The 72,089-nt window shown below is 37.9% G+C and overlaps 1 protein-coding gene across 1 annotated transcript; it reads right to left on the reverse strand.

The window, feature by feature from the left end:
• Window positions 1–1,608: 1,608 nt before the first annotated feature.
• On the reverse strand, window positions 1,609–33,745 carry LOC308686277 (endophilin-A1-like). Its single transcript, XM_081394640.1, has 4 exons — window positions 33,587–33,745; window positions 4,214–4,282; window positions 3,599–3,671; window positions 1,609–3,514 (listed from the first exon to the last, which is right to left on the reverse strand). The coding sequence occupies exons 1-4, from the start codon at window positions 33,629–33,631 to the stop codon at window positions 3,288–3,290; spliced, it is 414 nt and encodes a 137-aa protein (XP_081250766.1). The 5' UTR covers window positions 33,632–33,745; the 3' UTR covers window positions 1,609–3,287.
• Between the last annotated feature and the right edge of the window lie 38,344 nt (window positions 33,746–72,089).

A 72,089-nucleotide genomic window follows, 5' to 3' on the forward strand; every position in this document is an offset into this window, starting at 1 on the left:
CTGTTCATCGCAATTTCAAAATAAAAGTTTAAACATTACGATTTCAAAATATAAGTTTAAACTCTTGCTCTGAGTTTGCATGTTTTGATGTGCACATGTTCTCGTTCAAGAAATTACAGTGACTGTAACATTTCTATCGTACAGAAGTGGCCAAATATTAAAGGTTAAGTTGACATTTGAATTAATTGTTTGGACAATATTAAACAAGGATTTGATAATGCCAGGCTTAGTGTAACAACAACCGGGCCGCTGGCGCCCTCTGCAGGCATTTGTTATTTATGTACATAAGTTATGTTTATATTAGTTTATTTAATTTATTTTACAAGGGTATATTTTAACAGTGTTCTTCAATAAAACCAATATAATTACTTACTTTGATACTTTACTTGAACCAATTATTGTTGCTTGTTATTATATATTTGTATTTTAAGTCATTTTAAAGGCTGTTGTTAACTTGAATCTATTTTTTACCACAATTTTTTTTATCCGATTACTTGAATAGAATACTCGATTACTAAAATAATCGATAGCTACAGCCCTATCATAATAAAAAAGATTGCTTTTTAAAGCATTTGTTTGTTTCCCAATACTGAAAGCTAATGAAAAGGTAATGTGCAAACCTGCTGCTCCCTCAAGTGGACAAAAGTGGTATTATAGCTTGCATTTTACAATTGAAGTGTTTGAATGAATGAGTGAATAAATCAATATTATCTGCCTGCGCAGACCCTACTCGAATAAATGGGAATTTGGTTTTTCAGTTATATCTCGGTAACCAGAACGCGAAAAACTCTGAATCTCAGAGCATAGATAGTGCTCGAGGAGCCCTCGACGGAGGCCCACGGAGGCCCGCGACGACACGTTTCGATCAAGAGCCTGGAGAGGACCTTACCATCAAAATTTGAACGTGCAACAACTTTCCGTTTTTGAGTTATTAGTGAATTTGTATTCGGGGGCGTGGCTTAAATGCCCGTTTTACTTTCGTTTCATTTCATTCATTTACTTTCGTCCATTTCAATATCTCAGTGTGACACAATTGTCAAGTAATACTCCAATAGATGAGTTTTGACAAAATATGATTGAAAATGTTAAAATAATGATTTTATAAAGTCTAAATATGAATTATATGACAATATTAGGGAGCAGTATGATGAAATGGCAGCAGGGGGCAGTAAAATACCACTTATTGGCTTAATGATATGTTATATCATTTTTACCTTTTTAACTGTTATAGAGGCAAATTTTGTCTGATCTGTCTGAAATTTTTCATGCTTATTAAGAGTCATGAACATTATTATATGAAAATGATATGATCATAGATAGGAATAGGAATTTTTCATAGGAAAAGACCATTCACAGCCAATACAGGCAATTTACCATAGGAAATATATGGTTTTAAAGCGTTTTAACAGTTATAGCGCTACCTTTGGTCCGATCTCCATACAAATTTCCAGGCTCCTTTAGCATGTTATGACAAATATGTGCATCAATTTTTGTGAAGTTCTGTGTTTTCGTTTAGGATTTATAGGCTTTTGAGTGCATTTTGCCACGCCCATTTTCTTTATAACCCAATATACCCATGCGAAAAATGCAAAAGTTCAACTTTTTTTTGATAATTATTTATCTAGAGAGTCCATAGAATTGTCTTAGACTCGTTTGGTTCCGATCGGGCGAAAAACCTAGGACTAGTTCGCAAAAGTAGGTTTTTAACATAATTATGAATATTTAATGAACGGTTTGATTGACAGCAATGGTTCTTGAGGCAAAGTTGTTCTCCATGAGAAGGTCTATCAAATGATATGCATATTGTGTGGATATTTGTAACACCACGTGATTACGGAGCTGTAAAACTCGTTAGCGCCAACTAGTGGCCGATTTCTTTCAAAATTCTTACAGACCTCTAGGACCATGAGTCGAACATGCCTACCGAGTTTTGTTCCGATCAGCCTCCGTTAACCTTGTCTAATAGGTGCTCAAATTTCATTGGCCGATGGCGGCCATGTTTTTTGAGATATGCCAATGTCCTCAAAGACATACATGGCACCTTGGACCAAGACACTGCATACCAATTTTCAAGTCAATCGGACTAACGGTCAGGTCGTCATAGCCCTTTTCATGTTTTTTTCATGTTATAGCGCCACCTAGTGTTCAATCGTCGCGATTTTTTTACTGTGACCCAAGATTGAACTCCTACACATGTGGACCGAGTTCGGTGAAGATACCTCATTTACATCTTGAGTTATAGCCCTTTTAGTAAAATAGGCTCCTCCCACAACAATATTTTTGCACCCCCTAGCGACCGTGAATCGAAATTTCAACTTTTTTTCGATAATTATTGATATTCAGACTCCAGCGAACATTTCTGCACTGGTTTGGTTCCGATCGGACGAAAAACCTAGGACTAGTTCGCAAAAGTAGGTTTTTGACAAAATTCAAAATGGCGGAAAAATTTGCATACCGGAAATGAAATCGGAGATATACGTTTTGTTCTTCAGGGTTCCAGCTTTCCAATGATATAAGACACTTGAGTCTACGACATATGGTCTAGGAGTTATGAGCAGTTTCGCGCTTTTGGTCGCTATAGCGCCACCTATGGGCCAATCGAGGTCATAATTTGATACCCTCTCCTCGATTTTTGTACTACCATTTGGCAAAGTTTCAAGGTTCCAGGTCTTACGGTTTGGGCTGCACAATGCGTTTTACGGCAGAAGAAAAATAATAAAAATCAGCACAATTACAATAGGGTTTCAGCACTTCGTGCTTGAACCCCTAATAAAAATCCTTACAATAACAATAGGGTTTCAGCACTTCGTGCTTGAACCCCTAAAAATCAGGACAATTACAATAGGGTTTCAGCACTTCGTGCTTGAACCCCTAAAAATCAGCACAATTACAATAGGGTTTCAGCACTTCGTGCTTGAACCCCTAATAAAAATTAAATGTAATATTTTAACAGTTTAAAACACTTTTTCAGAACAAAGCAAACGGGTCTGAAAATGCCCTTATCATGCATCGTGTTGAACTGTGTTTGCAGTTTGAAATTCATATTTTCTGTTATCAATCTGTGGTGCAATGGTTTAAACATCTAAATACTACCACGTATTTTTTCTTTATGATCGATAAATCCATTCAGTCATGGATTTTGCTTTTTACACACCAACAGAAGAATGACGCATATTTTGTAGTTTAATCTTGTTTGCTAACCAAGTAACCATGTAGTCAAAAGAGCTTGTTGATGAACGCAAATAGAACTCATTTTTTTGGAATAATGCAGTTTGCATTGTGTATGTTTATACTGCGCTATGTGTGGGATAGCTGCCCACAAAGCTAACGGCTCTTACATTGAGTATGTTTATAACAAAGCAAGCATTACCAAAGCAGGAATCCTCCCCGAGTTCCCTGCCAAACTTTTGCATGGACTCTCCCAGGATGACTTCAGTCTGTATGTAGCCGGGACCTTTATCTCCTCCACGGATTTTAGACATGGAGCTCATCATACTCATCTTGGCACGAGTTGCTACAGAAACAAACACAAAACAAATGTACATTAATTACATTTTTATTTTATAAATTAAGGATTTACAATGAAAAAAACATTCACCTGGATTGGGTTGCAGGTACTCCGTTGTCTTGGTCATAATGTCCAGCACTGCCCTTGTGGTGGTGTCAACTTTCTATAGTACAGTAAAGATGAGAACATACAAGAATAGAACAGAAAGAAACATTTTTTAAACATGAAAGAATTAAACATTCCACATATTTCAAAAGCAGTGTTTGGCATCGCATATCAGCTAGATGCCGTAAAGCCCCCAGCATGCATGCATGCATTTCATTTCATTATTTCATTTCATTATTTCATTTCATTATTTCATTTCATTTCATTATTTCATTTCATTTCATTTCATCATTTCATTTCATTTCATTTCATTTCATTTCATTTCATTTCATTATTTCATTTCATTTCATTATTTCATTTCATTTCATTCATCCATCCATCCATCCATCCATCCATCCAATTTTTAACCATCTTTGTAAGAGATACTCTAAAATACACATTTATAAACTCACTCAAAATATTCACACTTAATTAGACTATAATTTTGAGTCAACAGATGACCTAATTAAACCTTCCAAAATTAGAATTCTAATAAACAACCACATGCTCACTGCCATGCTCTCTTAAAAGAGAATCATAACTCTCGCTGAAGGAACTTACCTTTTCCATTTCCGTAAAGTCATAATCTAATTTAGTTCCTTCTGCCCCTCCGACCCTCTCACTAACTCTCTGCAAAATAAAACAAATTTTTTCAATTAATTCTGAATTCGGTCATAAAATGTACATTTAATTTCTTTTTCCTTTTCCTTTAAATTTTCCATAGACCCTCCTAGCTTGAAAACACCTGCTCTGCTGTACGACATATAGGCTACTGTACTTGTAACTCTGTTTGGACCATAGCCTTAGCATATTTAACTTGTACTCTGATGCAACATGATGCACTTAGAAATTAGAAAGAAATCAGAAACTTTCATTCATAGAGGTAATTGTAGCATATCCAGTAAAATGTATTCATAGATCAGACTCCAACAAATAAAAGGCGTTTCTTGCGTCAGTTGTCTAATGCAGTGCTTCCCAACCCTGCCTCTGGACACTGGAGAAACTTTTTTGATACACCTATTTCAGGGTCTTGTTGTCTACTAATGAGGCGATGAGTTGATCCAGGAACATGGTTGGTGTAATAATAGGGAAACCACAATTCAGTGAAACATGTATTGCTTCTTGACCACACAGTTGAAACATTAGTTTGAGGGGACAGAATGTTTATCAGAATAATAATTAAAAAAAAAACCTGCACCAAAAACACAGTTATGTAGCGATCCTGTAATTCAAACAGCAGAGCATGCAAGCAACGTCGAGGTCATGGGTTTGATTCTCAGGGAATTCTCAGGGAATGCATGTAAATGATAAAATACATTGAATGTAATGCAAATCGAAGATGTTTAAGTCAAGCCCTTTGTCATGAGTCCAAGTCTCAAATCCTTTTTAGTAAAAGGACAATTAATTTTATGTATAAATTTTGTTTAAACTATATTTCATCAAAAAGTGCTTGGCTCCGAAGCAAAAAGCTGAAGTGCAATCGCACCTTCTGCTCATTATATACCCGCGCTGCGAGGCTGAACAGCTGAAGCAAATGACTGCACGCCAATGTATATTGGCTCGTTCTAGTTTCACTCAAAGTAGATTGGCCTCTCTAGCGAGATTCCTATCAGTCTGTCACGACGTACGTCGAGAGTGACCGACCGATAAGGGAATGGAAGTTTTAATACGCTAAACATATATCACGTAAGCCAACTCACAAAACATAATGACGCAATGAAGGTTTTGAAAAAACAAACACTTATTTAATTATATTTCAGTATAAACATATCTAGACAGGTACTGAACATAAGCTAGCTAACATAATAAATTTAAATTTACGACTGAACTGATGCAGGTATGTAACAAATCAAGATATTTATCGTAATGTACTTTATAATATATCAAAATAAAATTGTTGTATAAATATCAGTTCTGCTGTTGTTCATAAATACCAGTAGTGACTTTGTACAATGAGGGTGTTGTCATGTCACCATCAGTGTCCCAATGTGTTGTGAGCCAGGGTCTGACGAGGGCCCCCCGCCCGTCCAGGCCCCCTTCAAGAAGGGCGGTAAAGCCAAGAGATGTCCAGGCATGCTGTGGTGTTCACACCAGCTGGGGTGCCACCGACAATGGCATGCAGTGTCAGGGGTGTGGACGGGCCCTCAACTGCATTGGCACATTAACTGCCTTGAGTTGCTAGCAGTACGTCTCGCTCTGAGAGGCCTTATCTTAAAGAGGCCGCTACAGGGCAGAGACGTGCTGGTCCGTACGGACAACACTGCGACCGTTGCGTACATCAACCGACAAGGTGGTCTAGGCTCCCTTCGCAACTCGCCCGCCATCTCCTGCAATGACACACAGCTGGCCCCGGGGCCTCCACAATTATGCGTTCCCCCCAGTGAGCCTACTTGCGCAGACCCTGTGCAAAGTCAGGGAGGACAAGGAGCAGGTCCTTCTGGTGGCTCCCTATTGGCCTACCCGGACCTGTTTCCCAGAACTCATGCTCCTCGTCACAGTCCCTCCCTGGCCCATTCCTCTGAGGAAGGACCTTCTGACTCAGAGACGGGGCACCCTATGGCACCCGTGTCCGGACCTCGGGAAACTCCATGTCTGGTACCAGGATGCAGAGGTTCTAGGTGACTTACCCCCAGAGGTACTTAACACCATCACTTCTGCACGAGCGTCGTCTACGAGACGTGCGTACGCCTTAAAGTGGAACCTGTTCATTGAGTGGTGTTCTTCTTGTAGAGAGGACCCCTGAAGATGTTCGATAGGGTCCGTGCTTTCCTTCTTGGAGTGAAGGCTGTCTCCCCCTCCACCCTCAAAGTACATGCTGCCGCCATTTCATCTTATCACGACCACATAGATGGCAAATTAGTTGGAAAGCACGACCTGGTTGTCAGCTTCCTTAGGGGGGGGGCGAGACGGTTAAACCCTCCTCGTCCCCCCTCCATACCCTCTTGGGACCTTTCCCTGGTGCTTTGAGCACTTCAGGATGCTCCTTTTGAGCCTTTGCAGTGAGCAGACTTAAAGCTGCTCTCTTTGAAGACTTTGCTGCTGATTGCACTGGCCTCTATCAAGAGGGTAGGGGACCTGCAAGCATTTTCGGTCGACGAATCGTGCCTATAGTTCGGGCCGGGTGACAACCATGTTGTACTGAGACCCCGGTCTGGCTATGTGCCCAATGTTCCTACCACTCCCTTCAGAGACCAGGTAGTGAACCTGCAAGCGTTGCCCCTGGAGGAAGCAGACCCAGCCCTCGGGGCGGCCAGCTTATCAGGCTTGGCTCCTCAGCAAAAAACTGAAGTGCAATCGCACCCTCTGCTCATTATATACCCACACTACAAGGCTGAACAACTGATGCAAATGATTGCACGCCAATGTGTATTGGCTCGTTTTAGTTTCACTCGAAGTAGATTGGCCTCTTTAGCGAGATTCCTATCAGTCGGTCATGACGTACGTATCCGTTCCCTCCTTCAGGGAACGAGGGTTACCATATGTAACCGAGACGTTATAGGAAGTGAGCATCGATGCTTCCTGGTTAATGATGCATTGTGGTACATTTTAGGGAGCAAACATTTCAGTGCAAAACAAGGACTTTATTTATTTTTTTATTGAGAAAGTCCCTGATCAGTGCCCTGACTACTGAAATATAGGAAGCTGATTGAGATGCACCACAAGTCTCATTGCAAAGATTGAGACTTGAGTCTAAGATATATTTCAAGGTAGAAAAGAAATTGAGTTCTAACGGCACCATAGACTAAAAAGGTGTTGGTTCGAACCAAAATGACATAAATATGGTGTGAAACATTAATAGTGTGTGGTGTATTACATGTGATTAATGTAGTAATATAACAATAGCTCCTCACCAGAAAGGCAATTCTTACTACTAACCCAATTCAATACTAAAAATAAACAAGATTTACTTATAAATAAAAATATATTATATCTAAATAATTTAATTATATCAATTTAAGTTCTGCTGTACCTTGTCATGTGGAAATTTAACCATTAACAATGTAGTACTTCAATTTAGAGCATTGTGCATTTAAGCATTTTCTTTCTGAAGACTTCTACAAATACACTAAGTAAAATTAAAGACTTGGCTTGTCTGCCAAAGGTTTGTCTTTGCCAAAGGCTTTACTCAGAGCTACATACTTAATAAAAACCCTTTCTCCCTCAAGATTGAGCTGTCACTGAGTTGAGAAGATTTGAAGGCAATGTAGCGTATGGACAGGACTCATGATTACTTGTCATTATAAATTTTAAGGAAGCTTTTAACCCTTAAACTCGTAATTGTAAATTAGAGCATAGCGCCATGAGTCTGGACTGAATTGATCTCTTTTGACACGTTTGTTACCAAGTGATGCTTATCAGAGAACATCTCAGAATTTGAGAAGATGGCTTCAAAGAGATCCCTATCTGCTAACATCTCTCTCTCTCTAAACCAGAGACCCAGGTGGCCATAAGATCTCCACACACACACACAAACAAACATCCCTTTGCATTTAATTCCGAATACAAGTGATTCAGAATTTGTAGGTGACATATTAAAGCACGCATGTTGATTAGTTTTGTGTTATTCTATAGTGTGATTCTCTAGTGTGTAGTTTTGAATTCTAAGTGGGTATTTTAAGAATGATACACTATATCTTGTACCCTACCTCCCACCAGACCATAAAATTTTATGGTCCTAACGGAATGCTAGCCAGCCAGGAATCTCACTGAGATTCTGGCAGAAGAGCAGAATTAAAGTGTTCATCCTAGATATTTTATATGTTATGTATAACCATTGAAGAAGTATGTAAACCTGAATGTAATTTCCCCTTTCCATGATTGTTCTTCTCTGTGATATGTTTTTGTATTCTTGTAAACCTTAAAAGAAAAATGTTTCAGAAAATGTTGCACACTGTTGCAATCATAGATATGCCATGTGGATCTTTTTAAAAGTCCAATTTTCATCCCCATTTGTAAATGTACATCACCTTTTGGGTTAATCTTATTCCTAGATTGTTAGTTGAACTCTTAATGCTTATTTTACAGAATAAGAAGTCATTTCTATGCGTAGCTTTTAAACATACCAAATGTGGTCTTGAATTGAACCTCCATATACCAGTAGGAAAGATATGGGTACCAAATTATGATAAAATGCATTTTACTGCAGTTATAATTGTTTAAAGTAGAAATGGCATGATCCTATACTGTCATAAAACATGCAAATCGAACTCCTAAGTGAGAAAGAAAATTTCTCCCGCCTGGAATTTCGCGTTCCAATTGCCCCAAGCGCCAGGGAGGAGTGGAATTTCTGTCCCCTTGAAAAGCGGTTACACTCCGCGTTCAGTGGAGTTCTGTATTTTCTTTCTTCTTGTTTTGTTCCTGCTTTTTCAAACCCTCTTCGGCAGCGGGAAGATCCATATGGCTCCCTTTTAGGGAGCATTCATTCTCCGTTTTCTCGTTTATTTTCTTAAGTCTTTTCTTTATTTTCGTCTTTGTTTAGACTCTACCATTCGTTCAGTGAAGCTTCAACTTTAAAGAGACTTGAATCTCTCGCGGCGCGCACTCCTCATCCTCAAGGACGTGCACGAGCACTGAAAGAATTCCTGGCTCCAGGGCTCCTAGGGATTCATCAACTCCGTTTTATTTTCTTCACTAAGTTTTATTTTCATATTCGTTTCTCCCTCCACAAAGGGAGATGGACTCTGAATCATGCTTCTGGCAACTTCACGTTCGGTGAACCTTTAAAATTCGCGCGAGTCGGGCTCGCCCCAAAGACACGAGGAAACACGCCCCGCTCTAAAAGAGCTCTTCTTCAGCAAATACAAAGAGAACCATACGAATAACGAAATTATTCGTATGGTTCGCAAGTAATTATTTTTGATTTGATTGATGTGATTTCTTGTTGTCTCTCAAGGTTACTACCTGTGATTTTGCCTAACTGAGATCTTTCTTTGATCGCACGTTTAGTTTCACTTTCTCTCATTGTCAGAACTCTCTTTCATCCTCTCCCTCATTTTCGTTATTCGTTTATTCTTGTATTTTGTTTACGTGTCCTGTACACAAGGCCGGACTTACCATTGGGCTTGACTGGGCTCAAGCCCATGGGCCCCGCCCAATAGGGGCCCCCGCCCGTTTGCGTTTGATTTTTTCAATAATATGTCAGTCATTTAATTTTTCATTTAAAGTTTGTTGATTGGTCTAGCATTGTTACCTGGCCCTTCCCTGCAATGAAAAATATAATTTAGGTTTGCTGATTGGTTATTGGTAGTTAGCCTACGTAGTGCCTCGTTTACTGCCAAACCGTTGAAAAAAACTGTCTGCATAAGACAGTAGCCGCGTTTCCATTACCCTTCAAATTGCGCAAATTGAAATTGCGAATTGAAAATAAGCACAATGGAAACACGTCAATGTCGCAAAAACTCCCGTTTATCTAAAAAAAAAAAAATTTACGCTCGCATGAGGTGGTTTTTCAGGCAATTCGAAAAAATTTTCGCAAAACTGCAATGGAAACAGTTTTTGCGGAATTACAGTCACCTGAGTTAGAAGACGCGGTGTGTTTGAGGTCCATGTATAGCTACGCAAATAATAATAATTTTATATTATTTAATTATAACATAATTAATAGGTTAATTATGCAGTGCGCGCTCCACACTCAGCTTTGTTCCTTTTTTGCATAAAAGCGTCTTCTAAATAGGCAATAGGCCTATTTAGAAGACGCTTTTATGCAAAAAAGGAACAAAGCTGAGTGTGGAGCGCGCACTGCATGGCACGGAGGCGCGGCCGCGACTTGCATTTTCCTATCAACAGTGGAAACAACTTAAAATACTCTATCATTTCTAGTCAAACAGAAAATCATTTTATTTGTGTAAACTCACAATAACAAGACAACGTTGTGCTTTTGTAAAATAAAAGAAAACAATCAGACGCACTTTCATGATCTCCGTAAACTGGAGCGCGAGAACTGAAACAAAATATAGCCTATGTTGGCTAAAGATTGAAATGTCCACTTTAAAACGAACAAATTCGAATCGAAAGCTAATACCTTCTGATTAATCCGTATGAAATGTGCATTTCTCTCTAAAGGCGCATCTTAACAGCGGAGATGGAGATGTGATTTTAGCCAAAGCAAGTTTATTAATAGCCTAATATTAATGGCTCTTCTTCGCACTGCGGGAAAAACATCAATTTCAGGTTCTAATTTGGCCTTTGAAAACCAGTAAAATCGACATGTTTTCCATATTAATTTGTGAATATTTTAAATGTTTAATAAAGGGGCAAAAAGAAATCTGAAAATTCGTCGACATGTACTTTTTTGCGCAGCAGTTGGTGTAGCCAGTTCAAATTAAAATGTTGGTGTTCAACTTTGCGTTTTAAAAAGACAACAACCGTTCATTTTTCGTTTTTCAATTACGGGTTAAAAAAGGAAAAACGAATGGACACTAAAGTAGCCTACATGGATCGTTTGGACAGAATACGAGACAGAGTTCTTTATTAAATTCATAAAAGAAACAATAATTAGCCTATAGGAATACTGGATTCTAAATCTCAAAGAAATGCCACAATCAAAACATATGTTTTCCAGGTAAATAAGTGTTTTATTCTCATTCTGACCAAGACATTTGTGCATTGCAATAAACTTATGATCACTTTGAACTTTTTTTAACATGTAACACTGTCTATGGTACCAGTCACCTTTTGAAAGTAGCTTTGCACTTCAAATAACGATTGGATCGATTATATTGTTACGCCACCAGATGACGACAAATGACTTTTAAAAAACATTTGTCATTGAATCGTTCATTCAGGAGATTCGTTCAAAAATGCTGATTCATCTATGAAACAAGTGCATTTGATTGAGGAATTGAATCATTCATTCAAACCCAAGTTTTTTTTATTTTTTTATAATTCAGATTAATTAAACATTTTAATAGACTTCAGCAATTAACATAAATTATGTTATTTTGCTTAGTTGTTTGTTCAGAATCGTGATCTCTATTTTTATTCTCAGTTTATCCAGAATTGTGTAGCTCTAATAGGCCTACATAGCTTGTGTATGTATCATTGTGTTCTATTTGAAGTAATGTATAGAAGGTAGGGCCCGAAAGTGACTCAAGCCCAGGGGCCCCCACCACCCTAAGTCCTGCCCTGCCTGTACATACATATTTCCTCGTGTAAACTGTAGTATTTTTGTATTCCTTAGGTCAATGTATTAGTCCAATTATTAAAATTATATATACTTGATTGATTCTGTCTGCCTGCTCATAACTAAAGTCAATGAGATGTTTTCGATCTTAATTGCTACAAAGCTGATTTGTTACTTTTAAGTAATCTAATCTTATAAGAACAGGAAAGTTGTTTTTTTATGGCCAGAAAATAGCTTTCTTTGAATTGTAAGAAAGAGATCATTTTTGTTGAGAAAATGTTAAGTGAATCTTACGGCCATTTTGCTGGACAAACGACCGTTTGATAATTACATTCATTTCCGTTAAGGGTTATCTCATAATCGATCTGAAATGGGTTTATTGATATATGAATGATGAATTATAATTAGTTGTGATTGATTATTCATATATACAAATCGATCTATTTTCAACTTCGAATAAATTAATGTAACTGTAAAATGCAAAATATTAATCATATTCATGATTTATTATTAAAATTCCCTATAAATCATTTGAGCTAATGTTAAATGTACTACTAATGCCAGTGTGGTTACAGCAAATATACTAATAAATCCCATGGGATTGGAACAAAATGGCTGTCAAGGACCGTGGTGATTGAACATGTTTGAGAATAACTCAAATTAGTCAATTTAGTACCGAGGCTCCAATAAGGAATATCTCATACCAATGAAATATTACAATAAAAGTGAATTATTGCAATACAAGTACTTTCTCAGAATTCCTTCATTTCCATCATTCTCTAAAGCAGGGGTCCCGCTCCTGGAGCCACTGTTCTGCAGAGTTCAGCTTCAACCCCAATTAAACACACCTGAACCAGCTAATCAAGGTCTTAGGCCTGGGATACACTAGACGATTCTCACATTTTTCTCATTTTTTTTTTTAATTGTGGGAGACCACAGACATAAGGGCCCTTAAAATACATGTTAAAGGCAAACAATATTATTGTAACTCATTTTAGTAAAATAATAATTCTGGAATCACCCATGATTAATTGACAGGTGAAATTATGCATGCAGTAGTGCAGATATTAGAGCCCTATTCGCACGGGATTAGTATTACCTGGTGACCTCTAGTCATTTGTAATAATTGTGGAGATTGTCTGTGATCTTAATCCCGTGCAAATCGGCAATGTCCGTAATTTGTAAAGTAAAAATTCACCCGCAAATGACCTACCATATTTCGCCGAACACCAAGGTCCTGTGATAATTTTAGTCCCATGCGAATCAGCATCTCTGTGATTTGGCGAGGTCGTATATATTTTTTCAAGGTTTTTGTTTTCTGTGCGCTTTTTTAATCCATCTTTCACGAAGAATGGAGGCTGCGTTGGAGTAATTTTATAGTATTTTGGGTGCTGGGTCATATTGCTATAGCCTACACCATACAACTATACAATTTGCAGAAAGGGAAAGAAGATTAAGAAAAAAAGAAGAACAAAAATAATGATTAGATGGAGATGGATGACATGTATGCAGCATGCGGTAAGGAAAATTGTTTCGTATTATGTTATATCATACAGCTAGACCTGTAACGACAAGACATTTCCAAGCAATAGCCTATTGACATCATATCTGGGAGATAAGTCAGTAAATTTGAGTAAAATCACAGGCTTCGCTTATCCCGTGTGAAATGTGCCACACGAAATCCAGATGTGGGTTGGTCATTTCTAAATCACACGTGGTCCCCAGATAATACTAATCCAGTGTGAATAGGGATTAGGCCTACATTCAGCAACATCAACATTACAAACTGATTTGGCCTGCTGAGGAGGAGGATGATGATGATGATGATGATGATGATGATGAGCAGGATACATGCATTGAATACACAGACATTTTCTTAACACGCCAGCTCGAAATTCAGTATGAATTCATATAGTCAGCCTAATGGTGCACAGCTTAAGCAATCATGATTTATTTATTTATTTAACCAATTCATTTCAATATGTATGTGTGAATTAAAAGTATCATTTCACCAACGAGAACGTTTCTGAGCCAAATGAAGATAGAGATGTGTTCTGCCGACTAGCGTGTTTATTGAACCAATCAGATAAGGAGTAAAACGAGAGTCAGCTAGAAGCTCATTTGATTGGCTGCATGATGAAGGTGGACCCGCCCTCCTCTTCTCGCTTGCAAAACTCAATTAGTGAGAGAATCGTGCCAAAACTGGAAGCGCAGATAAAAGAAAGACGCAACTGTACAAATCGGGTTATTTCAGGAACTTTTTTACCCCAAGTCATTCAGACATTTGCAACAGTTTATTTTTTTACACAAAGGTTGGTTTTACACGATCAATCTGTTCTGCAGTTCCTGACTCTGTTGTTTTCGCTTGCAAATTGCTGTTCACAGGCCTGCAATGCTTTTGGCCGCATTTGTGCGCAAAAAACGTGGCAAAAGTGCAAGCGTGGAAAAATGTAAGTCAGAGGAATACAAATCCTATTTATTTTGCGTTAGCATGAAGCTGCAGCTTCACAATGCATTAATTACACTTGCGAATAACAGTAAAATGCTGCAAATATTTTTTTCTTACACTTGAAAGGCGATTTACACCTTTACAAATCTTTCTTGCGCATGCAAATTTAATTTACGCTTGTAAACTTATGTACACTTTCACAAATCTTACCCTGTGCATGCAATTTTTTATGGCATCATATTACCTTCATATTGCTCACTCTCATTGGCTATCGTGGGAAACAAGTCAGAGGCAGCCCGTTCATCAGGTGTCGTAAATTACCAAACATGTTTGATATTTACGACTTGGGACTGTGCAGGCTCCGACATGATCGGGAGCAGTTAAACAATCATAATGACAGCACACAATTTGAGGATTTTTTGGACAAGAAGTCGTTTATGACAAGGCTTGAATCGGGCCCTGCCCCCTGATCGCTAGGAGGTGCAAATCGGGTGCAAAATCTTCAAGTGTGTGGCCAGCCCTACTAAGCATTCTAGAAATTTCCAGGCAGGTGTGTAGAAGCGAGTTGGAGCTAAACTCTGCAGGACAGTGGCCCTCCAGGACCGAGTTTAGACACCCCTGCTAGAAGTAAACTACAAAATGAGAGAAATGAGAGTGAGAAAAAGGCTGAGTGCAGAGTTAAATCGTAGAGCAACTTGGAATACGAGTTATAATTATTATGACAATAGTCAGAGGAAAGATGAATGTGAAGGCCAGTGGAAACCATGGACGAAATTCAGCAAAATAAAGTAATATAAGTACAGAACAAACTATGGGTGAATAACTTTTAACTTGACATGGTGTAATAAAAATGCTCATGCTGTAAGGTGCTAAAAAAGATAAATGTGGACATAGATTAACAATTACTGGCCTACTGCTGTGCATAATAGCTCACATAGAAATTACATGAATAAAAGTAGTATAAACAAAAGTAATAATAAAAAGAAATATATTGAATATTGTGCAACTATGGTGCTATTAAAACACCTTAAAAGCAATTTCTTACAACTCAGTGAAAGGAATGCTTCGCTTTAACTACAAGCCAATAAACATTCCAAATTACAAACAAAATAAAACAGATTGATTCAGCAGCGGTGAAGTTAACTTTAAAATAAAAGATTATCTTTCATTTGGGTGAAACTATAATTGCTTTCTCGTTAAGATCTGGCGATGGACCGACAAGCGGACGGATGGATTCAATTGAGAGCACAGCGAGAGTGTTTAATCTCTGATGACCCATGGCATTTCATTAAATACAAATTAAATCAAGATACAGATGGATGACAGCACCATATCATTCTTATATTTAAAGTGATTACTAGCCTACATTTCCTAATTCATCATTAATCTTAGCATGGAGAATAATTGTGGAAAGCCATTGAAAATGAATGTTGACTAAGTACTAAAATGCAGTCATTGTTTTTATTCAAAGGTTTATTTGATAAATGCTGATTATCATGTATCTATATAGAAATACACCAATAGTTGTAAACTATGAAGCATGTAAACATATTTAACAGAATACAAGCTTAACCAGAATATGGTCCTTAATTGGAATTAAATTTAAAATCTATTAGGTTTAAAAGGTTATAAATAAAAAATGATCATGCCCTTACCATTTTCAAATTGTCTTTGTTGATCTTCACTTTTGAATGATCTACTAAATCAATTTCCTTTTGGTTCTATGAACTCAAGTTTGTGTGCTGAGTAATTAGATTCATGCCTCATTTCAAAGAAGTATCCTGCATTATAGTAATGTAAGGTTTAAAACATGATCATTATTCAGCAAACAACAACTTATACAAGGTCTCTTTTACAACTGATTCAACTTACAAAAAAAGAAGAAAAACATATTTTAGAATATTCTTATAGGTGAACATTAGGTGTTGCCAGCACATACTGTGTATACTATGTATATTGGCTCCATTTATTAGTATGCCGGTTTTCTTGGACATGTATTTGGACATATCTCTATTATCTTAGCTTTGTACAAGGCTATGAGAACAATTTTATTTCCTATAGACATCCTTAAATACAGAAAGGACATTATAAGACACTTGGAGGTCATAAAAATCACCATAAACCCTGTTGATCAAAGTCACAGCAAATATTTACACTGATCTAGATATTAAGAGAATTTTACAATAATATCGAATTATATTTGAACTTCCTTTGAAATAGATTTGACCAATCCTGTAAGTGACGTAGAGGCACATTAGAGGCTTCTATTTTCCAACAAGCCACCTCAGAGTCAACATCCAACCATGTTCTGAATGCAACTGAAATGCCCAGAAATTCAGCACAAAATTTCCACCAGCCTACCTTTGTTAATTAGCCTATGTAAAGTTAAGCCTGATGCATATCTTATGCCAACTACATAAAGTAGTATATTCACTTGACTACTTTTTGGAGTGAGGGAAACCAGAGTTTTTAGATATGTATTATATTAGGTATTACATTGTGCAAACATGATGTTTAGACCTGATAAAAGTGACAGGGAGATCATTGAGTCAGAGGCTCTAAGGAAAGAGCAAAAGATTAAAGAACAAAACCCTGCCATCACAGAAGTTGTATATTATATATATATATATATATATATATATATATATATATATATATATATATATATATATATATATACATATATATATATATATATACATATATATACACATACATACATACATACATACATACACACACACACACACTATGCTCTGGAATAGCCTTCCTGATAATATTTGGGGTTTATACACATTCTCCCAGTTTAAATCTAGATTAAAGACATCTTTTTAGCTAAGCATCCACAAAAAAAGCATCTCATAACTATGTACTCCAGTTCAGATCAAAACTATATTTATTGCTTGAAATGTTATGAACAGAAGCTACGCCAAGTATTTTCAATTTGCTTTTCTATTTCTACCTCGAGATGCCCATCCTGAGGTAACTAGAGATTACGGCAGCTCCAGATTGGATCCAGCCTCTTACGAAGATTTCAGATGACCCAACACCTGTAAAGAGAAGACGCCAACCCCTGCCAGGACTTCAGATGACCCCAACTCTGAATCAACATACACAACAGCCAAATTTTCTATATATTATCATTATGAGCTCATTGTTTTTGCCTAAAATTAATACATGTTAGCTAACTGCATGATTTATCTTACAACTATACATTTTTGATATATGGACATGATGGACACAGTCATTTGATAACGGATAACTCTAAATTGTAATGTAGAAACATGCATTTTCTGTAAAGCGGTCATATAATCTATGATTTTATTATAAGAAATACTCAAATGTACTACATTTCAAACAGGCCTTAATTAATATTTTAGTTAATCTCATAAATTAAAAATTCTCCTAACTTTAATTTGTAGGCCTAATACTCATGGCCTGTACTCCTATTCAATTCGATCTGTTCTGCTGCTACAGTAACACAAATGTGCTTTATTGGCATGACAATTGTTGAAAAATAACCATTTTAGAATTCTATGAACAATTTAGAATTCAGTGTGCTGGGTATTAGCACATGACTGATTGGTCTACTCCTGCCTTTTTTTCTGACAGACCGGTAGTAAAATACAATCTATTTTTTCACCTAATAAATATTGAAGTTGTGTATTATTGTTTTCTAATTCTACTTTCTGAAGTCAGGGCAAATAATTTCAAATTTTGGATAGAATTTCCTTCTAATTTCATCTGAATTCATACTCTCTACAATAAATACAGTTTGGATGAGTTACTTTGAATAGAGGGGGAGAGAGAAAGAGAGAGAGAGAAAGAAAGAGAGAATATATACACACAGTAAAAAAAATTGGCAGAGATTTTACCTTTTTTATTTTATTATTATTTTTTTGAACAATTTTTACAGTGTAAAAAACTGTTATTTTACGCATTTTTCCTAGATTATTACCATACAACACTTTCAATAGGCCTAAACACTAAAAGTTCTGCAGAGAAACACTGTTATTTTACAGCTTATTTAATTACAATTAAAAACCTTCAAGTGTTAAAGCATGCTCAAGATTGTAAATTAACAGTTTTATTTTGTTTTATATAAGTCTGCACAAATTTGCTGTATAAAACTGAAAATGTAAGAAATACAATATGTTTTTGAAGAAATACAGTACAAAGTTGAAATGAAATGCATTTAACATTTAAAATACTGTACTGATTATCAGTAGAACATGTTTCAATACATTTTAATACAAAGTTGAATGAAATATTCTCAACTTAAAACTGAGCAAATACAAAACTGATACATCTACAAAATTTTCATTTCCACACCACTATTGATTCTAAAACCGTTTCATTATTCAGATGTAAATTCACATTATCAACAATTTCTTGACAAACAGTTCTTCAGAACCACCAGGAGGAACTGAAAAACTACAAAGGGTATTTCTCCATGTGCCAATCTTATCATTTAGGGTTACGATCAAGATATCACCTTTTAAAACAGTGGACAAAGGAACAAATTTTGCGGTTTTCTGTTAGCTTTGTATTTTATCTTGTATTTTCCAAAACAGTTTTATATTGTTTTCCACAATATTCTACTGATCCCTGTGGGCTCCATATATGGAAGTAAAATAATGACAAATGTTTTTGAAACAAAAAAGCTTGTCGAATTGCAATACTTAAACAAAATATGCATTGCATTAACCCTGCATGCATTTTAATGCATTGTATTTTCAGGGCTTGCATTTTTATGGGCTGAAATTCAACATGGTTGTACATTTAAGCTGTGAATATTTCAATTCAAAAACATTTCACACACGTTTTCATTATTAAAAAAACTCAATAATCCATATTCAACTTTCAGATTTCACTTTCAAAATATTAATTCAGTTTAAAAATACAATCTATAATATTCAACAGGCAATTTTCGGTCCATTATATTTCGCTTTACAAATTCGCTTCCACAAATTCAGTGGTTCAAATTCAACAGAAAATTCAACATTTGACATCCGGGAATGGCAGGAATAGCAGTAGATAAACGATTAATAATCTCCATAGCTGTAAATCGACCTCACCAGCAGGAGGTGCAAGCGGCTGTTGACGAAGAAAACTATAGAGCAATGGGTGAGAGTTATTCATTCACTAAAACGGATTTACTGAAATGGAGCAAGCGGTAAGTATTATCAGGGCCAGTATATATATATATTATATATATATATATATATATATATATATATATATAGCCTATAATCATCAAGCAATGGAGCAATCCTCCTCCAAATGGCCAGTAATTAGCCAGATCCTTGATGGTTCAGGGGGTTAAGAATAAAATAAAATAAAATATTACACACTATGATTCACTGAAAAGTCCTTAAAAAGGGGCATTTCCTTTTTTGTAAACAATATTTAGTTAGATTGTCTTTAACAGCATTTTGACATTATGAGATATTCTGGCATTATGAGATATTCTGGCTTATATGAACACAGAGTGTAAATGTGTTTAGATCCTTCTGGCATAACAGGAAAGCCAAAACATGTCAAAAGACACCTGTTTTGTCTGCTATCTAAAACATGTTAGCACAGAGTTTTGGTATCCAAAACAAACTATGATTACGTTGATTAAAATATGTTTCATATTTCACAACATGCTTATGAATTTAAATATTCACCTAATAGATGTCAGTACAATTAGAAAAATGTGAAATTACCAAAAGAAGGAATATGAGGATTCATAACAATGGACACCTTTTTCCAGATGTATCATAGCAAGGTAAACACAGCTGTACCAATTTTTGTACCAAGAAAAATGCCAATTTGTACAACAAAATAAATACAACCAAATAATTTATTTTTTATTAGGGCTCAAAATTAATGCATTCATTTAGCAATTTTGTTTTTTCTTTTCATTTAAAAAATATTTAACGCAATTAATGCAGCATCTGTTTTTTTCTCCTGGCATCCTTTGCCTGTGTTACATTAAATGATCGTGCCATCATTCATTCAAGTGGTTTTAAACGATTCAAAAGAGAACTCAATTTGGTACTGGCGCACTGTGAAGCAGCCCTCTCCGGTACAATCCAGACACAAGCACAGAAAGCCGCTTCAGACAGTGTGCCAGCCAGTGCCGCAAATTAAGTTAGCAAATTAAAAGCTGTTATTTTTTTAAAGCCTATTAAATGGTAAAAAAATTAGTGTTGAATGGCTATAATTAATGTCTAAAATGAATAAACAAAAACAAAAACAAAAAACGGTAGCAATAATAGCATCGATCTCCATACTGGCTTTCATTTATAGTACTTAGTAAAAAGATGCCATTACACATTTAAAATAATCCATCTTTATGTTGTTTCTACATTTGGAGATTTAATGTGAAATTATAATATAAAAATATTATATTGATATGCGATTAATCAAAATGAATTACAGAAAAATCTGCAATTAGTTATTTTAATCGATTGACAGCACTACTTATTTTTTTATTAATTGCAGCAGTTTTTGGGTGAAAAGTGGGTGAAATGTCTTTAAAATGTACTTTGAGATCATTAGAGTACTCAAGATACTTAAAGGATGGAAATTCTGTCATAATTTCCTCACCCCAATGTCTTTTCAAACATGTATTACTGATTTTCTTCCTTGGAACACAAAATAAGATTTTTTTGACAGATATCTTAAGTGATTTGTCCAATTTGGTACAATGTTGTTTGGCTGCCAACATTCTTCAAAATATTTTGTATTTCCCAAAAGAAAGTAAGTCATACATGTAAGGGTGAGAAAATTATGAGAGTTTTTCATTACAGGTGAGTATGGAAGCTTGTTTCCGCCACAAAATAAAAAAAATAAAAGATAATTGCGACTTTTTATCTCACAATTGCGAGTTTACATCTCGCAATTCTGACTTTATTTCTCAGAATTGCGAGATATAAAGTCAGAATTGCGTGAAATAAAGTCAGAATTCTGAGATATAAAGTCAGAATTGCGTGATATAAAGTCAGAATTCTGAGATATAAAGTCAGAATTGCGAGATATAAAGTCGCAATTGCGTCTTATAAAGTCAGAATTCTGACTTTTTTTCTCGCAATTGCGACTTTATATCACGCAATTCTGACTTTATATCTCAGAATTCTGACTTTATATCTCGCAATTCTGACATCTTTTCTCAGAATTGTGAGATATAAAGTCCAATTCTAAGGGGGGAAAAAAAGACGGACTTTTTTTTTTTTTACCTCAGAATAGTTTATATCTCACAATTCTGACTTTATAACACGCAATTGCGACTTTATATCATGCAATTCTGACTTTATATCTCCCAATTGCGTGATATAAAGTCAGAATTCTGAGATATAAAGTCAGAATTCTGAGATATAAAGTCAGAATTGCGAGATGTAAACTCGCAATTGTGAGATAAAAAGTCGCAATTATCTTTTAAAATGTTTTATTCAGTGGCGGAAACAAGCTTCCATAGGTGAGCTATATCTTTAAACTGAATAAGAAAAGTTTGAACCAGAGTGGTGTCTTTGAGCAAAGTTTGCATGCTTTGCCTCTGTGTTCACACGCATTTCCTCACACATACGCGGGCACGGAACCATTTAGGCCAACAGTAGTATGGCATGAATACTCACTTCCTCTGATGATCATGTGTCAGAAGACTTTCATTCCCAAAACTTCTGGATCATGAGGGGGAAAACGTACCCACAAATTAATATAAATTTGTTTAATAGCCTAAAACTAGGAATGCTCTGATTGATCAACCGCAGATCGGTATTGGCCGATAATCACAAGTAAAAATTGCCGCAGACGCACATGTAAACAGTAGCCTATAAAGATAAAAACATTAGTAAACCATAGTTTAAAAAAAGTCTTAATTTAGACCAGGTTGTCTTGACTCAAACAAGCCCACATATAACATAACTTGATGCATAGAACTTGAGAAAATCCTCATGGAGTGACATTACATGCTGTTTGTCTAAATTACTTGTGGGATCTGATCACGTCGCGATCGTGATGCAAACTTTCCAACGTCAGGGTTTTTCCTGCATAGAGAACTACCTCCGTGAAATTTCATCCCACCTCCAACTGTCGACAAAATTCAGATGGGGCTCAAGTCATTCTGAGAGTACACGATACAGATCCGCGAATCACGGTTATATCCGAACACTACGGATAATCGGCGGGTCGGGCGATAAAGTAATAAAATTAACATTCCAATTTTAATAATTGCGGGTGGGTTGTGGGTGGATGAGTGATAAAACGTTAATGTGTTGATTTTCATAGAGTCACGGAACTCACATTTCTCGGTAGAACACGCATCACTCTTTTAATTTCAACAACAACATATCTCATAAGGCAGTGGTTCTCAATCCTGGTCCTGGGGACCCACAGCTCTGCACAGTTTGTATGTCTCCCTCATTTAACACACCTGATTCAGATCATCATCTCGTTAGGAAAGAGCTCTATGAACTGAACTGGGAGTGTCAGATAAAGAAGACATATAAAATGTGCAGAGTTGTGGGTCCCCAGGACCAGGATTGAGAACCACTGTCATAAGGGAAAACATATGCCTCAAGTACCTCCTAGTGGTCATTATATAAAACACACACACACAAAAAAAATTAGATATCATGAGAACACATGAGAATGTGGCGATCGGGTGCGGATATCTAAATCAAAGAAAATCATAGGTTCGGGTGGGTGGATTGTTTATTTTTAACAGCGGATCCAGGTGATGTTAGAGCTGATCCGCGCATCTCTAGCACACAAGTCCCATTGCACAAACTTTTTCTTTGTTCAATTTGCACACTGAACATGGGTTGGAGCTCTTAATTTTTAACTCTCAAAGTGCAACAGATTAATGAATTTAGCTTTAAAATGTACAAAATTTTCTTCCTGGGGGGGTGGAGTGTTGGGGGCATGACCCCAACCTGGACCGGCTTGGATGGACTGAGGTCCACCCACCACAATCTCACAATATCCTATGGGAAACATTGTATATGATAGTGTTCTCAAAATAAAGATCAAATTATTTTATTATTAAAATACCTCCATGTAAAAAGTGTTTTCTTTAGCCAGTTAAAGACGCAGTACACTTGCATGTGTGCACATGATCAGGATTTTACCACCACCACTTCATTTTGAGCTAGGAAAAACTCTGAATGACATTTGAAATTTTAACCAATGGAAACTGGATCTCGGGTATGGTGGGTAGGAGGGCTGGGCGGCACCCCGCTAAGGGGGGGGGGAGGGAGTTAGGACGATTCTAAGGGCCCACGCACTTTTGGGGCCCCCAGAGATCGATTCTTTTAATGGAATGGATGCAGTAGGGGGTCCAACCTCATTTTCTTTCAAAGGGCCCAAAATTGCTAGCGGTGCCCCTGCTGGGCGGTATTGCAAGTTTGTATGATATTGATGTATTTTTTTATAACCGATATTGAATGAGGTGATAATACCGTTTATATCAAAATACAGTTTGATACGAGCGCATCTGAAAAATAGCAGAGCACGCAGTGAGCTGCTGGACGGAAAGTGCACAATCCAATTTGACCTAAACAGAAGACATGCTTTATATTAAGGGCTTCAAAAATAACTTGTAAGATATAGTTATCATAAATAGTTTAATGTGGCTTGCCCTGAGAGATACTCTGACAGTTTCAGGTAGCCTACATAACCTACATTTCACAGGTATATTCTCAATCTAACAAACATCATAAATGTTAGAAAGTCATGCAAATATTTCCACTTTGTTGTCAGGAGTGGATGCGCCTTCTGCAAGCAAGTATCCGCTAGACTTCACTGAACGAGCGCGCCAAACAAACTGAACACAATTGAATAGGAGTGCAATAATTCGGAGTAAAATAGCCTACAATGTAAATAATTGTAAAAATGCAATGTTAGAATTTAATGTGATGTGATTGTTTTGCACATAATATATAGCATAGCCTACATGGTTACATTCACTATATGATGTTTTATTAACAAAGTTCGGGAGGAGCACGTTCAGATAATTAACACAAGCAGAGAGCACTCAGCAATCAACGATAAGAGGTGTATATATTCAGCAGTCTCACCTCAATTCATTGACAGTTTAGCAGCATCCCTCCACCACCCCTTCTCCACACTTCTAATCCTAAACATTTACATACGAGGGAAGTACTCTGGGTTCGGGGCGAACTCTGAGCTCGGAGCCCTCCCCCCCGGACAGCACGCCAAATACGCATTAAACTTTACTCCCTGTAATTGTATGTAAGTGTGAACTCGTGAAATTTGTTAATAGCCTTCAATATGAACATTGTTTGTAGGAGAACATTGGGCAGGATGTGAAATAACATTAAATGTTATAACATATGTGATATTTTTTTAAATATATCGTTTTTTATCCAAATAGAAAAACTTAAGGGTGAGAATATGATAATGAGTATGTCCACATACAGATATGATTTATTTGGCCATATCACCCAGCCTTAATGGGTAGGGACAATGTTATTCCTCATTCATGCATGTTTCTTTCAATAACTAAGTAGCACTGTGATAATCGGATATATTTACATTTCGCGATATAAAAAAAAATTATACAAAAATCTCTAACGATAGTCATCATCGCCACATAATCATCATATTGCCCAGGCCTAGCTGACAGTATTAACACATAGCTTACTAACAAAACACAGTAACAGAAACTGGTAGGACATAAAACATCACGATTAGCATCTCACTTTAATGCACTACATCTTTATGTAACTAGAAAAATTATATAGAATAAAAGGTATTTCCCTTCTGCAGTTTGCAATATGTCCATTAGCCATTGTAAATCTTTGTCATTCTAAATCAATATCCCACAACCCAAATTTGCCAGTCAGACGTAATAATCCATGTAAAAGCCATTACTAGCAGGCTGATCGAAGTAGGACTGTAGAAGTGCGAGCAGCACTACACACTCCTACAGATGTGTAGTAAAATTTAACCGGTAAAAGGCACACAGTTGTCATTGGCCAGATTCCTGGATGATGGTCAGATTAACATGGAGCCTCAAAGCAACACGGAGAGACAGGAAATAGCGTTGCAACTACAGAACAATTTTTTTAAATGAAAGATTTATTATGAAAGATTTAATATTCACTATTCACCTATCATTTCCCTCTGATTTTAGGGTTAAGTTATGGGTTAGGTTTAGAGATCGAGTTAGGACTATGTTTTCAGACATAGTAGGGATGTTGAACCAGCATCAACAAAATGTGTTGATTCAGGAACATGTCTTGCCTAACAAAATCAAAGCAAACATTTCTGTATCTGGCCCTTTACTGTATTGCAGTGTTACACAAACTGTTGGTTAATCCTCTGTCCACAGTAACACTTATTTTCAAACACTGCCATAATTGCATACAAAGTACAACATTTGTCTACAGACTTTTATTTAACAGCAAAGATGCTTCAAGCTGTTGACTGCAGTGATTATGCCATTATAGCATTCGTGATATGGGACTGAGTAAACTTCTCACTGTAGAAAGTAACAGTCTGTGATGCATTTTAGTTATTCAGAAGTGAAGACAATGTCTGTATGGATTGGCCAAAGCTATGTTCAATTATGACAGTGTTGGCCTTGCTGTCTGACTAATTCAAAAATAATTGAGCAGTTTGAATGTGCATGTATTCATTTCGAAACTGTAGTGCTTGCAGCAGCATGATGGCTCAGTGGTTAGTAATGTCTCCTCACAGCAAGGTCTTCCCATAATACAAACACATGCACATTTTTGACAAACTGTGGACTCAACTAAATTGTCCATATATGAATGTGTGTTCACACATTGCATGCAGGGAAACATTCCAGTATTGTAAAAAAAAAAAAAAAAAAAAAAAAAACTCTTCTCAGGGTTTCTCACACACACACACACACACACACACACACACACACACACACACACACTCTTTTTCATGCATTGAAATTACCATATGATATGTACATAACAAATGCATATTCTGATCAGAAAACATATAACCAATACTTTAAAATGGTTGTATGCCATGAATGTGTTTGTGAACGTTAATGGGTGGTTTTTGGAGAGTTCGAGCTAGTAAAGATGTCAAGTCAAGTCACCTTTATTTATATAGAGCTTTTTACAATACAGATTGTATCAAAGCAGCTTCACAGTGATAACATGAAAATAATACAACAAAGTTTGTTTCTAGAAGAAAATTGCATCATCATCCACCTTAAAGGTGCATTGCGCAACATTTCATGTTAAAAATACCCGTTTTTCTAACCCATACATGCTTGAACAATTGCCTGATGGGCTGAATGAGCCCTTCTCTGATCACTGCGATTGCCTCTATAATCCTGTACAGTAAAATAAATAAGAGGGATTCGGGTCGGAATTTGAGACTGGGCCTATTAAATTGCCTATATTGCAGTTTCGCTTCTTGCCAGAGGGGGCATAGTTCTGCAAAAACTCAGAGACTTGCGCAATGCACCTTTAAGTAAGGCAGATCAATAAAATTGTTGAATATTAAATGTCCCCAACTAAGCAAGCCAAAAGCCAATATGTGTGCTTTTCTCATCTTTATTCACAATTTCCTTAGTAAAGCAATTTGGATCAACTGTTGTGTGGCTGGGCAGAGGCCTAAAAGTTTCAATCTGGAGAGCAGTGCACCTTTGTACCCTTTAAAAACAGAGGCCCTGTCCAAAATGGCACCCTAAACACTCGCAGTCTTCCTTCGAAGTCTGCACAATCGTAACATAACGCCGCTTTGACAGTCGGGAAGAAGTCTGCTGCAGAGCTCGCATCAGTGCGCATCGAGGGCAAATATCAACTGCAAAGGGGGCATTTGAGAGCACCCTTCTGAGACCAAAAATGACTAATGGGATACCCTACGGTCTCATAGACTTAATGAACATGCGCACGTGGCAGCCATTGTAAGTCCACAAGACCGAAAAGTGCGACATTTGGCAAAGGGCCATAGTAGGCATTTTTTGATGTAAAAACAAAAAACAAAAAACAATAAAGAAAAAGTATATTTGTTTCCAGAATATAAAAGTACACCTAAATATAAAAATAATACAATTACTTAAGAAAAAAAACAATACAAAGAATAATGATAAATTGTTAGTATGGACATAAACCTTTAAAATACTGAGATACATAATTAAAGATTTTTTATTTTACATAAACATATCCTTAAGTTACAAAAAAACAAAACAATACAATATAAATAATGCAGTATTTTTGCATTACTGTAATTTCATTAATAGTATAAGTCAATCTTGTTAATTACAAATTGTTTGTAAGTTTACAGAGTTTTGAATATAATTAAAAATAAGAGAAACAAATTTAAGAATTATTTTCTGTACAATTAGTATTTTTTTTTTTATACATGTATAAACCCAAATGCTTAAATCAGGGATTGCCAAAGGTTTCGGAACAACCTTGTTACCTGGAAATCTACTGACTAGGTAAAAGGCATTCACATGAAGCCCAATGTGACAGCAGCACAGAAGATAAATTTCCACCCCCATCCTCCAGTCAGGCAGTCTTAAAATATTCCCCTGAGTCTGTGCCTCCTGGATTACAACCACCAAAGATTAACGTTTTATAAATAGAACAGATAGATGGACAAATGAAGGAGGTTATGGGAGGATGTCCTCCCTTGATTTGTGATTGTCTGCATGGCAGAGAGGGACGCACATCCCTTTGGTAGGACGGCCAGTTCCAGGGAGGCTGTATCTCTCTTCTATTATTATCATTATTATTATTATTATTATTATTATTATTATTATTATGCGTGTGTGTAATTAAGGGCAGCTGAGAAAGCTCATGCATAAAGATGGCTAAAGGAGGCATGCGTCTGTTTCCTCTGAGTAACAACAGATATTCTTGTGTGCTCTAAATGCTAGATAGCAATAACGTTTTAATTAATAAAATCATTCTTAACCAATAGTATCTAAAAAAAAAAAAAAAAAAAAAACTTTGCAAAAGTAAACCACATCATGAAACATGTTGGAACAAACGGCAAAAAAACAACAGTAAAATTATGTTTAATGGCTGGTGAAAGAAAAAAAAAACTGAGCATTCATGGGAATTTAAACAGACATGTAAAGGGAAATGTAGTAGCCTACTCAAGAGTCCAAAAGGGCCAGCTAAATCCAGGGGACACCCTGTAAACAAGTGTGTGGGGACATGGGGGCCCTTGCTGGAGTGCATGTATAACAATGCTGAAGGTAGCAGAAGCGCTGAATACAGGATGACACAGCAGTGATCATATGGTGACATTCATATACATTCAAAAAGAAAGACGAGATCATGATTGCTTCAACCCTAATCTTAATAAAATACCAAGGACAAGTGCCTGTGTCAATCCAGAGTCATTTTGATTCTATGGGAAAAGCAGTAATGTTATTGTGATAGTGACGTAATTTTTAAGCCTCACACAGCCATTACGTAAAAGCAGGATGAGCCCTTACCCTAGCATTTACTGAAGTATCTTTAGACTACAACTAAGTGATGATTCATAGATGAATATAGAATAGAATAGAATAGAATAGAATAGAATAGAATAGAATAGAATAGAATAGAATAGAATAGAATAGAATAGAATAGATAAGCAAGGCTAATAGAAAGTTATAGTTTATATAGTATATTCTATTTTGGTGGATGTTTAAAAAACAAACAAGGAAGTGTTGACTTATTCAAAGTCTTGAACTGAGTGAGTAAGCACAATCTCTGATGATGAGATGGTGTATGTTAATGTTCTATTTTTTGGAGCAACATGTAGTCTTGTATAAGTTCATCTTAAACAAGTCAATTAGGTTGTATTGTGTTGACCATTAATTGGGGAGTTTAAGATGATGGAAATCTACCAAGATAACAAAGATAAAACCAGAGGCAGAAGAGATTAGTGACGTTCTCATTTGGAACACAAGTGAATTTCATATGTCCTATCCATTTACTGCATTAGCCCACAAGGCCTTAAACAATCTTCTTCTATACTAGACAAAACAGCTTGTACCCTAACAACGGAGCATTCCTTAAAGAATCCAATTTAGATATTTGCCACACAAGTAAGTTATTGTCAAACAAATACTGTAGGCATATTAGGGGGCTTGAAGCGACTACGCTTTAATGTGTCCAGAGTGTTATACAGAAATAGAAAATGGTCTAAAAATTTACACACAGTTCTGACAGTGCACTATGAATCTATTAATTCTAAATAACAAAGATTGCATTTTGCAATCCTGGTGTGACTATCTGGGATAGGTTCTTCTTGGTTTACCCTTAAATAAAAAGCAAGTAAAAAAAAAAAATCTAATGATTTAGTCTAAAAAAAAAAGTAGCTCTTTTGCTTTCTATTTAAATCCAATGCAGTTCCTAAAAGTTAACAAACATCCTTAAAATCAAACGCTGCAATAAGCCCAACAATATTCAGAATTATACACGACATGACTTTTCGTAAATGGTTTCTAAATATCTCTAGAATTTTGATGGTTTCATGCTCTTTGCAGCCACCACAGCACAAAGCACATGGTGGTCAGCACAAACGATGATTCGTTTGTCCTCATTTCAAGTTAACAATGTGGTTTCATAATTTATCTTCCTTTTAGCTTGCATGGTTTTGTTCATGGTTTTTGAGGTCACACAACCTGTATATGATGTCGCTTTTTCCACCAACCCTACAAGAACTGAAAACCTATGATTCACAAAACATGGCAGCCTATTCTACTGTAAGAATAAGAGGTTCCGAATCAGAGGTTAGTAGTGTTGCCTATACAACCATGAGCGACCTAAGAAACATTTTAGTACGCAGTTATTGTGTGCCCCTTATTACTGTCGACTGAATCTGCGATGGCAATCATTTGTGAATTAATCCATTTTTTTAGTTAGTGCTTCAGTGAATTTGCCAAATGGTTTTGCAAAACGTTCAATTCACATTCGTTCAGAGTCACTCCCTGAATCATCTGAAGCCATTTCACAGATAGACAATCTGTGAAACTGACAGTATCAAGATTACTGAAGATGCAGAGGACAAACAGCGCTAAATGAAGTAGATATTCACCTACAAACAAATGAAACAAAAGGCTATTTTTTGGGGAGGAATCATTGAGAAAATTCAGCTGCTGCTCTGCGACACGTAAATAGGCGGCAATTCACACCAAAAATGTTTTTGTGTCAAACACAAACACACTTGATTTTTTTATTTTTTTTCTCTATGTGAACATGCGCTAGATAAATGTCTTTGAACATGTTGTTGCTTTTTGCAATTTTTGTGTTTTAAAATGTTTAAAATGCCTTTGATCTCTTCCGTTGCTCTCACTGATTGTTTGTTGAAAGAGTCTCAAGTATTATAGAAGTGTGTAAGTTTAAATTTCTCTCAGCGTTGAATTTTTAACATGAGCATATATTAAATGTGAACTTTTTAGTGGTGTTTGTATAATATAAAAAATAAAATAAATTTCCCCTCTGTGCACACCCTCAGATGAAACCCTGCAGGCATCCCTGGAGATTCGAACAAAATTGCAACAGGCCCAGGTAGGCTACATGGGACACTGACAGACCAAAACACCACTTTTTAAGATAATGTTTATAAAATTACCATATAATTAACCCTAAGTTGGCTTATAAAATCTTATCAAGATAGTAAGCCTATTAGGATAGTAGAGAGTAAACAATTTAAATACCCTATCACCTTCACCACTACACCGCTTGCGTTTTATATGATCAGAGGGAACTGACATTATAAGTGGCTAGAAGGACTTTCAAATTAACAAATGACTAATTCTCTCTAAAAAAAAAATAAAAATAAAAAAAAGCAATGCCTTTTTCCCCCAATGACAAAATTGTACTCATTTAGTCCTAACAACAAGATCACCTGTATAACACTATAAAGACATTATATCCTGAAGGTACTATTTTAGGATATAAGGATATTTTAGTATAATCTGCTTTCTACAATTTGAGACAGCATTTATGTCAGAGACTTCACATGGGATGCTTAAAAATCCTGTATTGGTAGACACTAGACAGCTCACCTGTTTGATAATAGTTTTTGAAATAAGAGAAACTGGTAGACATATTATAGCGAATCTATGATGCTAAACATAATTTTACACCTGTCCAAATACAAGATGCAATTCACTAAGATACAATACATCAAAAGAATGAACCATAAGAGACTAAAGAGACAAAGAAAATAATATATTTCTCATCCTTTGAGAGTTAAAAAATCCTTGTTTGCACTCATTAATAAAGATAGACTAGTTAACAAAAATATATTGTCCAGGATTATTTTAAAAACACTGGCTTGCCAAGTATGTGGTATAGCTGACAACTTAAATAGGAAAAACACCGCAGTAAGCAATGTCTAGAATTTGTAATAGAGAAAGAATAAAACATCAACCACGTTTGAGACAGGCGCTGTGGTGCATAAGCAACGCCTTACATCAAAGAAAGCAAGAGAGAAAAGCTAAAGAAAGGGCCAGGGGTCACACTTCTACACTTTTAAGTACAGTACTGTATGAGACCAGAATAACAGAGAATGACTGATTGTGACGATCTCAACTCACAAATCCAAGTTTTCATCCATCCCCAAATACCCAACAGTGAACAGGAGGCAGATAATCTCTGATCTTTCGCTTCAGTCTTTTGCATTACACAAAAACGTGATGAAAATAAAATGAAAAGCGTAGTAGATGAATGGCAATTTAACTTTATAAGCAGGCTCTTTGTATTACAAGCTAGAATTGTCAGGTTAAACAAACTCAATTTTATAAAAGTGAAGTACATTTCCAAAACAAAACTTCTGTATAACTACAAACATCCATGTTTAGACAATTTACATGAAATCTCACTTCTCTTTATGTAAATATCATTCTGGACAAGGAAAAGCCAGAGGGCATGTAGTAAAACAAGTGTTGTGCTTTTATAGCACATATTCACTATAGAAGCAAATTTCCAAGAATAAATAATGCAGGTGAAACAGGATAAACCTGCCTCTACATAACTGAAAAGAGATAAATAAGAAAAAAAAAAAAACATTTCACCAAACAGGCACTATATTTTGTCACGACTGCAAGACTGCATGAATATTGTATATAAAGTACACAGCAAGCTGTGAGAAGGAGCAGTGTGTTTGAGGAACCATCTGTTCTACAGAGCAGCTCTGAGTCATGCCACCCTCTCCACTGCGCAGCATGCACTGATGATGTCAGAGCCTGACGATTGGTCGGAATGAGGCAGATTATGTTGTTTAATATCAGGCAGCGAGATGCAAGTCCACCTCCACAACTCACAGAAATGCATATTCCCTTTAAAACAGATGGCCTTCAAAAAGATGCAGAGAGCCAGCTGTCATATTAGTTAAACCTTGTCCCTGGAGCCCCCCCCCCCCCCCAACAGTGCATATTTTGAATATCTCTCTCTTGTTCTCTTTTTATTTATTTATTTATTTATTATTTTTTTTTTTTAAATCAAACAAACGTGATTCACATTATCAGGACCGGGTTTGAGAACCACTATGTTAAGGGATGCTGGGGTGATGCCTTAAGCATTTGAGAAAAGTGGTTCCAATGCTGCTGTTCCACAACTATCATTAAAATGACAGATACTTCCTCCAAAACCTTTGTTGCACAAACTGTTAGCCTTCAATGAGATTTTGATTAATGCAAGGGAAAGCTTCAGGCAAGGACACTAGATGGACAAAACAGACAAACCCAGGAGTGGCTCGGGCTCAACCTAGTCTGATGGCACCAGAACATATACATATATGTATGTATGTATGTATGTATGTATGTATGTATGTATGTATGTATATATATATATATATATATATATATATATATATATATATATATATATATATTTTATTACTTTAAGATATTAAAATGGAAATAGAAAATATTAAAAAAATTCTGAATTAAAATGCCATCCAGTATTGGACCCTAAAGGCTATGTGGTGGCTTTAGATCATCATGGCTTTTAAGAGTCACAGCATCAGGATTGTTTTAGAGGGCATCGAGGTCAATTTAAGGATATAAGCTATTATGTAACAACTCATCTACGCATCTTAAATATTCATGTTCACACGGTGTCATTTAATCGGTGCAAATAACACCTGATAAAAACAGCAACACATTGAACATACATTCATCTGAATTAATTGATTTTAGACGACAGTGACTAGCCTGCTAGTAACAATGTTAGTGCATTTATTTTTTTATACATCATATTACGGTGCGTTCAAAGAAGCACACACTGTTCCGCGTAAAGATCCGCATTACGATTCAGGACACAAGCTGCTCTGTCTGCTGTAGCACTGCAGCAAACCCATTTTCACGCATGTAATGGTCAAGAGAATGATTCATTTCATTACCGTTGCTTCTTACCTGAGTGGCTTTGTGGAATTGTTTCTTCAGTCCCGCTACAGACATGATTCCGATTGGACTAGTGCTAACGCCGTTTGTGATGTGCAAAGATGTAAATATGCTCACAGATACGTGGATGTGAGACGTTCAAAGATAAACCCTTGTACACTGGGAATCACCACAAGCATAGGCTGATTATAGCAGCTGATGATGACGTGGCCGTGACATCACGCGTCAGATACCGCCTCTCTACAGATTAGAGCAGAGCCCCTCCTCCAGGGGAACCTTCAAGGTTAGTTCAAAAAGGCATAACGCCAAGGTAGAAAGAGGCAGGTCTGTTTTAATACTGGCTGTCAAGGGAGGAGATGTATGGAAGCTTGTTTCCGCCACAAAAAAAAAAAAAAAAAAAAAAAAAAAAATTAAATGATAATTGCGACTTTTATCTCACAATTGCGAGTTTACATCTCGCAATCCTGACTTTAATTTCTCAGAATTGCGAGATAAAGCCAGAATTGCGTGAAATAAAGTCGCAATTGCGTGTTATAAAGTCAGAATTGCGAGATATAAATTCAGAATTGCGTGAAATAAAGTCACAATTGCGTGTTAAAGTCAGAATTGCGAGATATAAAGTCGCAATTGTGTGAAATAAAGCCACAATTGCGTGTTATAAAGTCAGAATTGCGAGAGTTAAAGTCGCAATTGCGTGTTATAAAGTCAGAATTGCGAGATATAAAGTGCGTGTTATAAAGTCAGAATTCTGACTTTTTTTCTCACAATTGCGACTTTATATCACGCAATTCTGACTTTATAACACGCAATTGCGAGTTTATATATCGCAATTCTGACATATTTTCTCAGAATTGTGAGATATAAATTCACAATTGTGAGATATAAAGTCCAATTCTAAGGGGGGAAAAAGACGGACTTTTTTTTTTTTTTTTTTTTTTTTTACCTCGGAATAGTTTATCTCACAATTCTGACTATAACACGCAATTATAAAAGCTTGTTTCCGCCACAAAATAAAAAAAAAATTAAATGATAATTGCGACTTTTTATCTCACAATTGCGAGTTATAAAGTCAGAATTTGCAAAAACTGCAAACCTCACATACAATACAATTCAAGTCAAGTCAAGTCACCTTTATTTATATAGCGCTTTTTATATAATGCAACTAAGTTTGTTTTGGCTGTAGGCTACAGCAGCTGTAGATGAAAATAGTGTCATTGTCCAGTTTAAGGACATCCAGTGTTTGTTCATATCCATTTTAAAAATCAGTAGTTATAAATTTAGTTCCTTTATCTGAACAGCAGCTCTGGAGAAAACATTATGTCATCGTCCAGCTCATTTCAGTTCTCATAATAATGGTGTCAATGGAGTCGGATCGATAATATTGTTGAATATTAATTGTCCCTGACTATGCAAGCCAGAGGCGACATTGGCAAGGAACCCAAACTCCATGAGGTGACAGAATGGAAAAAAGAAAGAAAGAAAGAAAAAACCTTTGGAGAAACCAGGCTCAGTTGACGGGGCAGTTCTCCTCTGGCCAACAAACGAACCTAATCATGATTAGCCTAATCATGATTATGATTCAGGCAGCATTACAGGTCGGAGCTCAGATTGGATAAGAACATTCAAAATATTTAATTCAGTTCCATCTGGTTGAAGATTGGATTCATCACAACGGTATGGACACAAGGTTTGTTGAGGATCGTTGCTACTAGCTGTCATGTCAATGAGGCCTACAATACAAACAATATAAAAAAAGAAGTGAGATATATATACACTCTAAAAAATCTTGGGCTGAATCCAGCTTCTTATTCGCAGCTTCTTATTGATGCTATCCGTTCCACCTTAAAATACACTTTCAGAATAAAAGAATAATAAACAATGTTTAAACGCAAATAATACTGATATATCAGCGAAAATGGACTGTAAAAATATAAAGGCACACAAATATAATTACAGTATTCTTTAATTATTGTACATGTCATCTGCTCAATTTAGGGACCATGTGGTTTTTCTCTTATTCATACTTTTTAGGGACCCTGTTTCTATTGTATCTATTTTCAGAAAAGAATAATAAACTATTTTGAAAGGTAAATAACAAATAATAATGACACATAAAATGACTCTTAAAAATATAATTAGGACTACATCATTCTTTAATTATTGCAAAAAACATAATTTGAATGCATTTATAAATCAATTGAATAAAAAAAAAAATATTAAAACAATTATTAAAAAATTCAGTTTCACGGGGTAACTAGAGATTATGCCAGCTCCAGCTTGGATCCAGCCTCTTATGAAGACTTGAGATGACCCAACACCTTTGAATAGATGAAACCCACCCCTGCAAGGACTCCAGAGAACATCAAACATGGATGAAGATTATACACAATGTTAATTTCATCATTGCTTTAACATGCACACAGATTTTGCTTAAATGCATATATGATATTTGTAAATACTGTAATTTATCTTATTACTGTACTTTCTGATATCTCATAAAATGCTATTGTGGCTTTGTAACATAGAAACCTGCATTTTCTGTACAGCTGATTTGAAATTTTATGTATTGTGAAAAGCGTTATACAAATTAATGTATGAATTAAACTGAATTGACTTGAAATAGCCATTGCATGGTTACTGTACCATTTTAAAGATATGGACCCAATCTGACAATACAGTCAGAAAAGTTATCACATTGTTGGCCCATTTGGGGGCATTCAAATTTGGGGGCGTTTCACTGGTGCTTTACACCCTGTGTGCTTGACTATCATCATGCACAATTTCAGATATTTTTACTGTAGAATTATTTTTTATTAAGCTTTGTACTTGGCACATTATACAATGCACAATGAGCCGCCTATTGCATTTTCTGCCCATTTCGCGGTGCTGTTTCTCGGGAGCCTCAGAGGATGCGTTAAAGTGGACATAAGTCCTTTATAGTCGAACTACTCCTTTAATGAAATAAAAATTTTAAGCAGTTTTTACTTTGGAATTATTTTTTTATAAAGCTTTGAAATTTACATTACACAAAAGAGCCGCCTATTGCACTGTCTGCCCATTTCGCGGTGCTCTTTCTCAGTCGCCTGAGAGGGTGCGTTAAAGTGGACATGAGCCCTTTATAGTAGAGCTACTCCTCTAACGAAATCCAAATTTTAAGCAGTTTTTACTGTGGAATTATTTTGTTATGAACCTTTAAACTTGACATTACACAATGTACGAACCGACTGGCATTTTCAGCCCATTTCACGGTGCTGTTTCTCAGCCACCTCAGAGGGTGCGTTATAAGTTGCACTGGGGCCTTATACCCAGTGTGCTTAACTATCATCATGCCCAATTTCAGACATTTGTACTGTAGCATTTTGAAATTTTGGACCCATGAATTTGTCAGATATGACAATACACTTAGAATATCCATTGCATTGTTGGCCCATTGGAGGCGCTATATTTCAGCTGAATTTGAGGGTGTGTTAAAAGTTGCACTGAGGCCTTATACCAAGTTTGCTTGACTGTCACCATTCACACTTTAATTTTTTTTTACTGTAGCATTGTGAAGTTATGGACCCATGAATTTGACAAATGTGAAAATACAGTTAAAGGAGAATTTGCATTGTTGGCCCATTTGGAGGCGCTATATCTCAGCTGCCCTTGAGGGTGCGTTAAACTTTGCACTGGAGCCTTGCAGTGTGCTTGACTATCATCATTCAAAATGTTAGACATTTGTTCTGTAGCATTTTGAAGTTATGGGCCCATGAATTTGACAGATATGACAATACAGTTAGAATAGCCATTGCATTGTTGGCACAGTTGGGTATATGACTTCAAAATGCTACAGTAAAAATGTCTGAAATTTTGCATGATGACAGTCAAGGCACTAGGTATAAGTACTCAGTGAAACTTTTATTGCACCCATAAAGACCCTTGACATATAGTGCCTCCAAATGGGCCTAAAATGCAATTTCTCCTTCAACTGTACTGTCACATTTGTCACATTCATGGGTCCATGACCTCATAATGCTACAGTAAAAATGTCTGGAATTTGGCATGGTGACATACGGCCCCAGTGCAACCTTTAACGCACCCTCAAAGGCAGCTAAGATATAACGTCCCCCAACTGAGCAAACAAATACAATGGCTCTTCTAACTGTTATCATATCTGTCCAATTCATGGGTCAATAATTTCAAAACGCTACAGTAAAAATGTCTGGAATTGTGTATGTTGACAGTCAAGCACACATAAGACACCAGTGCATATTTTAACGCACCCTTAAAGCCACACCGTGTAACTTTTCAACCTTCATAATATATTTCCAAGACCATTGTGATGGTACATCGACTTACAATAGGTTGAATGACACGTCTGCCAGAGCCTGACAGGGTCTGTATTGCTTTTACTGGCACTAGGCTATGTAACTTCGGGGTTCGGGTAGTAACCAGAGCACAAAAAGAACTACAAAATTCGACTGCTTTACGGCATACGTCACTTCCCCCCCTTCCTCAAATTCGGACGTGAGCGTTTATATACTGTCTATGGACGTGAGATGCCAACCAGCGTTTGTTTTCGGCTTTCGTGCGTATGTTTTTGTCATGGGGGCTGTTGTGTTTAGACCTGGCCACTTCATGCGTTTTCTCATGAAAAGACCAGGTGTAAATGCCCTCCGAAACGCATTCAAGACGGATTTGAATCCGATCGCTCAAACCACTTCAGGAGGAGGTCTGAGACGCATTCCAGACGAAACTGGACAAGTGTGCATCTGGTTGTTGAAACCAAATTGTACTCCTCCCAAAAATGCTAAAAAATAAATAATAAAAAAAAAACGTGTGAGAGCGTGTTATAGGCTATATGTTATAGCCAGATATGACGACGCGCTGGAACACGCATCACCGCAGATGAGAAGCTGAGCATCAATTCATCAAGCCAACGTGCAAACTATCGCAAATCAAAGTTAAAGTAAGTCGCAGATGCTTAACACACAATCATCATCATCATTAAAAGTAAAGAAATTAAATGATCTTACCAGGGATGTTGCTGCTCTCTCTTATTGCGGTCTTTGATTTTCAAATTTTTGCTGATGATCAATAAAATGCAGCTCATATCTGTTGCTTTCGGTGACGTGCACTCCATTAAATCTGCATATAGCGCGAGAATTGAAGATTGGATTTAAATCCGTTTCGCAAAAACACATTTATGTGACCAGGTGTAAATAGAATCGTTTTGATAAATCTGATAGCTATCTGATCTGAGAAAACGCATGAAGTGGCCAGTAAATAAGTCTCTTATTTGTAAACTTGTTTGCATTCTATGTTGTAGCCTATGTTGTTGCGCTTGCTTGTAGTATGTCATTTTTTTACATGCTGTTCATTCATCCATTGCTGATAATTAGACCAGTCCAATAATTTCCACATAGCTAGCTTTCGATTATCAGAGCTGTTAACAGACAACAAACACTCGTTCTCTTACGTGTTTTTTGCGTTATGTTTTATTGCCTAGCTTGCCTCACGAACTAGTTTGGCAGCTGAACTCAGGTGTTGTGAGGTGTATTTATCACGTAGTCCTGAGGGATATCAGACGACGCTGTTGACGTTGATTCCTGCGATTATCATGAGAACAGTTTTCAATATCTCACATAAATATCAGGACATAAATAAGCCTAACGTAGAGGTTGTAAATAAACAAGCACAATTTGCAAACTATTATGATAAATTGCAATAATCATGTCTTCGGAGTCTATGTGTGCCTGTTCCATGCCCTACGCAGGTACCGGTGTACAGGGTGGGAGGTAGGGGGGTGGAGGAGTATTTACGACAGTGCAAGTATTCCACAGCGACTCTAGGGGTCGCTGTTTGACAAAAACACAAATTCTCCACAGTGTGCCTTTAAAGCCAGCTGAGATATAGCGCCCCCAACTGAGCAAAATTGCAATGGCTCTTCTAACTGTATTGTCATATCTGTCAAATTCATGGGTCCTTAATTTAAAAAATCTACAGTAAAAATGTGTGCATAGTGACAGTCAAGCACACTGGGTATAAAGCTCCAGTGCAACTTTTAACGCACCCTGAAAGTCAGCTGAGATATAGTGCCCCCTAAATGGGCCAACAATTCAAATTCTCCTTTAACTGTAAAGTCACATTTGTCAAGTTCATGGGTCCAAAACTTCAAAATTCTACCCAAATTTGAATACCCCCAAATGGGCCAACAATGTGATAACTCTTCTAACTGTATTGTCAGAAATGGTACAGTAACCATGCAATGGCTCTTTCAAGTCAATCCAATTTAATTCATACATTCATTTGTATAACACTTTTCACAATACATATCATTTCAACAGAAAATGCAGGTTTCTATGTTGCAAAACCACAATAGCATTTTATGAGATGATATCAGAAAGTACAGTTAGAAGATAGCACAAATTATAGTATTACAAATATCATTTATGCATTTCAGCAAAATTAGAGTGCATTTTAAAGCAATGATAAAATGAACATTTTGTATAATCATCCATGTTTGATGTTCTGGAGTCCTAGCAGGAGTGGGTTTCATTTATTCAAAGGTGTTGGGTCATCTGAAGTCTTCATAAGAGGCTGGATCCAAGCTGGAGCTGGCATAGTTTCTAGTTACCTTGTAAAATAGAAATTTGAAATAACTGTTAAAAATAAAGGAATGAATAAATAAATAAATAAATAAATAAATAATAATAATACAAATATATATATTCAATTAATTTATTATAAATAATTTCAAATTATGTCATGTCATGTGCAATAATTAAAGAATGATGTAATAATATTTTTACAGTCATTTTATGTGTTATTAAGTGTGCTTGCTGAAAGCAGCACACTTATTGTTCTTCTTAAGTTTTCTTATTATTAAGTGTGCTTGCTGAAAGCAGCACACTTATTGTTCTTCTTAAGTTTTCTTATTATTATTATTATTATTCCCGGGAGAAAAATTTTGGCCAGCTCCTGCGCCTAGGCCCTTTGAGACAGAGACACCGTTCCAACTTTAAAACGTTCGGTCAGTACCGGTGTAAGTTGCTCGCGAAGATGACATCACAAGTCCATGTCGTTTGTCCGCCATAGTGGATTGAACAGGAAGCGAAACTAAAGTTTCACAGGTCACAAATTTGGTCCGAACTTCACGAAACTGGACGTACATGATCCTTGGACCAAGCCTCACATAAGTTACTAGAAGGATTTTTGATTTTCGGAAGCGTTTGCCCGTCACAGCCAAACGAAATCGGCGGCGTAGTCGCCAAAACAGGAAGTAGTTCATATCTCAGGAACACTGTCACGTATCGAAACCAAACTTTGTACATTAACTCGATACTCCAATGTGAGGATGTACAAGATAAAAAAAAATAAAAAAATTACAAAATTTTACATTATTTGGCAACCCCCCCCCCCCAGTTTTTTGGCCAGCTCCTGCGCCTAGGCCCTTTGAGACAGAGACACCATTCCAACTTTAAAACGTCCGGTCAGCACTGGTGTAAGTTGCTCGCGAAGATGACATCACAAGTCCATGTCGTTTGTCCGCCATATTGGATTGAACAGAAAGCGAAACTAAAGTTTCACAGGTCACAAATTTGGTGCGAACTTCACGAAACTAGACGTACCCGATCCTTGGACAAAGCCTCATCAAAGTTACTAGAAGGATTTTTGATTTTCGGAAGCGTTTGCCCGTCACAACCAAACGAAATCAGCGGCGTAGTCGCCAAACAGGAAGTCGTCCATATCTCAGGAACTCTGTCACGTATTAAAACCAAACTTTATACATGAACTCGGGACTCCAATGTGAGGAAGCACAAGATCTGAATTTTTTTTTATTTTTATTTTTATTTCAGGCTAATAGACAAACCCATTTACCTATGTCTATGCAAGTGTTTCACCTTTTGATGTTAATGCATTTATTTAGACAGTAGGTGGCACTGTTGTATTACATTTCACAGAGCAGCCAAGTCAGTGTATATAGACTGCATTCGTTTTTACCAGGTTTGTCTTAATAAATGCAGGCATGAATTTCGTTTTTTGCATTGGTCTATTTTAATCATCTTCATTTATTAATATATACAGATTTGTATGCATGAATTGTGCATTTCCAATCCTCAAAGCAGTTAATAAAAAAAAAAAAAACTTTATACAAAATACATCATGCTCTTCTTCGATAACCGAACAAACAATTCATTGTCTGTGGCTGTGTTTGTGCGCGCGGGAAATATGCTGCGCATAACAATAGAAAACAAGGAGAAACGCACAGTCTCATGCTCAAACAATCAACAACGTCGCTCTAGAGGTGCGTTGTGGACTGCGAAGTGGACTTCACAGGGTATTCCGCCATCTTAAGTTAGAGTCTAATCCGAAGGGAGCGAACATGTTCAGTTCGAAGGGCACTGCGCATGGCATAGGGAATAAGGGAACATCGATACATCACTTCACAGGAAGTGGAGAGCGATGATCACACACCCAACTGTCATTTCGCGCATCAGGTCATCACCAGTCAGAACGGTCATAATAACTAACGATGGAGGAGTTTACGTATGTGTGTAAGTAATACATTTCGCCATTGTTATACAAATGACAGTATTTTTAACGGTTATTGTTGTGAATATTACATATACTATTTTTGATGATTATAATTTACCTCAGTGAATGCAGCCAGCTTAGCTAGTTTGTGAAGTAAAGTGATTTTATTTTAGGTAGTTGTAAAATAGTGCAAAATAATTGTAAATATATAATATAATAATAAAAATTAAAATATGAATGTAGTCCTATATATATTTGTTATATCATAATCTGCGCGACTCCGTCGTTGACTTTCTTTGATGACATTTGCTGGGCGTTTCTAATGAGCGGTTATTGTCAGTGAAGTCCACTTCAACTGATATACCGTGCTCAGGGAGTAGGGGAGCAGTGAACACTGCATATGGACCCTGTCGAATGGAACGCACATTAGATGTGTAAAAACAAGTGGAAAGCGCGAGTGCGCCGCTGTCTCCTTTCGCTTGTTCTCCCGTGGCGTCTGTCGTTGCTATGCAACCATGAACTGCGCTCTCCATGATGACAAGAGCTGTGTCTGAAATCGCTCCCTATCCACTATATAGTGCACTACTTAGGGTGTCGGCCATTTTGTAGTGGTGTCCGAATTTTGAGTGAACGACATCATTCCCTACATTCTTCACTACTTTTATCCACAATCCTCTCTGAATTCGAGTGTACATACGATGTACACTTGCTGAGACACTATTTCCCACAATCCATCACGATAAGGCGATTGAGCGCGAATGAAAAATAAACAAAAATGTCACCATGGCAACGGTGCACCCGAGTTAGAAAACAATAATTTATAAGACCAGACGCCTGGTTATTTATTTATACATACCGTTATGTCTATATTTGAAAAATCAAATGTGTTGTGTAGTGTTTTGTTCTCTTTTATTTTCACATATAAATTAAAAAAGTAAATAAATATGACAAGCAAGTGTTTTTATTATCTTTTTTTTATCAAATAACGCAATAAACGTGAAAAATACATACATACAATGGTTACATACAATTCACACAGCCAAAAAAAGGAAATATTAAAGATGGGTAGGTAATGTTTATGACAAATTGTCCGAGCTCTCTGGCGCGTGATAATTATGTCAGCGTCCAAATTCTTTGCTGATGTAGTGCACTCAACTGCCATTCACTATGTAGGGATTAGTGAACGAGTGAGCGGTTTCAGACACAGCTAAGGAAGTATCAGCAAAAGATTACTAGATTTCTAGCCCTTGCATTAGCTTTACTACTAGATATATTTATGGAGATGAAAAATAATAAGGCGCCCTGTACAGCTATGATCAGCTTTTCGGCCGAGCATTCAATGTTGTTACGCTGCAAGCTGATGGTTCGTTGCTGCCGCGCTCTATCACTCGCACACCATAAAGAGCAAATTGTTTTTTAACGTTTCAATTTCGTGATTAAAATGACATAATTAGGAAGCGGATAATTTCTTCATAAACAGCTCATTATGACTCAATGTTAGAATGCTGCACCTACACTCGATAGTGTGAATAAGATCAGCGCAACGCAGACCACTGCATTGACAGGGTAAAACACATGATCTGTCTACGGCCAGGGCTCAGCGGAAGACAGAAAATGCCGGTCCAGCGCTGATTGAGGAATTAAATTCGAAAATAAAAGACAGTTTGACATCTTTTTTCTCGCATTCTCGCATTTTTTCTCGCATCTCGCATCTATCCACTACCTGCTAACGTTAGTGCACTGCACCCGAGCAAGCACACTTTGCAGTTCCTCCGGAAATGCATTTTTCTAGTTATTATTATTATTCCCGGGAGAAAAATTTTGGCCAGCTCCTGCGCCTAGGCCCTTTGAGACAGAGACACCGTTCCAACTTTAAAACGTTCGGTCAGTACCGGTGTAAGTTGCTCGCGAAGATGACATCACAAGTCCATGTCGTTTGTCCGCCATAGTGGATTGAACAGGAAGCGAAACTAAAGTTTCACAGGTCACAAATTTGGTCCGAACTTCACGAAACTGGACGTACATGATCCTTGGACCAAGCCTCACATAAGTTACTAGAAGGATTTTTGATTTTCGGAAGCGTTTGCCCGTCACAGCCAAACGAAATCGGCGGCGTAGTCGCCAAAACAGGAAGTAGTTCATATCTCAGGAACGCTGTCACGTATCGAAACCAAACTTTGTACATTAACTCGATACTCCAATGTGAGGATGTACAAGATAAAAAAAAAATAAAAAAATTACAAAATTTTACATTATTTGGCAACCCCCCCCCCAAGCTATTTGGCCAGCTCCTGCGCCTAGGCCCTTTGAGACAGAGACACCATTCCAACTTTAAAACGTCCGGTCAGCACTGGTGTAAGTTGCTCGCGAAGATGACATCACAAGTCCATGTCGTTTGTCCGCCATATTGGATTGAACAGAAAGCGAAACTAAAGTTTCACAGGTCACAAATTTGGTCCGAACTTCACGAAACTAGACGTACACGATCCTTGGACAAAGCCTCATCAAAGTTACTAGAAGGATTTTTGATTTTCGGAAGCGTTTGCCCGTCACAGCCAAACGAAATCAGCGGCGTAGTCGCCAAACAGGAAGTCGTCCATATCTCAGGAACTCTGTCACGTATTAAAACCAAACTTTATACATGAACTCGGGACTCCAATGTGAGGAAGCACAAGATCTGAATTTTTTTTTATTTTTTTTTTTTATTTCAGGCTAATAGACAAACCCATTTACCTATGTCTATGCAAGTGTTTCACCTTTTGATGTTAATGCATTTATTTAGACAGTAGGTGGCACTGTTGTATTACATTTCACAGAGCTGCCAAGTCAGTGTATATAGACTGCATTCGTTTTTACCAGGTTTGTCTTAATAAATGCAGGCATGAATTTCGTTTTTTGCATTGGTCTATTTTAATCATCTTCATTTATTAATATATACAGATTTGTATGCATGAATTGTGCATTTCCAATCCTCAAAGCAGTTAATAAAAAATAAAAAAAACTTTATACAAAATACATCATGCTCTTCTTCGATAACCGAACAAACAATTAATTGTCTGTGGCTGTGTTTGTGCGCGCGGGAAATATGCTGCGCATAACAATAGAAAACAAGGAGAAACGCGCAGTCACATGCTCAAACAATCAACAACGTCGCTCTAGAGGTGCGTTGTGGACTGCAAAGTGGACTTCACAGGGTATTCCGCCATCTTAAGTTAGAGTCTAATCCGAAGGGAGCGAACATGTTCAGTTCGAAGGGCACTGCGCACGGCATAGGGAATAAGGGAACATCGATACATCACTTCACAGGAAGTGGAGAGCGATGATCACACACCCAACTTTCGCGCATCAGGTCATCACCAGTCAGAACGGTCATAACTAACGATGGAGGAGTTTACGTATGTGTGTAAGTAATACATTTCGCCATTGTTATACAAATGACAGTATTTTTAACGGTTATTGTTGTGAATATTACATATACTATTTTTGATGATTATAATTTACCTCAGTGAATGCAGCCAGCTTAGCTAGTTTGTGAAGTAAAGTGATTTTATTTTAGGTAGTTGTAAAATAGTGCAATATAATTGTAAATATATAATATAATAATAAAAAAATTAAAATATGAATGTAGTCCTATATATATTTGTTATATCATAATCTGCGCGACTCCGTCGTTGACTTTCTTTGATGACATTTGCTGGGCATTTCAAATGAGCGGTTATTGTCAGTGAAGTCCACTTCAACTGATATACCGTGCTCAGGGAGTAGGGGAGCAGTGAACATTGCATATGGACCCTGTCGAATGGAACGCACATTCGATGTGTAAAAACAAGTGGAAAGCGCGAGCGCGCCGCTGTCTCCTTTCGCTTGTTCTCCTGTGGCGTCTGTCGTTGCTATGCAACCATGAACTGCGCTCTCCATGATGACAAGATCTGTGTCTGAAATCGCTCCCTATCCACTATATAGTGCACTATTTAGGGTGTCGGCCATTTTGTAGTGGTGTCCGAATTCTGAGTGAACGACATCATTCCCTACATTCTTCACTACTTTTATCCACAATCCTCTCTGAATTCGAGTGTACATATGATGTACACTTGCTGAGAAACTATTTCCCACAATCCAACACGATAAGGCGATAGAGCGCAAATGAAAAATAAACAAAAATGTCACCATGGCAACGGTGCACGCGAGTTAGAAAACAGTCATTTATAAGACCAGACGCCTGGTTATTTATTTATATATACCGTTATATCTATATTTGAAAAATCAAATGTGCTGTGTAGTGTTTTGTTCTCTTTTATTTTCACATATAAATGAAAAAAGTAAATAAATATGACAAGCAAGTGTTTTTATTATCTTTTTTTTTAATCAAATAACGCAATAAACGTGAAAAATACATGCATACAATGGTTACATACAATTCATACAGCCAAAAAAAGGAAATATTAAAGATGGGTAGGTAATGTTTATGACAAATTGTCCGAGCTCTCTGGCGCGTGATAATTATGTCAGCGTCCAGATTCTTTGCTGATGTAGTGCACTCAACTGCCATTCACTATGTAGGGATTAGTGAACGAGTGAGCGGTTTCAGACACAGCTAAGGAAGTATCAGCAAAAGATTACTAGATTTCTAGCCCTTGCATTAGCTTTACTACTAGATATATTTATGGAGATGAAAAATAATAAGGCGCCCTGTACAGCTATGATCAGCTTTTCGGCCGAGCATTCAATGTTGTTACGCTGCAAGCTGATGGTTCGTTGCTGCCGCGCTCTATCACTCGCACACCATAAAGAGCAAATTGTTTTTTAATGTTTCAATTTCGTGATTAAAATGAATTAGGAAGCGGATAATTTCTTCATAAACAGCTCATTGTGACTCAATGTTAGAATGCTGCACCTACACTCGATAGTGTGAATAAGATCAGCGCAACGCAGACCACTGCATTGACAGGGTAAAACACATGATCTGTCTACGGCCAGGGCTCAGCGGAAGACATAAAATGCCGGTCCAGCGCTGATTGAGGAATTAAATTCGAAAATAAAAGACAGTTTGACATCTTTTTTCTCGCATTCTCGCATTTTTTCTCGCATCTCGCATCTATCCACTACCTGCTAACGTTAGTGCACTGCACCCGAGCAAGCACACTTTGCAGTTCCTCCGGAAATGCATTTTTCTAGTTATTATTTGTTATTTACCTTTCAAAATAGTTTATTAAGTGTGCTTGCTGAAAGCGCACACTTATTGTTCTTCTTAAGTTTTCTTATTATTATTATTATTATTATTATTATTCCCGGGAGAAAAATTTTGGCCAGCTCCTGCGCCTAGGCCCTTTGAGACAGAGACACCGTTCCAACTTTAAAACGTTCGGTCAGTACCGGTGTAAGTTGCTCGCGAAGATGACATCACAAGTCCATGTCGTTTGTCCGCCATAGTGGATTGAACAGAAAGCGAAACTAAAGTTTCACAGGTCACAAATTTGGTCCGAACTTCACGAAACTAGACGTACATGATCCTTGGAGCAAGCCTTACAAAAGTTACTAGAAGGATTTTTTATTTTTGGAAGCGTTTGCCCGTCACAGCCAAACGAAATCGGCGGCGTAGTCGCCAAAACAGGAAGTAGTTCATATTTCAGGAACGCTGTCACGTATCGAAACCAAACTTTGTACATTAACTCAAGACTCCAAGGTGAGGATGTACAAGATCTGAATTGTTTAATTTATTTTTTTTATTTCAGGCTAATTGACAAACCCATTTACCTATGTCTAGGTTTCAACTCAGACTTTTAATGTTAATGCATTTAGACAGTAGGTGGCACTGTTGTATTACATTTCACAGAGCTGCCAAGTCAGTGTATAGACTGCATTAGTTTTTACTAGGTTTGCCTTAATAAATGCAGGGCCTGAATTTCGTTTTTTAAACTGGGAGGGAATTCCACCGCTTACATGGGTCACATGGGGGGGGGGGGTCTAAAGATTATTAGCCTATGCATCATACATTCGGTCTTCTTCGCTAACCGAACAATTAATTGTCTGTGGCTGTGTTTGTGCGCGCGGGAAATATGCTGCTCATAACAACAGAAAACAAGGAGAAACGTGCAGTCACATGCTCAAACAATCAACAACGTCTCTCTAGATGTGTAAAAACAAGTGGAAAGCGCGAGCGCGCCGCTCTCTCCTTTCCACAAGCGCTTGCTGTCCCGTGGCGTCTGTCGTTGCTATGCAACCGTGAACTCCGATCGCCATGATGACAAGGAAGTATCATCAAAAGATTAATAGATTTCTAGCCCTTGCATTAGCTTACTCGTGGCCGTAGCCAGCTATGATTTCACCGAGGTCCGGACCTCGGTAATTTTTTTGTATTCAAAAATAAAATTTCAAGCTCTCTGAATGATTAATTAGCCGTTTAAACCACGTCACGTGTGTTTGCAATTCATGTTGCTGCGAGAAGGTAGAACAGTGAACGGGGCTTGAGAGCGTGCGTGAGGTGCTTAAAACAAAGTAGTTTTTGACGCGTTCGACTCGAGTTCGAATCCGCCTTTTGCCGAACTCGCTCTTCTCCCTTTTCCCAATACACATGAGATGTAAAATGTATAGCCTAACATAAAGGTCTCTAGCCTTATATTTTGCCAACGAACTAAAATCGAAACCGTGATATGGTTTTGTGCTTTATAAAACAGCACAAGACTTTAAGTATCCTATATAGGCATTATGTTTGTGCTGCGTGATTTAAAGAAAAGTGCGCACTTTGCTCACGCGATCAAAGAGTTTATTTCTTGCAAGTGAAGAAGACATTAGGACAAAAGTATTGTAATTTTCCTTTAGTGTAATGTAAAATATACTTTTGAAATATTCATTTTCATTTAATACAGTACGTTTATAGGCTATTTTATGTCATAGGAATAATTATATAAATCATTATTATATTATTATACTAATTGTTTGGCGTCCTAAAACACCAGTGATAATTTAATGTAGACTGAGACGCTATATCATAACTAAAAAATATGTTTGAGCCCTCTTTAATGTCCAGGTACAAGTCAATGCTTTTTCTTTGTGCACAGTTCATGGGTTGAAGCCATTTTTTTACAGTCTATGGTTGTAGCCCGTTGAAGCTCTTAATTTTGAGCTCTCAAAGTGCACCAGACTGATGCATTTAACTTTAAAATGTACAAAATTTTCTTGCGGGGGAGCATGTCCCCGAACCCCCCTAGAGGGACAGAGGTTTACCCAACATAGTTTTAAAAATCCTATGGGAAAGAACGATAATTTATTAACTTTACTCCAGCATAGTACAACAAAGTTCCTTTTAATGTCCTAAAATGTACTTGGACAAACTATACATTTGGCCTGCCTTAGGGGGGGCCTACAAGACATTGTGCCCAGGGGCCTCTGAATTCTTAATCCGGCCCTGCACCTCACCCCAGACCTCACTAATTTTCAAACCCTGGTTACGGCCTTGGCTTTACTACTATATATATTTATGGAGATGAAAAATAATAAGGCGCCCTGTACAGCTATGATCAGCCAGGGTTTCCGCGGGGCATTAAAAAGCATTTTGCTTATTCATGTAAATGCGCAATCCCCACATTCCCGCACCGAAATTCAAGCCCTGAAATGGCAGCGGGATGTGTAACTCTAGCATATGGCACATATGTCATATAAAGTTAGGCAAGGCCAAACAGCGTTATCCATGTTTTGCGATTGCATCGCTAGAGTAAGCTAGTGAAACTGATAGCGTTCTTCATTTAATTACAATATGAGGACTGACGGTAGGCTATAAAAATCAGCGTTTCTGTGTAGGTGATGACAACCATCTTGACAGCAGCAATCAAAGCATCGCTAATTACGGTTGACCTTAATTTGAGATAGTAAATTTGTTCCTAATCAAAGGGAACACTCAACCACAGAACAGCTGGGTAAGTTTTGTATTGGCTTATTGGATACAGTAAATGAAGACTGTCATCACCTACACAGAAACGCTGTTTTTTATAGCCTACCGTCAGTCCTCATATTGTAATTAAATGAAGAACGCTATCAGTTTCACTATTAGCTTACTCTAGTGATGCAATCGCAACAACATGGATAACGCTGTTTGGCCTTGCCTAACTTTATATGCACAATCTTGAAAAAAGTACTATTGTTGAAATTCTCACATCAAGCAAACTTCAACGCACCCTTATCCACTACCTGCTAACGTTAGTGCACTGCACCCGAGCAAGCACACTTTGCAGTTCCTCCGGAAATGCACTTTTCTAGTTATTAAGTGTGCTTGCTGAAAGCAGCACACTTATTGTTCTTCTTAAGTTTTCTTCTTATTATTAAGTGTGCTTGCTGAAAGCAGCACACTTATTGTTCTTCTTAAGTTTTCTTCTTCTTATTAAGTGTGCTTGCTGAAAGCAGCACACTTACTGTTCTTCTTAAGTTTTCTTCTTATTAAGTGTGCTTGCTGAAAGCAGCACACTTATAGTTCTTCTTAAGTTTTCTTCTTCTTCTTATTAAGTGTGCTTGCTGAAAGCAGCACACTTATAGTTCTTCTTAAGTTTTCTTCTTAAGTGTGCTTGCTGAAAGCGCACACTTATTGTTCTTCTTAAGTTTTCTTATTATTAAGTGTGCTTGCTGAAAGCGCACACTTATTGTTCTTCTTAAGTTTTCTTATTAAGTGTGCTTGCTGAAAGCAGCACACTTATTGTTCTTCTTAAGTTTTCTTATTATTAAGTGTGCTTGCTGAAAGCGCACACTTATTGTTCTTCTTAAGTTTTCTTATTATTATTATTATTATTAAGTGTGCTTGCTGAAAGCAGCACACTTATTGTTCTTCTTAAGTTTTCTTCTTATTATTATTATTATTCCCGGGAGAAAAATTTTGGCCAGCTCCTGCGCCTAGGCCCTTTGAGACAGAGACACCGTTCCAACTTTAAAACGTTCGGTCAGTACCGGTGTAAGTTGCTCGCGAAGATGACATCACAAGTCCATGTCGTTTGTCCGCCATAGTGGATTGAACAGGAAGCGAAACTAAAGTTTCACAGGTCACAAATTTGGTCCGAACTTCACGAAACTGGACGAACATGATCCTTGGACCAAGCCTCACATAAGTTACTAGAAGGATTTTTGATTTTCGGAAGCGTTTGCCCGTCACAGCCAAACGAAATCGGCGGTGTAGTCGCCAAAACAGGAAGTAGTTCATATCTCAGGAACGCTGTCACGTATCGAAACCAAACTTTGTACATTAAATCGATACTCCAATGTGAGGATGTACAAGATAAAAAAAAATAAAAAAATAAAAAATTTTTACATTATTTGGCAACCCCCCCCCCCCCCAGTTTTTTGGCCAGCTCCTGCGCCTAGGCCCTTTGAGACAGAGACACCATTCCAACTTTAAAACGTCCGGTCAGCACTGGTGTAAGTTGCTCGCGAAGATGACATCACAAGTCCATGTCGTTTGTCCGCCATATTGGATTGAACAGAAAGCGAAACTAAAGTTTCACAGGTCACAAATTTGGTGCGAACTTCACGAAACTAGACGTACACGATCCTTGGACAAAGCCTCATCAAAGTTACTAGAAGGATTTTTGATTTTCGGAAGCGTTTGCCCGTCACAGCCAAACGAAATCAGCAGCGTAGTCGCCAAACAGGAAGTCGTCCATATCTCAGGAACTCTGTCACGTATTAAAACCAAACTTTATACATGAACTCGGGACTCCAATGTGAGGAAGCACAAGATCTGAATTTTTTTTATTTTTATTTTTATTTCAGGCTAATAGACAAACCCATTTACCTATGTCTATGCAAGTGTTTCACCTTTTGATGTTAATGCATTTATTTAGACAGTAGGTGGCACTGTTGTATTACATTTCACAGAGCAGCCAAGTCAGTGTATATAGACTGCATTCGTTTTTACCAGGTTTGTCTTAATAAATGCAGGCATGAATTTCGTTTTTTGCATTGGTCTATTTTAATCATCTTCATTTATTAATATATACAGATTTGTATGCATGAATTGTGCATTTCCAATCCTCAAAGCAGTTAATAAAAAATAAAAAAAACTTTATACAAAATACATCATGCTCTTCTTCGATAACCGAACAAACAATTAATTGTCTGTGGCTGTGTTTGTGCGCGCGGGAAAAATGCTGCGCATAACAATAGAAAACAAGGAGAAACGCGCAGTCACATGCTCAAACAATCAACAACGTCGCTCTAGAGGTGCGTTGTGGACTGCGAAGTGGACTTCACAGGGTATTCCGCCATCTTAAGTTAGAGTCTAATCCGAAGGGAGCGAACATGTTCAGTTCGAAGGGCACTGCGCACGGCATAGGGAATAAGGGAACATCGATAAATCACTTCACAGGAAGTGGAGAGCGATGATCACACACCCAACTTTCGCGCACCACGTCATCACCAGTCAGAACGGTCATAACTAACGATGGAGGAGTTTACGTATGTGTGTAAGTAATACATTTCGCCATTGTTATACAAATGACAGTATTTTTAACGGTTATTGTTGTGAATATTACATATACTATTTTTGATGATTATAATTTACCTCAGTGAATGCAGCCAGCTTAGCTAGTTTGTGAAGTAAAGTGATTTTATTTTAGGTAGTTGTAAAATAGTGCAATATAATTGTAAATATATAATATAATAATAAAAAAAATAAAATATGAATGTAGTCCTATATATATTTGTTATATCATAATCTGCGCGACTCCGTCGTTGACTTTCTTTGATGACATTTGCTGGGCATTTCAAATGAGCGGTTATTGTCAGTGAAGTCCACTTCAACTGATATACCGTGCTCAGGGAGTAGGGGAGCAGTGAACATTGCATATGGACCCTGTCGAATGGAACGCACATTAGATGTGTAAAAACAAGTGGAAAGCGCGAGCGCGCCGCTGTCTCCTTTCGCTTGTTCTCCTGTGGCGTCTGTCGTTGCTATGCAACCATGAACTGCGCTCTCCATGATGACAAGAGCTGTGTCTGAAATCGCTCCCTATCCACTATATAGTGCACTATTTAGGGTGTCGGCCATTTTGTAGTGGTGTCCGAATTCTGAGTGAACGACATCATTCCCTACATTCTTCACTACTTTTATCCACAATCCTCTCTGAATTCGAGTGTACATACGATGTACACTTGCTGAGAAACTATTTCCCACAATCCAACACGATAAGGCGATAGAGCGCAAATGAAAAATAAACAAAAATGTCACCATGGCAACGGTGCACGCGAGTTAGAAAACAATCATTTATAAGACCAGACGCCTGGTTATTTATTTATATATTCCGTTATATCTATATTTGAAAAATCAAATGTGTTGTGTAGTGTTTTGTTCTCTTTTATTTCACATATAAATTAAAAAAGTAAATAAATATGACAAGCAAGTGTTTTATTATCTTTTTTTTTTAATCAAATAACGCAATAAACGTGAAAAATACATACATACAATGGTTACATACAATTCACACAGCCAAAAAAAGGAAATATTAAAGATGGGTAGGTAATGTTTATGACAAATTGTCTGAGCTCTCTGGCGCGTGATAATTATGTCAGCGTCCAAATTCTTTGCTGATGTAGTGCACTCAACTGCCATTCACTATGTAGGGATTAGTGAACGAGTGAGCGGTTTCAGACACAGCTAAGGAAGTATCAGCAAAAGATTACTAGATTTCTAGCCCTTGCATTAGCTTTAATACTAGATATATTTATGGAGATGAAAAATAATAAGGCGCCCTGTACAGCTATGATCAGCTTTTCGGCCGAGCATTCAATGTTGTTACGCTGCAAGCTGATGGTTCGTTGCTGCCGCGCTCTATCACTCGCACACAATAAAGAGCAAATTGTTTTTTAATGTTTCAATTTCGTGATTAAAATGACATAATTAGGAAGCGGATAATTTCTTCATAAACAGCTCATTATGACTCAATGTTAGAATGCTGCACCTACACTCGATAGTGTGAATAAGATCAGCGCAACGCAGACCACTGCATTGACAGGGTAAAACACATGATCTGTCTACGGCCAGGGCTCAGCGGAAGATAGAAAATGCCGGTCCAGCGCTGATTGAGGAATTAAATTCGAAAATAAAAGACAGTTTGACATCTTTTTTCTCACATTCTCGCATTTTTTCTCGCATCTATCCACTACCTGCTAACGTTAGTGCACTGCACCCGAGCAAGCACACTTTGCAGTTCCTCCGGAAATGCATTTTTCTAGTTATTATTATTATTCCCGGGAGAAAAATTTTGGCCAGCTCCTGCGCCTAGGCCCTTTGAGACAGAGACACCGTTCCAACTTTAAAACGTTCGGTCAGTACCGGTGTAAGTTGCTCGCGAAGATGACATCACGAGTCCATGTCGTTTGTCCGCCATAGTGGATTGAACAGGAAGCGAAACTAAAGTTTCACAGGTCACAAATTTGGTCCGAACTTCACGAAACTGGACGTACATGATCCTTGGACCAAGCCTCACATAAGTTACTAGAAGGATTTTTGATTTTCGGAAGAGTTTGCCCGTCACAGCCAAACGAAATCGGCGGCGTAGTTGCCAAAACAGGATGTAGTTCATATCTCAGGACCGCTGTCACGTATCGAAACCAAACTTTGTACATTAACTCGATACTCCAATGTGAGGATGTACAAGATAAAAAAAAAAATAAAAAAATTACAAAATTTTACATTATTTGGCAACCCCCCCCCCCAGTTTTTTGGCCAGCTCCTGCGCCTAGGCCCTTTGAGACAGAGACACCATTCCAACTTTAAAACGTCCGGTCAGCACTGGTGTAAGTTGCTCGCGAAGATGACATCACAAGTCCATGTCGTTTGTCCGCCATATTGGATTGAACAGAAAGCGAAACTAAAGTTTCACAGGTCACAAATTTGGTGCGAACTTCACGAAACTAGACGTACACGATCCTTGGACAAAGCCTCAACAAAGTTACTAGAAGGATTTTTGATTTTCGGAAGCGTTTGCCCGTCACAGTCAAACGAAATCAGCGGCGTAGTCGCCAAACAGGAAGTCGTCCATATCTCAGGAACTCTGTCACGTATTAAAACCAAACTTTATACATGAACTCGGGACTCCAATGTGAGGAAGCACAAGATCTGAATTTTTTTTTATTTTTTTTTTATTTCAGGCTAATAGACAAACCCATTTACCTATGTCTATGCAAGTGTTTCACCTTTTGATGTTAATGCATTTATTTAGACAGTAGGTGGCACTGTTGTATTACATTTCACAGAGCAGCCAAGTCAGTGTATATAGACTGCATTCGTTTTTACCAGGTTTGTCTTAATAAATGCAGGCATGAATTTCGTTTTTTGCATTGGTCTATTTTAATCATCTTCATTTATTAATATATACAGATTTGTATGCATGAATTGTGCATTTCCAATCCTCAAAGCAGTTAATAAAAAATAAAAAAAACTTTATACAAAATACATCATGCTCTTCTTCGATAACCGAACAAACAATTAATTGTCTGTGGCTGTGTTTGTGCGCGCGGGAAATATGCTGCGCATAACAATAGAAAACAAGGAGAAACGCGCAGTCACATGCTCAAACAATCAACAACGTCGCTCTAGAGGTGCGTTGTGGACTGCGAAGTGGACTTCACAGGGTATTCCGCCATCTTAAGTTAGAGTCTAATCCGAAGGGAGCGAACATGTTCAGTTCGAAGGGCACTGCGCACGGCATAGGGAATAAGGGAACATCGATACATCACTTCACAGGAAGTGGAGAGCGATGATCACACACCCAACTTTCGCGCACCACGTCATCACCAGTCAGAACGGTCATAACTAACGATGGAGGAGTTTACGTATGTGTGTAAGTAATACATTTCGCCATTGTTATACAAATGACAGTATTTTTAATGGTTATTGTTGTGAATATTACATATACTATTTTTGATGATTATAATTTACCTCAGTGAATGCAGCCAGCTTAGCTAGTTTGTGAAGTAAAGTGATTTTATTTTAGGTAGTTGTAAAATAGTGCAATATAATTGTTAATATATAATATAATAATAAAAATTAAAATATGAATGTAGTCCTATATATATTTATTATATCATAATCTGCGCGACTCCGTCGTTGACTTTCTTTGATGACATTTGCTGGGCGTTTCTAATGAGCGATTGTCAGTGAAGTCCACTTCAACTGATATACCGTGCTCAGGGAGTAGGGGAGCAGTGAACACTGCATATGGACCCTGTCGAATGGAACGCACATTAGATGTGTAAAAACAAGTGGAAAACGCGAGCGCGCCGCTGTCTCCTTTCGCTTGTTCTCCTGTGGCGTCTGTCGTTGCTATGCAACCATGAACTGCGCTCTCCATGATGACAAGAGCTGTGTCTGAAATCGCTCCCTATCCACTATATAGTGCACTATTTAGGGTGTCGGCCATTTTGTGTCCGAATTCTGAGTGAACGACATCATTCCCTACATTCTTCACTACTTTTATCCACAATCCTCTCTGAATTCGAGTGTACATACGATGTACACTTGCTGAGATACTATTTCCCACAATCCATCACGATAAGGCGATTGAGCGCGAATGAAAAATAAACAAAAATGCCACCATGGCAACGGTGCACCCGAGTTAGAAAACAATCATTTATAAGACCAGACGCCTGGTTATTTATTTATACATACCGTTATGTCTATATTTGAAAAATCAAATGTGTTGTGTTGTGTTTTGTTCTCTTTTATTTTCACATATAAATTAAAAAGTAAATAAATATGACAAGCAAGTGTTTTTATTATCTTTTTTTTTAATCAAATAACGCAATAAACGTGAAAAATACATACATACAATGGTTACATACAATTCACACAGCCAAAAAAAGGAAATATTAAAGATGGGTAGGTAATGTTTATGACAAATTGTCTGAGCTCTCTGGCGCGTGATAATTATGTCAGCGTCCAAATTCTTTGCTGATGTAGTGCACTCAACTATGTAGGGATTAGTGAACGAGTGAGCGGTTTCAGACACAGCTAAGGAAGTATCAGCAAAAGATTACTAGATTTCTAGCCCTTGCATTAGCTTTACTACTAGATATATTTATGGAGATGAAAAATAATAAGGCGCCCTGTACAGCTATGATCAGCTTTTCGGCCGAGCATTCAATGTTGTTACGCTGCAAGCTGATGGTTCGTTGCTGCCGCGCTCTATCACTCGCACACCATAAAGAGCAAATTGTTTTTTAATGTTTCAATTTCGTGATTAAAATGATATAATTAGGAAGCGGATAATTTCTTCATAAACAGCTCATTATGACTCAATGTTAGAATGCTGCACCTACACTCGATAGTGTGAATAAGATCAGCGCAACGCAGACCACTGCATTGACAGGGTAAAACACATGATCTGTCTACGGCCAGGGCTCAGCGGAAGACAGAAAATGCCGGTCCAGCGCTGATTGAGGAATTAAATTCGAAAATAAAAGACAGTTTGACATCTTTTTTCTCGCATTCTCGCATTTTTTCTCGCATCTCGCATCTATCCACTACCTGCTAACGTTAGTGCACTGCACCCGAGCAAGCACACTTTGCAGTTCCTCCGGAAATGCACTTTTCTAGTTATTATTATTATTCCCGGGAGAAAAATTTTGGCCAGCTCCTGCGCCTAGACCCTTTGAGACAGAGACACCGTTCCAACTTTAAAACGTTCGGTCAGTACCGGTGTAAGTTGCTCGCGAAGATGACATCACGAGTCCATGTCGTTCGTCCGCCATAGTGGATTGAACAGAAAACGAAACTAAAGTTTCACAGGTCACAAATTTGGTCCGAACTTCACGAAACTGGACGTACATGATCCTTGGAGCAAGCCTCACCAAAGTTACTAGAAGGATTTTTGATTTTCGGAAGCGTTTGCCCGTCACAGCCAAACGAAATCGGCGGCGTAGTCGCCAAAACAGGAAGTAGTTCATATCTCAGGAACGTTGTCACGTATCGAAACCAAACTTTGTACATTAACTCGAGACTCCAATGTGAGGATGTACAAGATAAAAAAATTTTTTTTTTTACATTATTTGGCAACCCCCCCCCCCAGCTATTTGGCCAGCTCCTGCGCCTAGGCCCTTTGAGACAGAGACACCGTTCCAACTTTAAAACGTCCGGTCAGCACCGGTGTAAGTTGCTCGCGAAGATGACATCACAAGTCCATGTCGTTTGTCCGCCATATTGGATTGAACAGAAGGTGAAACTAAAGTTTCACAGGTCACAAATTTGGTCCGAACTTCACGAAACTAGACGTACATGATCATTGGAGCAAGCCTCATCAAAGTTACTAGAAGGATTTTTGATTTTCGGAAGCGTTTGCCCGTCACAGCCAAACGAAATCAGCGGCGTAGTCGCCAAACAGGAAGTCGTCCATATCTCAGGAACTCTGTCACATATCGAAACCAAACTTTATACATGAACTCGGGACTCCAATGTGAGGATGTACAAGATCTGAATTTTCTTTATTTTTTTTTTATTTCAGGCTAATAGACAAACCCATTTACCTATGTCTATGCAAGAGTTTCACCTTTTGATGTTAGGTAATGCATTTAGACAGTAGGTGGCACTGTTGTATTACATTTCACAGAGCAGCCAAGTCAGTGTATAGACTGCATTCGTTTTTACCAGGTTTGTCTTAATAAATGCAGGCATGAATTTCGTTTTTTGCATTGGTCTATTTTAATCATCTTAATTTATTAATATATACAGATTTGTATGCATGAATTGTGCATTTCCAATCCTCAAAGCAGTTAATAAAAAAAAAAAAACTTTATACAAAATACATCATGCTCTTCTTCGATAACCGAACAAACAATTAATTGTCTGTGGCTGTGTTTGTGCGCGCGGGAAATATGCTGCGCATAACAATAGAAAACAAGGAGAAACGCGCAGTCACATGCTCAAACAATCAACAACGTCGCTTTAGAGGTGCGTTGTGGACTGCGAAGTGGACTTCACAGGGTATTCCGCCATCTTAAGTTCTAATCCGAAGGGAGCGAACATGTTCAGTTCGAAGGGCACTGCGCACAGCATAGGGAATAAGGGAACATCGATACATCACTTCACAGGAAGTGGAGAGCGATGATCACACACCCAACTGTCATTTCGCGCATCAGGTCATCACCAGTCAGAACGGTCATAACTAACGATGGAGGAGTTTACGTATGTGTGTAAGTAATACATTTCGCCATTGTTATACAAATGACAGTATTTTTAACGGTTATTGTTGTAAATATTACATATACTATTTTTGATGATTATAATTTACCTCAGTGAATGCAGCCAGCTTAGCTAGTTTGTGAAGTAAAGTGATTTTATTTTAGGTAGTTGTAAAATAGTGCAATATAATTGTAAATATATGATATAATAATAAAAATTAAAATATGAATGTAGTCCTATATATATTTGTTATATCATAATCTGCGCGACTCCGTCGTTGACTTTCTTTGATGACATTTGCTGGGTGTTTCTAATGAGCGGTTATTGTCAGTGAAGTCCACTTCAACTGATATACTGTGCTCAGGGAGTAGGGGAGCAGTGAACACTGCATATGGACCCTGTCGAATGGAACGCACATTAGATGTGTAAAAACAAGTGGAAAGCGCGAGCGCGCCGCTGTCTCCTTTCGCTTGTTCTCCTGTGGCGTCTGGCGTCTGTCGTTGCTATGCGGCAACCATGAACTGCGCTCTCCATGATGACAAGATCTGTTTCTGAAATCGCTCCCTATCCACTATATAGTGCACTATTTAGGGTGTCGGCCATTTTGTAGTGGTGTCCGAATTCTGAGTGAACGACATCATTCCCTACATTCTTCACTACTTTTATCCACAATCCTCTCTGAATTCGAGTGTACATACGATGTACACTTGCTGAGACACTATTTCCCACAATCCATCACGATAAGGCGATTGAGCGCGAATGAAAAATAAACAAAAATGCCACCATGGCAACGGTGCACCCGAGTTAGAAAACAATCATTTATAAGACCAGACGCCTGGTTATTTATTTATACATACCGTTAATGTCTATATTTGAAAAATCAAATGTGTTGTGTAGTGTTTTGTTCTCTTTTATTTTCACATATAAATTAAAAAAGTAAATAAATATGACAAGCAAGTGTTTTATTATCTTTTTTTTTATCAAATAACGCAATAAACGTGAAAAATACATACATACAATGGTTACATACAATTCACACAGCCAAAAAAAGGAAATATTAAAAATGGGTAGGTAATGTTTATGACAAATTGTCTGAGCTCTCTCGGCGCGTGATAATTATGTCAGCGTCCAAATTCTTTGCTGATGTAGTGCACTCAACTGCCATTCACTATGTAGGGATTAGTGAACGAGTGAGCGGTTTCAGACACAGCTAAGGAAGTATCAGCAAAAGATTACTAGATTTCTAGCCCTTGCATTAGCTTTACTACTAGATATATTTATGGAGATGAAAAATAATAAGGCGCCCTGTACAGCTATGATCAGCTTTTCGGCCGAGCATTCAATGTTGTTACGCTGCAAGCTGATGGTTCGTTGCTGCCGCGCTCTATCACTCGCACACCATAAAGAGCAAATTGTTTTTTAATGTTTCAATTTCGTGATTAAAATGACATAATTAGGAAGCGGATAATTTCTTCATAAACAGCTCATTATGACTCAATGTTAGAATGCTGCACCTACACTCGATAGTGTGAATAAGATCAGCGCAACGCAGACCACTGCATTGACAGGGTAAAACACATGATCTGTCTACGGCCAGGGCTCAGCGGAAGATAGAAAATACCGGTCCAGCGCTGATTGAGGAATTAAATTTGAAAATAAAAGACAGTTTGACATCTTTTTTCTCACATTCTCGCATTTTTTCTCGCATCTATCCACTACCTGCTAACGTTAGTGCACTGCACCCGAGCAAGCACACTTTGCAGTTCCTCCGGAAATGCATTTTTCTAGTTAAGTGTGCTTGCTAAAAAGCAGCACACTTATTGTTCTTCTTAAGTTTTCTTATTATTATTATTATTCCCGGGAGAAAAATTTTGGCCAGCTCCTGCGCCTAGGCCCTTTTAGACAGAGACACCGTTCCAACTTTAAAACGTTCGGTCAGTACCGGTGTAAGTTGCTCGCGAAGATGACATCACAAGTCCATGTCGTTTGTCCGCCATAGTGGATTGAACAGGAAGCGAAACTAAAGTTTCACAGGTCACAAATTTGGTCCGAACTTCACGAAACTGGACGTACATGATCCTTGGACCAAGCCTCACATAAGTTACTAGAAGGATTTTTGATTTTCGGAAGCGTTTGCCCGTCACAGCCAAACGAAATCAGCGGCGTAGTCACCAAAACAGGAAGTAGTTCATATTTCAGGAACTCTATCACGTATCGAAACCAAACTTTGTACATTAACTCAAGACTCCAATGTGAGGATGTACAAGATGAAAAAAAAAAAAAAAAATCCAAAATTGTAAATAATTTGGCAACCCCCCCCCCCAGCTATTTGGTCAGCTCCTGCGCCTAGGCCCTTTGAGACAGAGACACCGTTCCAACTTTAAAACGTCCGGTCAGTACCGGTGTAAGTTGCTCGCGAAGATGACATCACGAGTTCATGTCGTTTGTCCGCAATATTGGATTGAACAGAAAGCTAAACTAAAGTTTCACAGGTCACAAATTTGGTCCGAACTTCACGAAACTGGACGTGCATGATCCTTGGACCAAGCCTCACAAAAGTTACTAGAAGGATTTTTGATTTTCGGAAGCGTTTGCCCGTCACAGCCAAACGAAATCAGCGGCGTAGTCGCCAAAACAGGAAGTAGTTCATATCTCAGGAACGCTGTCACGTATCGAAACCAAACTTTGTACATTAACTCAAGACTCCAATGTGAGGATGTACAAGATAAAAAAAAAAAAAAAATCCAAAATTTTACATCATTTGGCAACCCCCCCCCCCCAGCTATTTGGTCAGCTCCTGCGCCTAGGCCCTTTGAGACAGAGACACCGTTCCAACTTTAAAACGTCCGGTCAGTACCGGTGTAAGTTGCTCGCGAAGATGACATCACAAGTCCATGTCGTTTGTCCGCCATAGTGGATTGAACAGAAAGCCAAACTAAAGTTTCACAGGTCACAAAATTGGTCCGAACTTCACGAAACTGGACGTACATGATCCTTGGACCAAGCCTCACAAAAGTTACTAGAAGGATTTTTGATTTTCGGAAGCGTTTGCCCGTCACAGCCAAACAAAATCAGCGGCGTAGTCGCCAAACAGGAAGTCGTCCATATCTCAGGAACTCTGTCACGTATCGAAACCAAACTTTATACATGAACTCGGGACTCCAATGTGAGGAAGCACAAGATCTGAATTTAATTTTTTTTAATTTTATTTCAGGCTAATAGACAAACCCATTTACCTATGTCTATGCAAGAGCTTCCTCACACTTTTAATGTTAATGCATTTAGACAGTAGGTGGCACTGTTGTATTACATTTCACAGAGCTGCCAAGTCAGTGTATAGACTGTATTCGTTTTTACTAGGTTTGTCTTAATAAATGCAGGCATGAATTTCGTTTTTTGCATTGGTCTAATGTAATCATCATCTGTATTAATACAGATTTGTATGCATAAATTGTGCATTTCCAGTTCTCAAAGCAGTTAATAACAAAAAAACAAAACAACACTTTATACAAAATACATCATGCTCTTCGCTAACCAAACAAACAATTCATTGTCTGTGGCTGTGTTTGTGCGCACGGGAAATATGCTGCGCATAACAATAGAAAACAAGGAGAAACGCGCAGTCACATGCTCAAACAATCAACAACGTCGCTCTAGAGGTGCGTTGTGGACTGCGAAGTGGACTTCACAGGGTATTCCGCCATTTTAAGTGAGATTCTAATCCAAAGGGAGCGAACATGTTCAGTTCGAAGGGCACTGTGCACGGCATAGGGAATAAGGGAACATCGATACATCACTTCACAGGAAGTGGAGAGCGATGATCACGCAACTGTCATTTCGCGCACCACGTCATCACCAGTCAGAACGGTCATAACTAACGATGGAGGAGTTTACGTATGTGTGTAAGTATTCATACATTTCGCCATTGTTATACAAATGACAGTATTTTAACGGTTATTGTTGTGAATATTACATATACTATTTTTGATGATTATAATTTACCTCAGTGAATGCAGCCAGCTTAGCTAGTTTGTGAAAAGTGATTTTATTTTAGGTAGTTGTAAAATAGTGCAATATAATTGTAAATATATAATATAATAATAAAAATTAAAATATGAATGTAGTCCTATATTTATGTTATTTCATAATCTGTGCGACTCCGTCGTTGACTTTCTTTGATGACATTTGCAGGGCGTTTCAAATGAGCGGATATTGTCAGTGAAGTCCACTTCAACTGATATACCGTGCTCGGGGAGTAGGGGAGCAGTGAACACTGCGTATGGACCCTGTCGAATGGAACGCACATTAGATGTGTAAAAACAAGTGGAAAGCGCGAGCGTGCCGCTGTCTCCTTTCCACAAGCGCTTGTTCTCCTGTGGCGTCTGTCGTTGCTATGCAACCGTGAACCGCGCTCTCCATGATGACAAGAGCTGTGTCTGAAATCGCTCCCTATCCACTATATAGTGCACTATTTAGGGTGTCGGCCATTTTGTAGTGGTGTCCGAATTCTGAGTGAACGACATCATTCCCTACATTCTTCACTTCTTTAACCCACAATCCTCTCTGAATTCGAGTGTACATGTACACTTGCTGAGACACTACTATTTCCCACAATCCAACACGATAAGGCGATAGAGCGCGAATGAAAAATAAACAAAAATGGCACCATGGCAACGGTGCAAGCGTGTTAGAAAACAATAATTTATAAGACCAGATGCCTGGTTATTTATTTATATATACCGTTATATCTATATTTGAATAAAAAAATGTGTTGTGTAGTGTTTTGTTCTCTTTTATTTTCACATATAAATGTAAAAAGTAAATAAATATGACAAGCAAGTGTTTTTATTATCTTTTTTAAAAATCAAATAACGCAATAAACGTGAAAAATACATACATACAATTTACATATTTTTTCTCGCATTCTCGCATTTTTTCTCTCATCTCGCATCTATCCACTACCTAACGTTAGTGCACTGCACCCGAGCAAGCACACTTTGCAGTTCCTCCGGAAATGCATTTTTCTAGTTAAGTGTGCTTGCTGAAAGCGCACACTTATTGTTCTTCTTAAGTTTTCTTATTATTATTAAGTGTGCTTGCTGAAAGCGCACACTTATTGTTCTTCTTAAGTTTTCTTATTATTATTATTATTATTATTATTCCCGGGAGAAAAATTTTGGCCAGCTCCTGCGCCTAGGCCCTTTGAGACAGAGACACCGTTCCAACTTTAAAACGTTCGGTCAGTACCGGTGTAAGTTGCTCGCGAAGATGACATCACGAGTCCATGTCGTTCGTCCGCCATAGTGGATTGAACAGAAAGCGAAACTAAAGTTTCACAGGTCACAAATTTGGTCCGAACTTCACGAAACTGGACGTACATGATCCTTGGAGCAAGCCTCACCAAAGTTACTAGAAGGATTTTTGATTTTCGGAAGCGTTTGCCCGTCACAGCCAAACGAAATCGGCGGCGTAGTCGCCAAAACAGGAAGTAGTTCATATCTCAGGAACGTTGTCACGTATCGAAACCAAACTTTGTACATTAACTCGAGACTCCAATGTGAGGATGTACAAGATAAAAAAAAATAAAAAATTTACATTATTTGGCAACCCCCCCCCCCAGCTATTTGGCCAGCTCCTGCGCCTAGGCCCTTTGAGACAGAGACACCATTCCAACTTTAAACGTCCGGTCAGCACCGGTGTAAGTTGCTCGCGAAGATGACATCACAAGTCCATGTCGTTTGTCCGCCATATTGGATTGAACAGAAAGCGAAACTAAAGTTTCACAGGTCACAAATTTGGTCCGAACTTCACGAAACTAGACGTACATGATCATTGGAGCAAGCCTCATCAAAGTTACTAGAAGGATTTTTGATTTTGGAAGCGTTTGCCCGTCACAGCCAAACGAAATCAGCGGCGTAGTCGCCAAACAGGAAGTCGTCCATATCTCAGGAACTCTGTCACGTATCGAAACCAAACTTTATACATGAACTCGGGACTCCAATGTGAGGATGTACAAGATCTGAATTTTTTTATTTTATTTTTTATTTAAGGGCAATAGACAAACCCATTTACCTATGTCTATGCAAGAGTTTCACCTTTTTATGTTAGGTAATGCATTTAGACAGTAGGTGGCACTGTTGTATTACATTTCACAGAGCAGCCAAGTCAGTGTATAGACTGCATTCGTTTTTACCAGGTTTGTCTTAATAAATGCAGGCATGAATTTCGTTTTTTGCATTGGTCTATTTTAATCATCTTCATTTATTAATATATACAGATTTGTATGCATGAATTGTGCATTTCCAATCCTCAAAGCAGTTAATAAAAAAAAAAAAAAAACTTTATACAAAATACATCATGCTCTTCTTCGATAACCGAACAAACAATTAATTGTCTGTGGCTGTGTTTGTGCGCGCGGGAAATATGCTGCGCATAACAATAGAAAACAAGGAGAAACGCGCAGTCACATGCTCAAACAATCAACAACGTCGCTCTAGAGGTGCGTTGTGGACTGCGAAGTGGACTTCACAGGGTATTCCGCCATCTTAAGTTAGAGTCTAATCCGAAGGGAGCGAACATGTTCAGTTCGAAGGGCACTGCGCACGGCATAGGGAATAAGGGAACATCGATACATCACTTCACAGGAAGTGGAGAGCGATGATCACACACCCAACTGTCATTTCGCGCATCAGGTCATCACCAGTCAGAACGGTCATAACTAACGATGGAGGAGTTGTGTGTAAGTAATACATTTCGCCATTGTTATACAAATGACAGTATTTTTAATGGTTATTGTTGTGAATATTACATATACTATTTTTGATGATTATAATTTACCTCAGTGAATGCAGCCAGCTTAGCTAGTTTGTGAAGTAAAGTGATTTTATTTTAGGTAGTTGTAAAATAGTGCAATATAATTGTTAATATATAATATAATAATAAAAATTAAAATATGAATGTAGTCCTATATATATTTATTATATCATAATCTGCGCGACTCCGTCGTTGACTTTCTTTGATGACATTTGCTGGGCGTTTCTAATGAGCGATTGTCAGTGAAGTCCACTTCAACTGATATACCGTGCTCAGGGAGTAGGGGAGCAGTGAACACTGCATATGGACCCTGTCGAATGGAACGCACATTAGATGTGTAAAAACAAGTGGAAAACGCGAGCGCGCCGCTGTCTCCTTTCGCTTGTTCTCCTGTGGCGTCTGTCGTTGCTATGCAACCATGAACTGCGCTCTCCATGATGACAAGAGCTGTGTCTGAAATCGCTCCCTATCCACTATATAGTGCACTATTTAGGGTGTCGGCCATTTTGTGTCCGAATTCTGAGTGAACGACATCATTCCCTACATTCTTCACTACTTTTATCCACAATCCTCTCTGAATTCGAGTGTACATACGATGTACACTTGCTGAGACACTATTTCCCACAATCCATCACGATAAGGCGATTGAGCGCGAATGAAAAATAAACAAAAATGCCACCATGGCAACGGTGCACCCGAGTTAGAAAACAATCATTTATAAGACCAGACGCCTGGTTATTTATTTATACATACCGTTATGTCTATATTTGAAAAATCAAATGTGTTGTGTAGTGTTTTGTTCTCTTTTATTTTCACATATAAATTAAAAAGTAAATAAATATGACAAGCAAGTGTTTTTATTATCTTTTTTTTAATCAAATAACGCAATAAACGTGAAAAATACATACATACAATGGTTACATACAATTCACACAGCCAAAAAAAGGAAATATTAAAGATGGGTAGGTAATGTTTATGACAAATTGTCTGAGCTCTCTGGCGCGTGATAATTATGTCAGCGTCCAAATTCTTTGCTGATGTAGTGCACTCAACTATGTAGGGATTAGTGAACGAGTGAGCGGTTTCAGACACAGCTAAGGAAGTATCAGCAAAAGATTACTAGATTTCTAGCCCTTGCATTAGCTTTACTACTAGATATATTTATGGAGATGAAAAATAATAAGGCGCCCTGTACAGCTATGATCAGCTTTTCGGCCGAGCATTCAATGTTGTTACGCTGCAAGCTGATGGTTCGTTGCTGCCGCGCTCTATCACACGCACACCATAAAGAGCAAATTGTTTTTTAATGTTTCAATTTCGTGATTAAAAAGAATTAGGAAGCGGATAATTTCTTCATAAACAGCTCATTATGACTCAATGTTAGAATGCTGCACCTACACTCGATAGTGTGAATAAGATCAGCGCAACGCAGACCACTGCATTGACAGGGTAAAACACATGATCTGTCTACGGCCAGGGCTCAGCGGAAGACAGAAAATGCCGGTCCAGCGCTGATTGAGGAATTAAATTCGAAAATAAAAGACAGTTTGACATCTTTTTTCTCGCATTCTCGCATTTTTTCTCGCATCTCGCATCTATCCACTACCTGCTAACGTTAGTGCACTGCACCCGAGCAAGCACACTTTGCAGTTCCTCCGGAAATGCACTTTTCTAGTTATTATTATTATTCCCGGGAGAAAAATTTTGGCCAGCTCCTGCGCCTAGACCCTTTCAGACAGAGACACCGTTCCAACTTTAAAACGTTCGGTCAGTACCGGTGTAAGTTGCTCGCGAAGATGACATCACGAGTCCATGTCTTTCGTCCGCCATAGTGGATTGAACAGAAAACGAAACTAAAGTTTCACAGGTCACAAATTTGGTCCGAACTTCACGAAACTGGACGTACATGATCCTTGGAGCAAGCCTCATCAAAGTTACTAGAAGGATTTTTGATTTTCGGAAGCGTTTGCCCGTCACAGCCAAACGAAATCGGCGGCGTAGTCGCCAAAACAGGAAGTAGTTCATATCTCAGGAACGTTGTCACGTATCGAAACCAAACTTTGTACATTAACTCGAGACTCCAATGTGAGGATGTACAAGATAAAAAAAAATTTTTTTTTACATTATTTGGCAACCCCCCCCCCCCCAGCTATTTGGCCAGCTCCTGCGCCTAGGCCCTTTGAGACAGAGACACCGTTCCAACTTTAAAACGTCCGGTCAGCACCGGTGTAAGTTGCTCGCGAAGATGACATCACAAGTCCATGTCGTTTGTCCGCCATATTGGATTGAACAGAAGGCGAAACTAAAGTTTCACAGGTCACAAATTTGGTCCGAACTTCACGAAACTAGACGTACATGATCATTGGAGCAAGCCTCATCAAAGTTACTAGAAGGATTTTTGATTTTCGGAAGCGTTTGCCCGTCACAGCCAAACGAAATCAGCGGCGTAGTCGCCAAACAGGAAGTCGTCCATATCTCAGGAACTCTGTCACATATCGAAACCAAACTTTATACATGAACTCGGGACTCCAATGTGAGGATGTACAAGATCTGAATTTTCTTTATTTTTTTTTTATTTCAGGCTAATAGACAAACCCATTTACCTATGTCTATGCAAGAGTTTCACCTTTTGATGTTAGGTAATGCATTTAGACAGTAGGTGGCACTGTTGTATTACATTTCACAGAGCAGCCAAGTCAGTGTATAGACTGCATTCGTTTTTACCAGGTTTGTCTTAATAAATGCAGGCATGAATTTCGTTTTTTGCATTGGTCTATTTTAATCATCTTAATTTATTTATATATACAGATTTGTATGCATGAATTGTGCATTTCCAATCCTCAAAGCAGTTAATAAAAAAAAAAAAAACTTTATACAAAATACATCATGCTCTTCTTCGATAACCGAACAAACAATTAATTGTCTGTGGCTGTGTTTGTGCGTGCGGGAAATATGCTGCGCATAACAATAGAAAACAAGGAGAAACGCGCAGTCACATGCTCAAACAATCAACAACGTCGCTCTAGAGGTGCGTTGTGGACTGCGAAGTGGACTTCACAGGGTATTCCGCCATCTTAAGTTCTAATCCGAAGGGAGCGAACATGTTCAGTTCGAAGGGCACTGCGCACAGCATAGGGAATAAGGGAACATCGATACATCACTTCACAGGAAGTGGAGAGCGATGATCACACACCCAACTGTCATTTCGCGCATCAGGTCATCACCAGTCAGAACGGTCATAACTAACGATGGAGGAGTTTACGTATGTGTGTAAGTAATACATTTCGCCATTGTTATACAAATGACAGTATTTTTAACGGTTATTGTTGTGAATATTACATATACTATTTTTGATGATTATAATTTACCTCAGTGAATGCAGCCAGCTTAGCTAGTTTGTGAAGTAAAGTGATTTTATTTTAGGTAGTTGTAAAATAGTGCAATATAATTGTAAATATATAATATAATAATAAAAATTAAAATATGAATGTAGTCCTATATTTATGTTATTTCATAATCTGTGCGACTCCGTCGTTGACTTTCTTTGATGACATTTGCAGGGCGTTTCAAATGAGCGGATATTGTCAGTGAAGTCCACTTCAACTGATATACCGTGCTCGGGGAGTAGGGGAGCAGTGAACACTGCGTATGGACCCTGTCGAATGGAACGCACATTAGATGTGTAAAAACAAGTGGAAAGCGCGAGCGTGCCGCTGTCTCCTTTCCACAAGCGCTTGTTCTCCTGTGGCGTCTGTCGTTGCTATGCAACCGTGAACCGCGCTCTCCATGATGACAAGAGCTGTGTCTGAAATCGCTCCCTATCCACTATATAGTGCACTATTTAGGGTGTCGGCCATTTTGTAGTGGTGTCCGAATTCTGAGTGAACGACATCATTCCCTACATTCTTCACTACTTTAACCCACAATCCTCTCTGAATTCGAGTGTACATGTACACTTGCTGAGACACTACTATTTCCCACAATCCAACACGATAAGGCGATAGAGCGCGAATGAAAAATAAACAAAAATGGCACCATGGCAACGGTGCAAGCGTGTTAGAAAACAATAATTTATAAGACCAGATGCCTGGTTATTTATTTATATATACCGTTATATCTATATTTGAATAAAAAATGTGTTGTGTAGTGTTTTGTTCTCTTTTATTTTCACATATAAATGTAAAAAGTAAATAAATATGACAAGCAAGTGTTTTTATTATCTTTTTTAAAAATCAAATAACGCAATAAACGTGAAAAATACATACATACGATTTACATCTTTTTTCTCGCATTCTCGCATTTTTTCTCTCATCTCGCATCTATCCACTACCTAACGTTAGTGCACTGCACCCGAGCAAGCACACTTTGCAGTTCCTCCGGAAATGCATTTTTCTAGTTAAGTGTGCTTGCTGAAAGCGCACACTTATTGTTCTTCCTAAGTTTTCTTCTTATTATTAAGTGTGCTTGCTGAAAGCGCACACTTATTGTTCTTCTTAAGTTTTCTTATTATTATTATTATTATTATTATTCCCGGGAGAAAAATTTTGGCCAGCTCCTGCGCCTAGGCCCTTTGAGACAGAGACACCGTTCCAACTTTAAAACGTTCGGTCAGTACCGGTGTAAGTTGCTCGTGAAGATGACATCACGAGTCCATGTCGTTCGTCCGCCATAGTGGATTGAACAGAAAGCGAAACTAAAGTTTCACAGGTCACAAATTTGGTCCGAACTTCACGAAACTGGACGTACATGATCCTTGGAGCAAGCCTCACCAAAGTTACTAGAAGGATTTTTGATTTTCGGAAGCGTTTGCCCGTCGCAGCCAAACGAAATCGGCGGCGTAGTCGCCAAAACAGGAAGTAGTTCATATCTCAGGAACGTTGTCACGTATCGAAACCAAACTTTGTACATTAACTCGAGACTCCAATGTGAGGATGTACAAGATAAAAAAAAATAAAAAATTTACATTATTTGGCAACCCCCCCCCAGCTATTTGGCCAGCTCCTGCGCCTAGGCCCTTTGAGACAGAGACACCATTCCAACTTTAAACGTCCGGTCAGCACCGGTGTAAGTTGCTCGCGAAGATGACATCACAAGTCCATGTCGTTTGTCCGCCATATTGGATTGAACAGAAAGCGAAACTAAAGTTTCACAGGTCACAAATTTGGTCCGAACTTCACGAAACTAGACGTACATGATCATTGGAGCAAGCCTCATCAAAGTTACTAGAAGGATTTTTGATTTTCGGAAGCGTTTGCCCGTCACAGCCAAACGAAATCAGCGGCGTAGTCGCCAAACAGGAAGTCGTCCATATCTCAGGAACTCTGTCACGTATCGAAACCAAACTTTATACATGAACTCGGGACTCCAATGTGAGGATGTACAAGATCTGAATTTTTTTATTTTATTTTTTATTTAAGGGCAATAGACAAACCCATTTACCTATGTCTATGCAAGAGTTTCACCTTTTTATGTTAGGTAATGCATTTAGACAGTAGGTGGCACTGTTGTATTACATTTCACAGAGCAGCCAAGTCAGTGTATAGACTGCATTCGTTTTTACCAGGTTTGTCTTAATAAATGCAGGCATGAATTTCGTTTTTTGCATTGGTCTATTTTAATCATCTTCATTTATTAATATATACAGATTTGTATGCATGAATTGTGCATTTCCAATCCTCAAAGCAGTTAATAAAAAAATAAAAAAAACTTTATACAAAATACATCATGCTCTTCTTCGATAACCGAACAAACAATTAATTGTCTGTGGCTGTGTTTGTGCGCGCGGGAAATATGCTGCGCATAACAATAGAAAACAAGGAGAAACGCGCAGTCACATGCTCAAACAATCAACAACGTCGCTCTAGAGGTGCGTTGTGGACTGCGAAGTGGACTTCACAGGGTATTCCGCCATCTTAAGTTAGAGTCTAATCCGAAGGGAGCGAACATGTTCAGTTCGAAGGGCACTGCGCACGGCATAGGGAATAAGGGAACATCGATACATCACTTCACAGGAAGTGGAGAGCGATGATC

Source organism: Scardinius erythrophthalmus, assembly GCF_964197995.2.
Source record: "Scardinius erythrophthalmus genome assembly, contig: HAP1_SCAFFOLD_81, whole genome shotgun sequence".
NCBI lineage: Eukaryota > Metazoa > Chordata > Actinopteri > Cypriniformes > Leuciscidae > Scardinius > Scardinius erythrophthalmus.

Excerpts from the sequence above, each read along its gene's own strand:
- LOC308686277 (XM_081394640.1), bottom strand. The coding sequence starts at position 33,631 with ATGTCTGTAGCGGGACTGAAGAAACAATTCCACAAAGCCACTCAG. Across the intron at positions 4,283-33,586 it reads AATTCCACAAAGCCACTCAG|AGAGTTAGTGAGAGGGTCGG; the intron begins GTAAGAAGCAAC and ends TTTATTTTGCAG. Across the intron at positions 3,515-3,598 it reads GTACCTGCAACCCAATCCAG|CAACTCGTGCCAAGATGAGT; the intron begins GTGAATGTTTTT and ends TTGTTTCTGTAG.